Source organism: Henckelia pumila, chromosome 2 (assembly GCF_033568475.1).
Source record: "Henckelia pumila isolate YLH828 chromosome 2, ASM3356847v2, whole genome shotgun sequence".
Taxonomy (NCBI): Eukaryota; Viridiplantae; Streptophyta; class Magnoliopsida; order Lamiales; family Gesneriaceae; genus Henckelia; species Henckelia pumila.
This window is the reverse complement of record NC_133121.1, coordinates 97,822,486-97,894,574: the sequence shown is the minus strand read 5'-3', so window position 1 is coordinate 97,894,574 and position 72,089 is coordinate 97,822,486. Positions and strand designations below refer to the sequence as shown.

Below are 72,089 nucleotides of genomic sequence, written 5' to 3'. Positions count from 1 at the left end.
ATGCAGCATTATCTTCATTCAGCGTCACAGGATTCTTGTTTACTGATAATCCACAAGAAGTTTGGATATGTTGTGTAATTGATTTTAGCCAAATACATTCACGACTTGCTTCATGTAGCACAATAATCTTGGCGTGATTTGATGAAGTTGTTACTAATGTTTGTTTCTGTGAACGCCAAGAAATTGATGTGCCTCCACGAGTAAATACATATCCGGTTTGGGAATGTGCCTTATGTGGATCAGATAAATATCCAGCATCAGCATAACCAATGATACTTTGATTGGTGTCTTTTGAGTACAAAAGTCCCAAATCTGTCATTCCTCGTAGATAACGGAATATATGTTTAATTTCATTCCAGTGCCTCTTTGTTGGATATGAACTGAATCTTGCTAATAAATTTACAGCAAAAGATATATCAGGTCTAGTGCAATTTGCAAGATACATAAGGGCACCAATGACATTTAGATATGGTACTTCTGGACCAAGAATAACTTCATCATCTTCACATGGACGAAATGGATCCTTTTCTATGTTTAATGATCTTACAACCATTGGAGTACTTAATGGATTTGATTTATCCATATTAAAACGTTTAAGGATCTTTTCTATATAATTTGTCTGGTGAACAAAAATTCCACATTCTTTTTGTTCAATTTGCAAACCCAAGCAATACTTGGTTTTTCCAAGATCCTTCATTTCGAATTCTTCTTTCAAGTACATCATAACTTCTTGAATTTTTTTATTCGTTCCAATGATATTTAAATCATCAACATATACAACAATAATTATACATCCGAATGTTGTTTTCTTGATGAAAACACAAGGGCATATTGGATCATTTACATATTCCTTTTTCATCAAGTGCTCACTTAGCCGATTATACCACATTCGATTGGATTTCTTCAACCCATATAATGATCTTTGCAATTTTACAGAATAAAATTCTCTGGGTTTTGAACTTTGTGTTTCAGACATCTTAAATCCTTCAGGGATTTTCATGTATATATCACTATCAAGTGATCCGTATAAGTAAGCTATAACAACATCCATAAGACACATTTTCAAATTTTCAGACACGGCCAAAATAAAATATCGAAACGTAATTGCATCCATAACAGGAGAATACGTTTCTTCATAATCAATTCCAGGCCTTTGAGAAAAACCTTGTGCAACAAGTCTAGCTTTATATCTTGCTATTTCATTTTTCTCATTTCGCTTTCGAATAAAAACTCATCTGTATCCAACAGGTTTTACACCTTTAGGTGTGAGGACTATAGATCCAAAAATATTACGTTTATTTAGCAAATCCAATTCAACCTGGATGACATCTTTCCATTTGGCCCAATCATGACGAGTTTTACATTCTCCAAAAGATTTTGGTTCATGATCCTCATTTTCATTTATGATGTCACATGACATATTATAAGAAAATATCTCATCAATATCTTCTATATCTTTTCGGTTCCATATTTTTCCAGTATTAATATAATTTATAGAGATTTCACGATTCTCGTCAGTTTGTGGTTCTGACAGAATATTTTCATCTTCGGGTGTTTCTTCTGGAACACCATTTTCTATTTTATGATCATCGTATTTCTCTATGCCTTTTATTTTCCGAGGATTTTTATCCTTGGAACCGACCGGCCTTCCACGCTTCAAGCGTTTTATGACATCATGAGTGTCTTCAATTTGTTTCTTTGGAATTTCAATTCGAGCAGGGGCATTTACAACATGTATATATGATTTTGTTACCCCTTTTGTGTCTGCAAATGCATCTGGAATTTGATTTGCAATTCTTTGCAAGTGCACAATTTGTTGTACATATTTCTCACATTGTTTGGTCCTTGGATCCAAATGTAACAATGATGGTACATACCATGTGATTTCCTTTTTGATATGTTTCTTTTCTCCCCCTAACATTGGGAAGATTTCTTCATTAAAATGACAATCAGCAAAGCGTGTTGTAAACACATCGCCTGTCTGAGGCTCAAGATATCGAATGATTGATGGGCTATCATAACCGATATAAATACCGATTTTTTTTTTGAGGACCTATTTTTGATCGTTGAGGTGGTGCAATAGGCACATACACCATACATCCAAAAATTCTCAGATGAGAAATATTTGGTTCTGTACCAAATGCAAGTTGCAATGGAGAGAATTTATGATATGCACTTGGTCTGATGCGAATTAATGCCGCAGCATGTAAAATTGCATGTCCCCATATAGAAATAGGGAGTTTTGTTCTCATAATCATTGGTCTAGCAATCAGTTGTATACGTTTAATCAATGATTCAGCTAATCCATTCTGTGTATGAACATGAGCAACATGATGTTCAACAGTAATTCTCATTGACATACAATAGTCATTGAAAGTTTGGGAAGTAAATTCTACAGCATTATCAAGTCTTATTTTCTTATTGTATAATTGGGAAATTGATTCCGCAATTTTATTATTTGAGCCATTAATCTTGCAAATGCCACATTTCGAGTTGACAATAAGCATACATGTGACCATCTACTGGAGGCATCGATCAATACCATAAAATATCAAAATGGTCCACATGGTGGATGAATTGGCCCACAAATATCACCCTGAATACGTTCAAGAAATATGAGTGATTCTGTTTGGATTTTAGCTGGTGATGGTCTTATAATAAGTTTTCCAAGAGAACATGCTTTACATTGAAACTTATTATTCTGAAAGATCTTTTGGTCTTTCAATGGATGACCATGTGTATTTTCAATAATTCTTCGCATCATTATTGAACCAGGATGTTCCAATCGATCATGCCAATTGGTTAATATTGAAGAATTATTAACCATCATATTTGATTCGATTGACCTTATATGTGTATAATGCAATCCGGTAGAGAGCATTGATAATTTTTCAACCATATATTTCTTTCCTGATTTATATGTGGTAAGACACATATATTTTTTATTTACATCAGTTATCGTCTCAGTATCATATCCATGAGAATATATGTCATTAAAACTCAACAAATTTCTTTTCGATTGTGGTGAATATAAAACATCATTTATCCGAAATTTTGTACCATTTGGTAACAAAAATTGTGATTTACCACAACCTTCAATCAAATCTACAGGACCTGATATGGTATTCACCATTGTTTTTGTTGGTTTTATTTCCATGAAATATTTTTCATCTCGCAGAATAGTGTGCGTTGTACCACTATCCGGTATGCAAATTTCCATGATATTATTTTCATGTTTGCTCATAGCATTTTCCATATCAAACTTCACAAAAATGCAATAAAGAAAAATTAAGTACAATACAAATGCAAAATATAACATGCTTTATAATACAAGAATGCATGAAAAATACAAATTTGTTACAATCTAGTCCCACCAATCTTTTAATCAATGTCTTTGAAATCATTCAAAAAATCTGCAGCATTGAAACTAGTTGAACCAATTAAATGGTCACTATTTTTAATAAAATTGGTCTTTTTTCCTTTCCCCTTTGTCGATTCTTTATAGAGCTTACATAGGTGCTCAGGGGTTCGACAAATATGTGACCAATGTCCTGGAGTGCCACATCTATAACAAACACTCTCAAATCTTTTTGAGTGATTTTCATTTTCACTCGTATTTTCATGCTGCCTTTTTTGTGGGTGGTTCGTGACGTTCTTTTGATATGAGTTATTGAAATAACTATCTCGATTATTTTCATATCCACGGCCACGACCACGACCGCGATAATTTTTACGTCCACGTCCACACCCACTTCCTCGACCTCGTCCACGACCAAAATATTGTCTATGCCTTTGATTTTGGTTTTCATTACGACATTTGCTTCTGGAAATGCCGTTGAACCAGTGGGTCGGGATTGATGATTTCTTGCTAACAATTCGTTGTTTTTTTTCGCCACAAGAAGACATGCGATGAGTTCCGAATATCTCAAAAATCCACCCACTCTATACTGTTATTGTAGAGTTATATTTGATGCGTGAAATGTGAAAAATGTTTTTTCAAGCATTTCCATCTCAGTAACAACATGCCCACAAAATTTCAATTGCGAGACTATTCGATACATCGCCGAATTGTAATCACTGACTTTTTTAAAGTCTTGGAATCTCAACGTATTCCATTCATCACGGGCGGTCGGGAGTATAACTTCCCTTATATGCTCAAATTTTTCTTTCAACCCTTTCCATAAAATCATTGGGTCTTTTTCTGTAAGATACTCACATTTCAATCCTTCATCAAGATGTCTACGTAAGAAAATCATAGACTTTGCCTTTTCTTGTGAGGATGATATATTATTTTCTTTGATGGTATCATTTAGACCCAATTACTCAAGATGCATCTCTACATCGAGAGTTCATGGCATATAATTCTTTTCAGTGATATCGAGCGCAACAAATTTAATCTTTGCCAAATTTGACATTGTGGTACTAGAAAAATAACAATGCATTTTATTAGTTAATTTCTATTAGTACGACAATACAAAATAATGGAATAACGAAGATTACAAGTGCGTGTACAAATAGAGAAAAAATATGTGGTGGAAAATCGCTGGTGAGTACAAGACTCGTGAGCATGATGATCATAGTCGTTACGAAAAATAGACTTATAAATTCCATCATATTCATCTTCGAAAAATCGAGGAGAAATTATTTTGAGAGAAATAGTGAATTTGGTGTGATTGAAAATGAGTTTGAGTGAACATATTTATAGGGCAAAAACTAGTCGTTTGTTACCGTTGGGGGTAAGAAAAAATCGAGTATGTGTTGAATAAAAATTCATGATAATCATGTGATGCATATAATGATAATTATAATTAAATATACGCAATAAAATATATATCATATCACGTTATTATAAGGTCAGTTTCATAGACAGCCTCTTATATAATAAACATGAAATTATACAAATATAATTAGACAATAAAATTATATAAGCAGTAATGTATAATCATATCACGTTATTATAAGGTCTATGTCATAGACAGCCTCTTATATAATAACATGAAATTATACAAATATAATTACACAATAAAATTATATAAGCAGTAATGTATAATCATATCACGTTATTATTTAAAAATCTTAGAGGCTTTTATACTTGTCGTATCCCTTACTGGGAGTGTGGGATGTCGTCTTAACATCCTCCCAGGATTTATAACAAGGTTTTTTAAAAACTTATTTTTTTTTATCATGTATGATAATAACATGATATTATATATTAAATATATACACAAAAAATAAATAAACAATAAAATAAATATTCTTACTTGTTAAATATTTTTGTCTTCTCTTTGTGTTTTGGAGCGTCAGAAATATAGAGAACCTTCGAGCGATCGTGCTGATAACGTGTTGTGAAAAGTAAAAATTTATGGTAAAAACTAAAAACTCTAAAACTCAAAATATATATCAAACCAAACACTTATAAAATCTTCTCTCTAAACTTGTGTTATTTTTTCACAAATGTTGAGGTTTATTTATAGATCCTCAATTGAGAAATGTCCAAAAATAAATATGTCATCCATTACATAATCAAAAATTAAAATATCATCACATCACCATCACAATAATTTTCAGTCTAATTTTAATATATAATTTCCAATATACACATTAATTTTCTAATTGTGTAATGGAAAATAATTGAAAATGGCTGTGTCGTCACCAAATGGTCAAATAATAATATATTCGACCAAATCATGCGACAAATTAATCAAAAAAAAAAATTAATTAAAAACACGAAACATACCTCAATATTAAAGACAGATTATCACTTGGCCTGTCTACAAATCCTGTCCTAAGGATGACTTATAATTTATTCAATTGTTATATTAGTAAAATGGCTAGAAAATTTATGTCTCTCGGTCTAAAATAAATAATTTACACTTCTGTTTTGATGGAATGGATATCTTTCATACGGAGTTGGAGGAATATGTGACAAATTTTTTTTTCTAGAAAATCTTTGACAAAAAATACACACTATCAGTCGTCTATCACTAAATACATAGTTCATTTACGTACTATATTTAATAGTATTTTTTTTTACTAATATAACTGTATTAACTAGTTCTTATAATTAGTATAACTATTTCTTAAATGACTGTAAAATTTGTTTTTCTAATGATATTTATAATATGCGTAAAATAGTGTGTATTTATAAAACTATGATTTCTTATACAATATAAGTCTCCATTTATAATTTTAAAATTTTTTTAAATACTTACTCAATACACAATTGAATATACATGCACTCATTATATTGTGTGAAGAGTGCCAGAATAGTACATTTTATTCATAAAAACGGAGTACTGCTCTTTAAAATATTTCACAAAAAATAAAACTTTGTATTTAGATAGTACTTTTGTTTGTCCTGTAAGTAAAAAAAGTATCAACATTCTCCCAAATATACTCAAATTAAAATACAATTTTATCACTAATAATTTGAACTTTGAACTGGAACTTATTTCATTAAGAAAGAAACAACATAACTTGCATGAAAAAAAAACATACAATACAAAACATAGAAGGTCACTTGTAGTTCCAGACAAACTGGGCAAAACAGTACAATCCAAGGGAGAAAGGATAGAGCAAAAATGCTAATAAGCAAGTCCATAGAGGATAAGTGGTGCATGAGTAAGCCATTATGCCTATAATAGCACACACCACAATAATAGTTAGCACTTCTGCTGAATAATCCCATGTCAAATCTTTTGCAAACACAAGAGCCAACAAAGTTGTCAATCCTGAAATGTTGTTCATTATAACTCCTCCATAAATCTGCATCATCCCAATTCGTAGAACGAGTTAATGATGCTAATTAAATTTAATTCTAAAACTCGAACTTAGACGAGAAACATTTTGGTTTCACAAGTACCTCCGAAAATGTTAAAGAAGCAGATCTTTCGCTCTTATGGCTGGCGGGCAAGATTGCTGCTAGTAGTGCTCTTGCATTCATGGCGAATGGAACAATCACGAATGATATGCAGAAAGATGGTAAACTCATGGACGACGATAGCTCTAGAATACCATTCGTTAGAGGTCCTCCAAGAAAGGTCAATGTCACAATGCCAAACAGGACTTGGAATACTGCCATGATAAAAGCCCATTTGTCCTGCACTTCTTCTTTCCACACAATCTGCAAATTTGAGAGGTGGGCACAAGAATTTTGGGTTATCGGTTTGGTGGAGTGAGCTTTTGACGAAAAGAAAAATAAGATAGAGTACTAATGGTACAACTCGAATATTTTAAACTGCATTTCTATCATCGTGCCTCATTGACAACCCTCAACACAATGAAAACAGTTGATGCTATGCGGTCCTCACCTTGTCGAATTCATCTATACTTTTTGTCTTGTCTGAGGTATTTGCGACACGAATGGCCTTATTAAGCCATTTTGTTACTCCGGCCACAAATTCAGGTTCATCAATCATATCATTGTTGTCTTGATCAAAATCTTTGAAAAGTTCCTTTACTATGTCGTGGTTTTGCTGAATCTCCCCAAATTTGACCGTACTTATTAGTTGCTCTAGTTCAGATTTCGATATCGACTGGCTTTTGTCAGTGTCAAATTTCCTGAAAAGCCTGCAACAACAAAAATGTCTCTAGCAAGTTAAAAGAGCTATAGACCAAAATAATGGATAAAGAACAAGATGTTGAACTGTTTACGTTTGAATACGATCAACGTTTGGCCTTCCATCCTCTGCAATCAAAGATTCAGATCTAAGTAGTTGTGTTTGAGCATGTTTCAAAATCTTGGACATTATCCGATCTATCTCTTTAGGATCGTCTTCTTTCTTCTCTTTAAATACTTGAAAAAGCTGCAGAAAGATGGAAAAAAAACACAAAGAACAGATCATTTATAAACACTGTTACATTAGTACCAAAATGCCAGTAATACATTGATTGAGTAGCTTTCTTGCCTCATGAAAAATGTGCCCTGAACCAGAATGATCACCATGTTCTGATGATGAACTGGTTTCATCAATCCATTTCTTGCATCCATTGATGAATTCTTGCTCATTAATTCTCATGTCGCTATCGAAATCAAATGTTTTCATAATCTCAGAAACTGCATATTTGTTATCCACTTTCATTTTCCCACTATGCATGATGTCAAGAACCAGCTTCTCTATCTCAGTTTTTGTTAGGCATTTATTCTGATCTTTATCCGTTTCCGCGAACAATCTGCCCAAGAAAAAAAAGAAAGCACATAAATGGCAAATTCATGTATAACAGTAAAACTATTTCATGAACAATGTTTCAGCTTCATTTATGTTACTTCTGTATGACAGGAGTGTTGAGTTTCCCCTCTTCATTCACGATGTTCCCTAGCCGTTTCACGTGTTTTAGAAATCCAGCCCGCAGAATCTCATACTTGGAGTAGTCTAAACTTCTTTCTTGAATCCAGGGGTTCAAAATCTAAACAAGAACACAAAATTTAATCATGTCGGAAGCAAAATCATCGCATGACCGAAAATATAAAGCCAAAAACTCAGAATACCTGATAGAGAAAATACGAAAGCAGTGAAAAGACTGCGACTAAGAGCGCTATCAAGGACAGCCAACGGTTTGCTATCACATTCCTGAAAACATTAACCAGCTGCACAGTGATGTAAGGAATCAAAGAAAGGAGCATAATCCCCGCAGTGGTTCGAGTCTCCGGATCAATTGTAACACCGGTATCTGCAGTAATGACAGAATACTCAGCCTGGTAGATAAAATATAACAATTTTCTTGGCAACTTTCAAGCTAATATATAGGCCTAACTACCTCTCAGGCGGAGTAGTTTTTCATTGGCTGGCAAACAATTCGAACACGATGTTTCGATAGTTGATTTTTGAGGTAAGTTTCTTCTGCCAACTATCACACATATACCCCAATGCAAAGTAAGACTAAAGACGGTCATTCCTGCATAGATACCGACTCCCACCGAGACTTGAGATTCAGCACTCTCCTTGCTCAGGAAAACTCCAGTCACTGAAAGATAAAGATTTCATCTCAATCTTCTTGGTGCAATTCATATACTATCTTTTCAAAGAAAACCATACATAAAGTACAAAACTTTTTGTAACAGAGACAGATAGCCGTGCACTAAAATGCATGTTTTTCTAGCATACAGAACAAGTAAAATCCAAGAACCATCACTTACCAATCATCAGCATCATCGAAGGTAAGGCCATGAGAATTCGAAAAATAATGCCGCCGAATTTCCCAGTTCCAAGAATATGGAAAAGCACCTTGCTCCCTTTCCCCAGCTGCCTTTCTCCATATATAAGCAGGCCTTGGTATACTATTATCTCGAAGATGTATCCTCCAGCATTTTCTGCACATGGAAGGAAACCATACGTATGGCTGCACCCGCCATTCGCAGGCGACGAATCGGCACTCAAGACAATATACGAGGATCCATTATTGGCAACATGATCATTAACTCCATCTGAGACCAAATCATTCGAGGAATTGAGTTTTATGATTCTTCCTTGAACTATGCTGCTCAAAAAGATCACAATAATCACGTTCAATGCAAGAGCAGCCATTGCCAGTGGTGAGAAAATGTTGTTACACATTGCATACAGCAACATGGGAATTTATATTACAATATCCAATATTTTACGAGGCTGCCAATTTAATTAAAAAAAAAAAACTTGGACATTGTATTTCAAGTTATCAGATCATATGGATATAAACTTGGGTTTCTTTTGTGTCACGTTTAAAATCTGCATTTCATGATGTTTGAGAATAACGTTAACAACAATGAACATATAATACAAGAATGGATTTGGATTCTTCGGGACAGAAGCACAAAAAATATAATGAAAATTTTTGGATTTTTTAATCGAAAGAAAGATATTCCACCAATTGGGTTTTATCTTTTTATATATAAGTCGTTCTTACCTTCAGAACCGTACCGTATAAAATATTTTAAATTGAAAGTGAAAAGATTCCACAAATTGTGTCGTCTTTCTACAATCATTTTCATTTTCCATTTGCTATTAATTACGGGAAGTTGATGTAGTCTTACCTCTGTACCATCGATTGCATTTTTTTTTTTGAAGTTCTTTATTATCTTAAAACTTTAAAATTAAAAAATGCTCTTATATTTTTTTTTTATAATTTTAATCTTCTGTCCCTGGACGTGCTAATGTGGGTTTTGTTCATGCCACCCGCAGGGTACTACCCTGCGGGCGACGTGTAACCCCATGATTGGTCAAAATCAGTGGATCTCATGTGGGGCCCGTTGATTTTGACCAATCATGATCCGCCACGCTACCCCCAGGACACTACCCTGGAGGTAGCATCGAACTAACCGCTAATGTGACATCTTACATACGTGAGCACAAATTTTGTGTCATTTCTTATCGAGAAATTTTTTTTTGTCCTGTATATTTGTCGATTTGCGATTTCAGTCCTCTATATTCTCATATTTCAGTTTTAGTCCACTGTCTTTTTTTCTGGCAATTTAAGTCATTTTTCCGATGTGGCATCAATGCAGTGCTGATATGGAGCTGACGTGTAAAAAGTGTTACGTAAGTATTTTCAAAGCAAAATGATTAAAATTGCCAAAATTCGGAATAGACAGGACTAAAACTGAAATATAAAAATATAGAGGACTAAAATCGCAAAGTGACAAATATATAGAACCAAAATTGCAGTTTTCTCTTTCATATATATAGTTTTTTCTTAACTATATATACTATTCCAAATAAATATAACTAATTCTTAAATGAATAAGTTGATTACATTTTGATCGAGTGTCTTGATATATATCTATAAGGTCGGTGATACATTTTTTTTAGGAATCCGCAGCTGCTATCTTTCGATGCATACTCTGTAAACACGGGAAAATTTGATAGTCTATAAATTATGTTAGCCACGTAAACCGGGTTGAGTCTTATCATTTTTAAGAGCTTACCTAATCCACCAATTCAACGCCTCCATGCATGGTTCGCAAAAACGGTATCGAAATGGCCGGAACGAAAGGAACCTTGACGAAGTTCCGATGCTTGAAGGTAGATGCTTTGGGTTGGCGTTTTTCGTGATGAGAACGGCGATTTAACAGCGGAACGGGCGACGGAACGGTGGAACGGGAGATGGAACGGACGGAATAGGAGGAAGTACTTTGGAGATAAATTTTTGCCCATTTCAATGTATTAATATTAATTTAGAAAATGGAAATCCAGTCTTTTCTTGATTATTGTGGAGGGTTTGAAGGAAAATTTTTGGTTTGATTATGATAAATTACCAAAACCTAAACTCCTAAAGCAAACCAGAGTACAAGAAATTTAAGAAAAGTAAAAGGCAGAAGGTAGAAGAAGTTAGAAAAAGCAGAAGGTAGAAGAAGAAAGACATCACGTGGTGGGAATATTAATTTAATTTCTTATTTACTTCAAATAATCTTTTTAAATGATATTCATTTCAATTTGGTAGATTTAAATATTTTTTTGAAATTTTCAGTTTTTAAATATTTATAATATTTAACAATTAAAATTCGTTCCGTGACCGTTCCGCGAAATTTCATTGTACTTAAGTAGGTGGATTTGCTATTAAGAAGGTAAGTGGGTAGGTGACACAGGAGATTCTTGGGCACAAACAGAATCTCCACGCCAATATTGTTGAACTAGATTAGCCATGAAATTAAGTTTTTATGGTTTCAGAAGCTATATATGAGTATGACCATTCTCCGACCCTCATCATACATATATATCTCATTTTTCCGAGAAAGACGCTATTATTGTGTTGTCTTGACTTCAATGTAACACTCCTGCGTAGAGTGTCTCATCACGCCATGATCACCAAATCGCCAAAATTTTAAAACTATCGAACTCAAATCCAATTTTGACAACAAATTAAATGGTCCAAAAATTGCTAATTCAGCTCCATCTTGTAAAATTTACTAGTATAACTAAGCAAGTCGAGTCGGCTACATGTGCATAGTAAATAAAACATCTAATGTAAGCCCAGAATGATATTTTTTGTTTCATTGAAGAAGCAAAAATCTTTACATTAAAAAAAAAAAACAGAAACAATGTTACTTCCAACTCCAGAAAAACTGTACAAAACAATACAATCCCAAGGAGAAAGGATAGAGCAAAAATGCTAATAAGCAAGTCCATAGAGGATAAGTGGTGCATGAGTAAGCCATTATGCCTATAATAGCACACACCACAATAACAGTTAGCACTTCTGCTGAATAATCCCATGTCAAATCTTTTGCATACACAATAGCCAACAAAGTTGTCAATCCTGAAATGTTGTTCATGATAACTCCTCCATAAATCTGCATCATCCCAATTCATGGAACAAATTAATGATGATAAATTTTAATTCCAAAACTCGAACTTAGTTTAGAACATTTTGGTTGTATATGTACCTCGGAAAATGTCAAAGAAGCAGATCTTTCGCTCTTACGGCTGGCAGGCAAGATTGCTGCTATTAGAGCTCTTGCATTCATGGCCAATGGGACTATCACAAATGATATGCAGAAAGATGGTAAACTCATCGAATACGACAATCCCAGAATACTCTCCATTAGAGGTCCTCCAAGAAAAGTCAGTACAACAATGCCAAACAGAACTCGGACTACTGATATCATCAATGCCCATTTGTCATGCACTTCTTGTTTCCACACAATCTGCAAGTTTGAGAGGGAGGCACAAAATTTAATGGTGTGAGATTCAAATCTTTTAGAAAAACAGCTTAAGTACCACGTTTCGCTTTTTTATAGTGTCATATATATAGCATGATCATAATCAAGCAAGTGATGGTGGATATGATACCATCATATCTAGAATCCCGAGTTAATCCAAGAGTTGTAGATAATGCTAATGATGAAAATCAAATGTTTGAAACTATGTGTTTCTAACATCGCGCCTATTCGCCTAAGAGACAACCATATCGCAAAACAAATGCTATGCATCCCTCACCTTGTCGAATTCATCTATGGATTTTGTCTGGTCTGAGGCATTTGCGACTCGAATGGCCTTCTTGAGCCATTTTGATACTCCAGCGACAAATTCAGGTTCATCGATTATACTGTTATTGTCTTGATCAAAATCTTTGAACAGCTCCTTTACTATGTCAACATTTTGCTGGATTTCCCCAAATTTGACAGTACTAATTAATTGTTCTAGTTCAGATTTCGAAATCGACTTGTTTTCATCCCTGTCAAATTGCTTGAACAGACTGTCACAACAAAAAAAAAAAAAATGCCGCAAGCAAGTTAATGTAGTACTAGGAGGAACCAAAAGAAAAACCGAAGCAGTGAAGAATGAATTATTAAACCATTTACGTTCGAATACGCTCAATGTTTGGCCTTCCGTCCTCTGTGATCAGAGATTCAGATTTAAGCATTTGTGTTTGAGCATGTTTCAAAATCTTGGACATTATCCGGTCTATCTCTCTAGGATCATCTTCTTTCCTCTCTTTAAATAGTTGGAAAAGCTGCAGAGAAATAACAAAACAAAGAACAGATTTTAAACACTGTTATATTAGTACTAAAATGTCAATAATCCATCGATTGAGTAGCTTTCTTGCCTCATGAAAAATGTTTCCTGAACCAGAATCACCATGTTCTGATGATTTGGTTTCATCAATCCATTTCCTGCATCCAACAACGAATTCTTGCTCGGTGATATTCATGTCACTGTCGAAATCAAATGTGTTCATAATCTCAGAAACTGCATATCTGTTATCGACTTTCATTTTCCCACTTTCAATGATCTCAAGAACCAGCTTTTCTATCTCAGTCTTTGTTATACATTTATTCTCATCTTTATCCGTATCAGCGAATAATCTGCCGAAAAAAAGCACATAAATGCCACTTTCATTTATATCAGTAAAAAAAGGTTCATGAACAATGTTTCACTTAATTAGTTACTTTTTTATGACAGTAGTATTGAGCTTCCCATCTTCATTCACGATATCGCCTAGCCGTCCCACGTGTTTCAGAAATCCAGCCCTCAGAAGCTCATACTTGGAGTAGTCTAAACTTCTTTCTTGAATCCATGGATTCAAAATCTGATCAATAACACGAGATTTGAACTTATCTAATGTAAAATCATCCTACAGCATGTGAAATACAAAGCAATAAATTCAGAATACCTGATAGAGAAAATATGAGAGCAGAGAAAAGATGGCAACTAGGAGTGCTATCAAAGTCAACAAACGATTTTCAAACAAATTCTTGAAAACGTTAACGAGCTGCACAGTAATGTATGGAATCAAAGATAAGAGCATAATCCCAGCAGTGGTTCGAGTCTCTCGATCAATGGTAACTCCGGTTTCTGCAGTGATGTAACAACACTCAGCTGTTATATTCTATGGGAAATGAAGGGAATATGCCGATGTGTAGTAAAAGTGTCCCCATTATATCAAGAACATACCAATTTTCTTGGCAAGTTTTAAGCTATAATAGGCCTACCTCTCAATAGCATTAGCTTTTCTTTGGCTGGCAAACAATTCAAACCAGATGATTCAATATGATCAGTTGTTGATTTTTGGGGTAAATCTCTTCTGCCAACTATCACACATATACCCCATTGCAGAGTAAGACCAAAGACCGTCATCCCCGCATAGATACCGACTCCCACCGAGACTTGAGATGCAGCATTCTCTTTGCTCATGAAAACTCCAGACACTGCAAGAGAAAAATCATTGAAATTTTCTTGCAGCAATTCATACGTTACCTTTCAAATTACAAATTATGTCGAATGCACCAATACAAAGATCTTTACAAAATTTACTGGCTCCGCCATTGGTCTTTAGTTGAATTCATGTTTTTTCTAGCATACATAACGAGAAAATCCCATAAAAGTTATAACTAACCGATCATCAGCATCATCGATGGTAAGGCCATGAGAATTCGAAAAATAATGCCCCCGAATTTCCCAGTTCCAAGAATATTGAAAAGCACCTTGCTCCCTTTCCCCAGTTGCTTTTCTCCATATATGAGGAGACCTTGATAAACTATTATCTGGAAGATGAATCCTCCACCATTCTCTGCACATGGAAGGAAGCCATACTGATGTCTGCAGCCGCCATTCGGAGGCGGCGAATCGGCACTTGAGGTCATGATGTCAGATGAAGACTTGTTATCAGCAACATGATCACTAACTCCATCTGAGATTAGATGATCACTGGAAGATTTTAGCTTTATGATTCTTCCTTGAGCTATGCTACTGCTCAAAAGGATCAAGATCACTGCTTTTAATGCTAGAGCAGCCATTGCTAATGATGGGAAATTGTTTCAGATTGGATAAATTAAGAAAGTTGATTGGATCCAAATAAAAAGATCAGAGGACTTTATAGAATCCACCAGGCTGACAATTTGATTAAAAAACTAGCATATTGTATGTTATTTAAGTTGTTAGATGTGAATACTTGAAACCAATATTTTTTTTGTCACGTTATTAAAGCTTGTATATACCATGATGCTAGAAATTAAAATTAATGGCGTTAAACATATAATAATAATACAAGAGTGGACTTCAATTATTCAGGACAGAAGAATACAAAATATGGTGGAAGCGTAACATTCTGCTGAAGTAATTCTTCCAATATGATGTTGCCAAATTTTAGGCTTTTTAATGACGTGGGTTTTTTTATATATATATTTTCCCGAAAATTCACACCAAACATGATGTTTTAAACTTTTAGAAAGAATCACTCAAAAAAAATTAAATAAATAAACGGTTAGAAAGAAGGAAAGAAGTTCCATGTATTAATTATTAGGTAGGTTTCTTTTAAAGTGGTCATACGAATATTTATTCGTAAGATGGGTTAACTCAATTTATATATAAAGCAAAAAATAATATTTTTGACTCAAAAAATTTATTTTTCATAGGTCGGCTTAAATAAGAGATCCGTCTCACAAAATTAACTCCTGAAATAATTCCACAATAATTCAATTTAGTAAGACGGATTTCTGACACAAAGAGTGTAAGGGATATCATGGTTCATAAAAATTATCAGAATCAGATGTTGTCACTAGTGTTGACAACATCATACACAACATGTAGCGAAAATATTAAAACGTGAATAGTAACAGCAAACCAACAATAAAAATATTCAAGAGTAAATATGCACTAGTACTAAAGTAATAAAAGGTTGCACATAAAATAGATTCAGATGTTGTCACTAGGTGTTGACAACATCTTCAATAACACCTTGATTAACATGCATCAGAATTTTTGAAAGCATGAATAAAATAGATAAGCAACCAAATAAATCATACTCAGATTTTTAAGCAAGAGTATAAAATACTCTTGCAGCGCCTCAGGAAAAAACTTTCACTAGAAAATAATCACTGAGTTTTATAAACCCTAAAACTAGTGAATTATTGTAAAAATCAATTTTCTCAAAGCATGTGAGAAAATAAAGAATAAAACAAATAAACCAACTCCTAAAAATCTACAGAAGGTAGACAGGAAAATCAAGAAAATAGAGTTGGCCCTAGATGCCAAAACACGAGAGCAAAAAGATTTCAATCTTCGATCTTCAATCTTCAATCAACATGCTCTCAAACTCTTCACGGCATATACGGAAAATAACTTCAACAAATAGACAAGGACTCTTCAACGTGAAAGCACTCCAGAAAGTCGAGTTCCTTGTCTTCTACTCTTAAGCTCTCTCGTCTCTCTTTTATTTTGTACGCTCAAATCTCTCTTCTACGGCTTGAGATCTTTATTTTCTGCTCTCTCTCTCTCGTTTCTCTCCAAGCCACAGATCTCTACGTTCTTTTTTCTATTTAAGCGTATCAACTTATCTCCAAAAAGAGTCTTGATCTTGTTTTCTTAATTCAAACTTGAATCTACAATGATAAGGAAACAAAGATAAGTTAAATTAGGAGATAAAGATATATTATGATAAGTGCATAATATCTCCTACAAAATAATCAAGTAAAAATAGAAATATTTAAGCCCTTTAAAATATAGGAATATATCATTCTATAATCCAATTCCTATTTAAAATATCTCAAGCAATAAGATATTTAAAAAGATCTAAACTTCAAGTCCAAGAAACCATATTTTAAATCTAGAAATATTATATTATCTCAATTCAAATCAAAACTATTCCTAGTTTAAAATATATTAAGCATATAGATAAGAAACACAAATATTAACTATCAATCCTAGAAAGACAAAACACATTATTATAATCTTTCAAAACATGGAAAGATATCAATGAATAATTATCCTTTCAATCTCCCCCTTTTTGTCTTTCTGGACAAAACATCTAAAACCAATTCAGCAACTCCCCCTGAATATTAATTCTCAGAATTTCCCCTGAGTTCAAACTTCTCAAATCAGTTCTCCCCCTGAATTTGATCTTTCAATTCTGAGTGTTGTCAAGAATGTTGGCAAGACCTGCACACAACATTTGGTGAGATCATAAAATAATTAATACATGTTCAGAAGTGAATCACAAAACATATTTAATCAATTCAGCATACATCACAACTCTCCTGAATATCAATTCTCTCCCTGAATATGAAAATACATTCTCCCCCTTAGTCTAAGCATGGATGTTGTCGAGGATGTTCCCAACACCTCCTCACAACACTTAAGTCAGAGCAGAAAAAACTTAGAACAAATCAGAGAGTTATAATCAAACAAGCTAAAATTGATTAGAACCAGATCAAAGCAAAAACATAAGACAAATCAGAGCAAAGCAAAATAAACTTAAACCGCAGAAAACTAAAACTTATTGCTCTGTGATAATCCGTCATTTGCTTCGCCAGAACTAGATTTTTTTCCATCAGAGTCAGGTCACTATATTCTCCATCAGAGCTAGAGCCATCAGATTCAACATCTTCTCCCTTTTTTTGTCCAGAAGAGGTACCTACACCAAGAAAAATTCGATATTAAGATAGACGAGCTTTATAGTAAGCAATGTCTGCTTTGGCTTGTAAAATCTTCTGCTCAAGATGAAACATCTGGATTGAATAAAGATAGAATCGAGTTGTTAAAGTAGGAGGAACAAATATGGCAGTGGCAGGGGAAGTGTTGGCAACATCTGCCACAACATCTGCAGCAGCACCTGTTTCTGACCAAGGTAGGTCCAACTTCATGTTACCTTTAAGTAATGCAGGTGCAAGCTTCAAGACCTCAACAACAGCAGATAAAGGCTCATCATCATATTTTTCAAACTATTGAGATACTAGCACATCAAATATCAAAAAAGAAAATAGGAGCATGTAAGATACCAAACCACAGTTTGCATATTGCATAACTGTAGTAAAACATAAGCTTTTCAAAGTTCAAAACTGCTCCAGTTCCTATAACAAATATCACACAAAATTTTGTTAGGTGAAAAACATGGAATTTATGGACGGAGTCCAAATCTTGATTGCAGTCTTATAAAGAACATGAGCTATCTTATCAGAGCAGGCTGCACATCTTCTTCCACCTTGGGTGAGTTAAAAAATCCATTAATCACAGTAGGACTAAACTCTAAAATCTGAACCCTCACATAAATTTTCCCAAATTTAGCGAAAGAGGGTTCGGCACAGCTTTAGTCAAATTTCAGTATAATTCCAAGACCATAGGTGATCTACAGTAAAGAGTAGCATATGTCACAGTAGCGAACATATTTCTGAGTTGGAAAATTCTTTCCAGATTTTGTGCGCCATATGCTTACAAATCAATGATGTGGTCCTCAAAGAAGTCACAATTGGCATAGTGTTGCCAATCGTTTGCAGCATTCTCAGAAAAAAAAAAAAAAAAAAAAAACATAGGAATAGGATTGGCTTACTCGGTAGTCTTCATCCAAGGTGTTGTCCAGGATGTCAGCAACACCTTCAAAAAACATTTTCTGCAGAAACAGCAACACCAACTTCCTAAAAAAACAGTGACAGTAGCCAGCAAATTCCGAATTTTAAAAAATTCTACCATATTCAAATACTCCTCATCTAAGATTTCAGCAAGAATGTCAGCAGCATCTGATGCAACATCTGCTTCTGAGGCAGATTTCTCAAAGTCTTCATCAAAGAATGCAAGGGATGGATCAGCAGCAGTAAAAATGACCATCAAAGATGGATCAGCAGTAGTAACAATGACCATCAAATATCTCAATTTTAAAAAAATCATCCTCTAAGATGTTGTCATAGGCGTTGTCAACATCTGGCTCAACATCTTCTTTGTAGCCCATCTCTGTTTGAATATCAGTGAATCAAAATTCTTCCCTGCCATAAAATTTTGAACAGTTCGAATAAGAAGAGAAGAATTTGACAATAATGCAAGGACCGACAAAATTCTGTAGAAGTGATAATGTGGTGAGGGTGAGCAAAGAATAAAAAGACCATAAAATATTCTGATGATAAGATCAAATCTAAACAACAAACCCTTCACCTCTTAATCACTTGGTCGCAGTTAATGTTCCCTAGTCGTGACAATTGCCAACGGTAAAATGGAGTTTGAAATCATTCGAACAACAAATTTTCAAATTAAGGCAATAAATCAAGCCAATTGATTTTACCAAAATTTCCATAAAGAAACTCCACATCGAAGTAAACTCCACTAAAAACACTTTCAATCACAAAACAATTCGAAATATTAGTGGATTGGGCAAAAGACTAAATTTTGCTTATTTCGAACTTCAAACTTCTCAGCAAGATATATTCACCATAAAATAAATATGCATGTCTTAATTATGTCTAAAAATAGAGTGTAACAATGCAATAAAATGCAATCACATGCAAAAAATATGTTGATAAGTGAGGTGTTGTCCACGATATTGGCAACATCTTCCAGCAACACCCTAAGATTCTAAAAAATTTTATTACCAGACAGCCATTAAATTCATTATTGCAGAAGTGGTAGCCTGCACACTAAAGGAACGGTCTTCATTGGACTCCTTTAGGTAACTTTTTCCATTCTGATCTTCAATTAAATTTGATGATTGAGATGATTGCATTTTTACCATTTTGTTATTTAGAGTTTCTGACTTTGCAAAATCATTTTTCACTTGGGACAAGATCATGGAGTACACGAACATCCATCCACTACTTAGTAATTTTGCAAAATTACTTTTCACTTGGGACAAGATCATGGAATACACGAACATCTCTCCACTACTCAGTAATTTTGTCAGAACTCATTATCCATTAAGCTTCATTCGACTGTAAAAATATTTTTGCAGAGAATCCTGAGTGAAAACTGGTCAATGGTTACAAAATATCCAAAACATCACAAAACAGAATGAATGCATGAATGCAACATGCCTAATGATCCTAAAGATGCACATGCATGAAAAGGTGTTGCCGCAGGGTATTGGCAGCACTCCAGACAACATCTCAGTTCTGTCTATAATGCACACATACTGAGAGACTTCCTTAGATTGAAAAATCTCTCGAAATACAATGCTTTGGTGAAAATATCAGCTAATTGGTTATCAGTTCTAATAAACTCAATACAGATCATGCCTTTCTCGACCAAATCTCTAATGAAGTGATGTCAAATGCCTATGTGTTTGGTTCGAGAGTGTTGTACTTGATTTTTGGATATATCAATTATGATTGAATTATCACAGTACACATTCAACTAAGCATGATATCTAGCCCAGTAGCACAAAAAACAAGATACTTTCAATTATGCTTCTGTAGAGGGTGTTGTCAACACTTTCGGCAACATCTTCCCTTGACATTTTTTCACTTGACCTCATCGGTGTACGCATGCGTTTATAATTTTCATTCAAATACTTTTTCACAAGATTTCTAGCATACTGGATTTGACACACAAAGATTCCACCATGCATTTGTTTCACTTGCAAATCCAAGAAATAATTCAATTCACCAACCATACTCATCTCAAAAGTAGACGACATGCACTTCACAAATTCATCAACAAGTTTTTCACAAGAAGCACAAAAGATTATGTCATCCATATAAACTTGGCAAATAAGAATATTACCTTGAGACTTTTGCACAAACAATGTCTTATCAATCTCACCTCTTTTGAATCCAAGATTGAGCAAGTATTTGGTTAATCTTCCATACCATGCACGTGGTGCTTGCTACAATCCATACAGTGCCAAACTTTTTGGGTTCTCTGTTTGACACAAAGCACGAAAATCTTACCTGTGAAAACGTGGAGCTCATGCAAATTAGTCCAACCATCTTTCGATAATCCACATTTTCTTTCATTCGGGTTTGCATATCTCCATGCACATCTCCAATGACCTCACTGTCTTCATCCTCATTTTCAGCAGTGGATTGTTCAAATTTTTGTTTCTGGAGATTCTGTAGGAGGTGTTGTCACAGGTGTTGTAACACCTTGGACAACATCTAAATTTCCAGAATTTTCAAACAGATCATAAACTTCATCTTCGACAGTTTTCTTCTTCAGATCATAATTAGTGAGAATTCTGGTCACCTTCAAGTTGTGAATATTCACAATCCTTGTGAGCAAATTCTTAAAAACATCAAATTTATCTGATCTTTCTCTAAAAAAAAACTTACCCAAGTATGTAGTGAAAAATCATCTACACAAACAACAGAATATTTCTTACCTCCACAGCTTTCCACATCCATTGGACTCATCGAGTCCATATGTACAAACTTAAGACAGAGTGTTGTCTCAGATGTTGGCAACATCTGGTGCAACACCTTGGTTTGCTTCTTTTTGACATGCCTCACAAACAAATGAAATTCCAGATTTTAAATTATATATACCTCTAGCAGCATCAAACTTACTTAAATTCTTCAAAGTCTTGAAGTTTGCATGTTCCAACTTTCGATGCCAAAGGTTAAATTCATCCACCTTTGTATGCCTACAAGTCATCTCTTCTTCAAGTTGGTAGCGATTATCAGATGACCTCGTACCTGTCATCACACACATGTTAGAATTATCAAAAACTTTGCATAATTTCTTATCAAATTGCACATGCAAATTATCATCATAAAGCTGGTTAATGCTTATTAAATTTGCAGTTAGTCCTCAACATGTAGCACATTGCAAAGTTTAGGCAAACCAGCAACATCCAGTGTGCCTTTTCCTACAATATTTCCCTTTGAACTTTCTTCATAAGTCACTTTCTCACTCTTTTGTTCAACATAATCTATGAGAACCTTTCTAGAACCTGTTATATGATGTAAGCTACCGCTATCAAAGTACCAAGCACCTGAAACATTAGTTTTCGAAGCAGTATAAATCATATAGCAGTGAATATCAGCTTTTGGTACCCAAACCTGTCTTACAGTAGATCTGTTTCTGGAGATGTTGTGGAAAGGTGTTGGCAACACCTTAGGCAACACCTTTGGTGCAGATCTATGTATGTAGTCTTCCTGCAACTTAAAACAATATGGTTTGCTATGACCAGGTCTATGACAGTAATGACAAACATACTTACCTTTTCTTCTGGTCTTTAAAGGTGCAGCAGGTTGTGGCTCTGGTTTTTGAGGATCGGTTGATGTGACCTTTTTGGTTGAGCTTTCTAAACAGTTACTTTTCTTGACAAACACAGGTCCTTTTGAGCATTCACCAACCTCAAATTTACTATTCTCAAAACCTAGTCCAGCCTTACCATCTCTTCCCATCATGAGCAAATAATCAAGCTTGGTTGTGCTTGAATTGAACTTGGCCAACGTAGCCTTAGCTTTCTCAAGCTCTTCCTTCATCTGACATAATTCTAGATCCTTCTTACTCAACATTACTTCAAGTCTTGACAAAACAACCTTCAAGTCAGTATTTTTTTTTAAAAGAAAAGTGTTCTTATTTCGTTCAACCCAGTCAGCATATAACTCTTCATATTGCATTCGCACATCTTCCAGAGACATTCTTTCATCACCTGCATCAGTATTACACACATTATCAGTAGTAAAAGAATTTAAACATACTGACCTTTGGGAGATATTGCGGTCCGGTGTGGCAACACCTGCGGCAACACCTAAAGGATTGACTTGAAATTTCTTCTTGCTTTCTATCAACGCTGTCAGGGATGTGTGGTTTTCTTCTTCATTATGTTCTTTACCTTCTTCAGAATATTCACCACTCAAAGATGTGTTCATCTCATTCCGAAGCCTGTTTGCACATTCATGGGCAAAATGACCATAGCCTTGACATTCATGATATTGCACCATGTCAATCTTTTTTGCAGTAGGATTTTTCTTTCTTTACAGCATCAGTCGAGGCTTTTGAGGATCAAGAAACTTCCTTGATGATTGATCAGGCCTGCCTATTTTCAGAGTATTGTTAGCAGCCGAAAAAAGTGGAGCTTTGAGTTTCTTATCGATCTTCTTTGTCTCCCACATCTTCTTCAGATAATCACCAAACTTCTTTGTGATGAGTGACAACGAGTCATCTTCCAAATCCGATTCAAAGACTTCTTGAGGTTTGAAGAATGAGTTTGTTGTTGTTGAATCCATAATATTCCTGAAAAAATAATCCAGAATCAACTCTTAGTGTATCAAGAGTAGGCTCTGATACCACTTGTAAGAGATATCATGGTTCATAAAAATTATCAGAATCAGATGTTGTCACTTGGTGTTGACAACATCGTACACAACATGCAGCGGAAATATTAAAACGTGAATAGTAACAGCAAACCAACAATAAAAATATTCAAGAGTAAATATGCACTAGTACTAAAGTAATAAAAGGTTGCACATAAAACAGATTCAGATGTTGTCACTAGGTGTTGACAACATCTTCAATAACACCTTGATTAACATGCATCAGAATTTTTGAAAGCATGAATAAAATAGATAAGCAACCAAATAAATCAGACTCTGATTTTTAAGCAAGAGTATAAAATACTCTTGCAGCGCCTCAGGGCAAAACTTTCTATAGCGACCCAACCCGGATCCACTACCTAATCAGAGTAAAGAGCATAATTAAGCATGCATTAAAATAAATCGCTGCGGAAGACTTAAATAAAAGCAGACCGGCAGAATACAACCGGTTAAACAAATTCGATTATACAACCCAATCGAATGAATAAGCCTAAAGGGCAAAACCTACAACTAATCCTGCTGTCTTCACTGGTCACTGGCTACTCCAAGCTCCTGTTGCTCAATCCTGCACCTACACCTGCCCCGTCGAATGGGGTGTCCAGATACACAAAAAATACTGGACGTGAGCTCTAAGCTCAATACGAAAGCATGGGTAAAACATACAAACATGATGCATGCAAATGACAGGGTATCCATATCTGGGATAACTGTATACAACTGCTCAGTAATGGTGTCTAGGACATGAGTGGTACAACCCGGGGAGCAAACCCTGTGTACACTGCTCATTCCCAATGGAAGTAGACTGTGTCTTACAGATGCCAGTGCCGGCTAACCCGTCGTTCGTGGGGCGCTCGACATCAACCGTCCGAACAAGGCTGAGCGGCCCTCCATAGCTCATCTCAAAAGATGTACAGGCACAATATGATATGCACTCTGCATAATAATATGACACACAAATTCAACATATAAGCATGCAAAACCCGCTGGCTATCTCAGTCAGTACTTACGTACCTTATTACAGGTAGTTCTAGCAGTCCCACTCTAGGTTCCAAGCCTATCAACAACTCTACAATGCAAATACCCATGCATCATTAATTAAGCTCTAAAAGCCTTAACTAATCTAATGCATACTCCTAAATAATTTAAGGAGACCATAGCTATACCTGTGTCCGTCGTCAGCCCACTGATGGCGACTATCCCACAACTAGGGGCACACCCCTGCTGCAGCTCCACAGCCTTGAGCACGCCTCCACTACACGAGCACTGCTCCGCTACTATGTCAGACACTGTCTGACTATGCTAGAATATTTTTCCTACTCCAACTCTAAAATAAGAGTACCCAAAGCCCTAAAATAGAGCCACGTGGGCGAAGGAGAGGATTTCGGAATTTTCACGAATGAGGAGCTCGGACCTCATATTTATAGAACACGTTCGGATCGTCCGAACTAGCCTTCGGAGCGTCCGAACTACTTCGGGCCATCCGATCGTCTCATCGGATCGTCCGATCTCCGCCACGTGTCAATCCAATCGCATGCAACCATGCACCTATCCCGAACACTATTCGGATGGTCCGAACTGCCTCTTCGGATCGTCCGAAGTCACCCCTATGATGTCACCAATGACATAATATTTCAGGACAGCTGGCTGGGCTATAGTTCGGGTCTTCCGAACCCACTTCGGATCGTCCGAAGTCTTCAGAGCCTCCGAAGCCTGGCTCCGTCCATGTTTGGATCCTCCGAACTCAGGTTCGGAGCGTCCGAACCCTTCGAACCTTACCCACCATTTTCGAGTGTCCTGAATCCATTTTTGGACTCCATTAATCCATTTGGAATTTCTTTAATCATGTTTTACTTAATCTAAACATGATTACACGATTAATTACACATTAATCGTTAATTTCGGATACGGGTTACTACATTATCCCCCCCTTAAAAGATTTTGTCCTCGAAATCTAGGGTATAATCTCGAGAACGTATTAAAATACTTGCCTGAGTGTCTGGTCAAAATAGCTTCCGACAAACTCAAACTCTTGTCAAATTCCCTGTAAGCATCCATTAATGTTGCACCGCATTAATATTCTTCCAACTGAAGATTACTGCGCTACTGGTCGACAGTCGAACTCCTCTAGCGCTAGCGTGTCACAACACTGATACATCTTCCATTCTGACTATGATCTCATTGCCCACGAAGGATACAAACACCCGCTTGATCGAGATCATCGTCCTAAGGAAAAGTTTTAAACTGACGAAAAACAAGTCATAACTTGACTGGTTTACGACATTGGTCGAATCACTAACCGAAACTCGATCTAACCATCTAATGGTTCCAAAAGTTTTCGGTGCTCAACACCTCTAGTCAGGAAACACCAATCCCAACATGTGCTGATATAACAATGTCCGAATTTCTTCTCAAGAGAATCTTGTTGACCCAAAGCTATACTCCAACATAACTGCTTAACATGATTCCAAACTGGTCATCCATCCCATGCTCCACCGAAGCGAACGAGCTTCCCAAGCAATTACTGGGAACTCAAACCATCCAGTCTAGTACCAATCATAGTTCATGTTTCTTAGTATAACTCAACACTGTGCCCTGATGAAAACTATCATCGCTCACCGATAATGACACTAAGTCATCTTCTAACCATCGGCCTGCGAAGTCACGCATACATTGCAATAGAAGTTATCATACCTCTGATGATCTTACATCATCTCAACCATAGGTTATTCACCCACAAATTCAATCGATAGACATCCTCCTGATTGTTCTACATACTTGCAATCACTGTGCACACATCAAGACTAAGGCAAGCTCCTACCAATCTGCTCGATTGGGACATTCTATAGTGCACAGACACATGGAAACGCTTCCTATTCCGTCTCGACACCCGACAATTACATGCGTCTGATATAACTCAACTCGGAGTCTCTGGTGATACCATCATCGCTCGTCCCAACTTCCCATGGTTGAACATAAAGATCCTGGAAACTAAATCCCAACAGATCCTCCAGAGTCAAATCATTCCTTTTTGCTGAAGGCATCAGCCTTAGCGCTGAAAAGACTAATTCATTTATTCCCTAGTTGCTCCGGGGAAAACACTTATGCTCGAAGTAACTTGTCACACAAAACGCTCCTGATTGTCGTTCATTGCTAAAACGCAATATTCTTGACAAACAGTCTGCATGGATGTGACTCACTGCCTCAAAAGAACAAATTCGATCCGTCACGATCTTGCAAAATATTCGATCCTAAAGGAAAAACTCGTTGGCTACTAAGTCGATCCTTGACTATCTCAGTCATTTCAGAGATATCGCACATCACTCGCTGAAAGATTAGTGATCCTGTTGGATCTCGAGAACTAGATCCCAGCTAATGTCACACCTCACGATCAGTCAACTGATATCCATACGAGTACACAATTCTCATTGGATCTCAAACCCAACGGTATACTAAGACATCATCACAAGAACACTGTCCTGGGAACTACTAATTCACTCGCATGTTTCTCCTGTCAAGTTAACACCTAACTTGACCATACAAGTCAATTGAAATCTTCCGGTATATTCGTCTCTGGCAAACCTATAGACTCCAAAGCATCACCTGCTCCGAGACTGTACCAAGTACTCATCTTCTAAGCACTAAGAGACAAAATACTATCCCAAGTATTTCTCAATTGCTATATCCAAATCTTCACTTATTGGATTTACCCTATCGATCTCGTCGAACTAATGATGCTCGCACTTGTCCGATCAAACAATCGCTGATCATCTAAACCTACGTGGCTCAATTAATAACCATGACTCAGCTGCCACGAAGAACTATTTCCAAACACTTGGAATACTCAGTTCGCTCTGGTTTCAACACACCCATACTTGATAATCCAGACAATAGCTATAAGTAGTCTATCAACACAACCTCGTGCCTTACTACTGACAGCTGCCTCGTACACTGAACTTAATCAACCTAACTCTGGCAGAGTTAGCCAATAACCTTTAGTAGTCATTAGCACAAATCCCGTGCAACCTTAGCACTACCAATCGTTGTCTTGTTCACCCAAGGCAAACATCAAGATAAACTAAGCCCATTTCCATCCCATGTAAAATCCTACGCTCAATCTCTGAAAATATCAGACAGTACTTAGCGCAAACACTGGACTCACTATCCTTGCCTCGTTCATTCAGGATGAACATCACGATTCGTCAAATTCAGAATCATAACTAACGAATCTCCAAGATTCTTACAATCTTCGAACACTCTCCTGATTATATCTCTCGCTAAGATTGTGCAACATTTCAAGACTAAGGTAGCTTACAATGATAACCCACCTGGACAACCACCAAGGCTTCATGGGTATAGGCCATGCTTTCCTCTCATCTTAAATAGTCCTGTACAATCCTCAACATCTGATTTAATCCATCACAGATGAAGCCAATCATCATAGAGTAGTCCTCGTATTCGAGTCGAAGTCTTAAAACAACATCCCATCCAAGTTCTCGGATAATTCCTATCACAGGGAAACTCTAACCACAACTCTGATGACAACCTCTAGTCATCGCTGGTAGAAATCCGTCCACCTACTAGATCCACACGTCTAGCAGTAACCCAAAGGTTAAAACCTATCTGCTCAGAGTACACACTTGTCAAGGAAATCCTCCAAGACCGGTTCCTACAGCAGAATACTCAAACTATATCTTTGGCACACCAGACGATATCGAACCATCGATATCAAACCTGATATCTTAATCCAAGGTCATACCCTGTCGTGACTGCTACCAAATCCCTAGACTGAGTAGCCTTCTCACCGCCAATCCTGAAGCACGAAGGCTCCCAGGTACCCTCTGAAGTACAAGGACTCCCAAAGTAACACTGGCATAGGGTCGCGCTCCATCACGTCTGATTATGGTCCTAGCCCACAACTCTCGGCATATACTGGACCTGGCATCTCGATGATAACCCATCATCAAAAATCTCAACCTAACGAAGGTCAAACAGCTTACTGTTCTAAGAAAACAACCTAGAACAAAGCCCAATGTTCTAAACCGAACAATATTCCTATGCCTCTAGATGAGTCCACTCATTGCTGGCACTATCTTAGTCCACTGACTAACTAGGTCAATCCTAGGAAAACGCCTAGACTAACCACAAGTCAAACAGTCACAGTCGACCCACTCAAATCCCATGAGCTGCAATAGTTGAACACTAATCAACTAAACCTAATCCAAACTTTAGAAAAATCACTTGCAATCATTCACGATTTGCTGGATAAATAAAACATGTATCATTGCTTCAAGTTATGTACAATTCTCTTTATTACAATCCCATGTAATACAATTATCGTATTCCAAAAATACAATGAAATTTACAACCAAACTCGAAATGATACAACCAAAGTATGATGATTCATTACAACTGAAATACTGTTTACAAATTACATCAATATAGTATTTAAATCATCGTACTAGTCTTCGTTTCTTGGGCATGGTAATGCCTCGATTTTATTATAATTGAGTTTAATCGAGATAATCAGAGTTTTTGGTGATTGAGGATCGTTTTGATATTTAGCAGGGGGTTACTTTGAAAGATTGGAGAAATAAAGGATTGAAATGCAAAAAGGGGATTTTTTTTATATATTATCCTTGCAAGTTGTCATTCCCCCCCATCACTTCACTCAATCTCTTCTCCTCCCTCCTCCTCCCATTTCGTACGTACTGAAGCAAGCCATGGCCATCGCCTTTTTGAGCTTTCTTTTCGCTCGATTCGCTCGATCCGACCGTTAGATTTTCATTCCGAGTTGAGATTCACGATCACCGCAACGAGGGTTCCGTTTAGACGTAAGTTTTGCTACGATCTCTTGAACTTCGATTTTGTTGAGTTGTCAGAATTTGATAATATTGGAGTATGTCGTTCTTGAGCTAGTATAGATCGTGTATTCGAAGTCGATTTGGAAAAAGAACGAAGTTTGGATTTTATATGATTTTAGAGGCATATTTTCAAAAATGGTGATTTTGATTGAGGTTGGATTTGAGTTGTTTTGATGGATTGTAGTGGTGATTGAGTTGTTATGATTGTTGTTGATGATTTGAGTTTTTTCGAATAGTCGATTTATAGTCGTTATGCCGTCGAAATCGAGTTTGAGTTATCGATTTGGTTCGGTTTGATTTGTATATCGAATTTGATTGAGTTTGAACTTCGAGTTGATATCGAATCCGTGTCTCGATGTTTTGACAGTTGACTAGAGATTGGGATTGGAGGACTTGGAGATCGGTTACCAATCGAATAGTTGGAAGACGGTATAGTTTGTTTTATTTATCGACTTTGAGTTTCGAATTGTTTAGAGTTGAATCGAGTTGTCTCTTGTTTGACAGGATTGATTGAAGCTTCGAGAAAAAGGTAAAAGTCGACATTGAAATGAATGGGAACGAATACTCGAGATCGACTTATTCTCGAGTTCCCAAAAATCACATACCGCTTGTTTATTTGCTTGCGTGAACTTGATTTAGTTATTGATGCACTTGCATTCATATTGAGCCGATTATTCGATTCGTTTTGAAATTAGACGATTTAGGGAGCTATATTGGAGTGGCCTTGGATTTCGAGATTTTTCAAGTGCCAGAATACTTCTTATAGTTGCTCTGAAGTCTAGGGGTTGAGTTGAATGACATCCACCCCGAATGGGTGTGTCGGTGAGTTGTTGTGAAGACTTGGCCCCGGGATCCCAACCGAATACTGATTGACATTTCGATTATCTGATTTGATAATCCCGAGTTTTGAAGTCATGCATTTATTCATTTTCATTTTGATTTGTTACTGATTATTACATTTCGATCTGAGGTGTTTACTTGATATTGCATGTCTGTCTCTTTTACTTAGAAATTATATTTCTAATCGGTTTATCCGGTTGTTGTCTTTGTTTGTATGTGTACTTGGCAACAAGAGGATCAGGAGCTGGACCAAGTCGTTTGGGTTAGCTTGGGGTATGACGATAGACGTGAGACACCGTGTTGTAGGGTCGAGTCAAATGATCTATTTTGAGTTTTGTTGAGTCGTTTGAACTCCTTCTTAGAACTCGACATGTTGTAATTTGGAAGAACTTAGTCTATTGCATGATCTACTCTCCTTTTGTATTTTGAATATCTTATGATTGTTGAATCATTAGTTGGATCATGTCGGAACCTTTCCGGGTGTTATTTTACACTTTTGAGGTCTTTTTGGAAGCGATTTCAGCAGGCTATGCGCGCCCGCTCGTCCGGGAGGCGCGCCCGCGCGCCCTGCACCTCCCTGGACAGGACGCCATGCGCGCCCGCTCCTACGGAGGCGCGCCCGCGCGCCCGCGCCTGGAGAGGCGCGGCCGCGCGTCCCATTTTAAAAATAAAAAAAAATTGATTCGATTTTATATTGGCTCTCGTGTTCGATTTTGTTTAATTATTCGTTATTAGAGGATTAGAAACGGGGTCTCACATTAAGTGGTATCAGAGAGATAAGATTCTTGGAGTCGAACTAGAGTGAGTGGGATAGATTGAGTCCGCATGAATTTAATTCTCGCATGTGATTGATTTATTTAAACGATTATTTTAAATACGTGCGAGCATGCTTTATTGATTCTTGGATTAATTGAATTACATGAGTTGTGGTTTAATTTATAAAGCATGAATTATGTGATATATATCTGTCATTGTATATCGTTGAGATTCTTGAGTTCTCAGAGCAGAGTTTTGAATACCGAGGTTTTGAGGTTGAGATTGAGATTGAGATTGAGATTGAGTTTGAGATATTGTGTCATAACCCTTGATATCAGATGGCACCTCGACGATCTTTGAGAAGGAATCAACCACCTTTGACTCCTTCTTCTACTGAGAATCCGCCGCCAGTTATTACTCCTCCGAATTATCAGGATAGTATAGGAGTGGATCAGTTTGATGCAACCGCGACCCCGATGGAGACTCTTCTGAAGAGATTCCGATCTTTTCGACCGCCTACTTTAACGGGTACCGAGAACTCCATTGCTTGTGAAAGTTGGCTAGATGAAATGGATGAGCTCTTTGATTCCCTCGACTATAACGATGACCGCGGAATCAGGTTAGTCAGTCATCAGTTACAGGGTATTGCCAAGAATTGGTGGACCACGACCAAGAGGGCCAACGAGAATCGAGGCACCGTTATCACTTGGAGTTTGTTCAAGGTCGAGTTCTACAAGCGTTTCTTTCCTGTCTCGTATCGAAAGGAAAAGGGTGCCGAATTTGCGAATCTGAAACAAGGGAACTTGAGTATTGAGGACTATGTGAGCAGATTTGACAGTCTCTTGAGGTTTGCACCTCACGTCGCAGATAACGAGGAAGCCAAGGCCGATCATTTCATAAATGGCTTGAATCCTGAGATTTTTACCTTGGTCAATACCGGAAGACCCAACAACTTCGCAGATGCTATGGATCAGGCAAAGGGAGCCGAAGCCGGATTCTTGATGCAACGAGGTATTCAGGTAGCTCCACAGCCGCAACAGAGGTCCTTTCAGAATCAGCCTGAGTTTCAGCCTCAGCAGTTTCAATATCAGTACCAACCTTCTTCGCAGTCGAATCAGTCTCAGAGGGTTGATGGAGGCAACAGTAGTAGAAACAGGCGAGATCAGTATCGGCCGAAGGGGAAGAATTTCAAGAAGTCGGGAAGCAACTCATCTAGTTTCAGTGGTTCTAGACAGTTCAGTTCTGGACAGAGTTCAGGGTTTTCTGGAGTTTCTTGCAGCAAATGTGGAGGACGTCATCCGAGTGATCAGTGTCGAGGCATGTTTGGTAGTTGCAACATCTGCTAGCAGCCGGGTCATTTTGCTAGAGTCTGTCCTCAGCGAGGATCCGATAGAGCTCAGAGCGGCAGTTCTTCACAACCGCCAGCTCAGCCCAAGAGATCAACTTCTGCAGTTCATTCTTTTCCGCCTCAGCAACAGAATCGTCAGGGAGGTAATCAGAACCAGAACCAATCTTCACGACAGCAGGCGAGGATGTTTGCCTTGACAGAGGATCAAGCCAATGCAGCTCCGAATGACGTGATAGCAGGTAACTATTCGATCTTTGGTTATCCTGCGTTTGTTTTGATTGATACAGGTGCTTCCCACTGTTTCATCTCTGAAAGATTTGTTGTGATGCATGATTTAATTGTTGAGCCTTTATCTGATGTTGTTTCTATTACTTCACCATTGGGTGGAGAGACAATTTCGGTGAGATTGGTCCGAAATTATGTGATAGAATCTGAAGGGAATTCGATTGAGATTGATTGCATCGTACTTGGATTATCTGATTTTGATTGCATCATTGGGATTGATGCCCTAACCAAGTATAGGGCGATAGTAGATTGCTTTCAGAAAATTGTTCGTTTCAGGCCTGAGATAGCAGATGATTGGAAGTTTTTCGGTAAGGGTTCTCGATCCAAAATTCCTTTGATTTCGGTGTTAACCATGTCTCGTTTACTTCAGAAAGGAGCAGAGGGATTCTTGATTTATGCAATGGATGTTCAGAGGTCTAGTCCTGAGTTGTCTGAGATACCGGTTGTTAGCGAGTTTCCAGATGTTTTTCCAGACGAGATTCCTGGTTTACCGCCTATTCGAGACATCGAATTTAGCATTGAACTTGCGCCAGGTACTCAGCCTATTTCGAAAGCACCTTACCGTATGGCTCCATTAGAATTGAAGGAATTGAAGGAGCAGTTGGAAGATTTGATTGCCAAGGGATACATCCGACCTAGCGTATCGCCTTGGGGTGCTCCAGTACTTTTCGTGAGGAATAAAGACGGTTCTATGCGACTTTGCATCGACTACCGCCAGTTGAATCAAGCGACGGTCAAGAACAAGTATCCTCTTCCGAGAATTGATGACCTTTTTGATCAACTGCAAGGTTCTTCAGTGTATTCGAAGATAGATCTGCGATCAGGGTATCATCAGCTGAGAGTTCGCGACGAGGATGTGCCGAAGACAGCTTTCAGAACCAGATATAGGCATTTCGAATTCATAGTCATGCCTTTTGGTTTGACCAATGCTCCAACAGTTTTTATGGACCTAATGAATCGCATCTTTTAGCGGTATCTAGATGAGTTTGTCATCATCTTCATCGACGACATTCTGATCTATTCTAAGAACCGTTCTGATCATGCCGAGCATTTGAGGATTGTGTTGCAGACTTTGCGAGCCGAATAGTTGTATGCTAAGCTATCGAAGTGCGAGTTTTGGTTGGACCGAGTGATTTTCCTAGGTCACATTGTATCAGGAGATGGAATATCTGTGGACCCCAGTAAGATCGAAGCAGTTATGAATTGACAGAGACCGACATCAGTGCCAGAAATCCAAAGCTTCATGGGTTTAGCGGGGTATTATCGCCGATTTATCGAGGGATTCTCTTCCATTGCAAAGCCAATTACTCAGTTGACCCAGAAGAATGCACGGTTTGTTTGGTCCGAACAGTGTGAGGCTAGTTTCATTGAGCTGAAGAAGAGATTGACCACCGCTCCGATCTTGTCTATTCCATCAGGTACTGGAGGTTTCTCTGTGTACTGCGATGCTTCTCACCGTGGTCTTGGATGCATTCTCATGCAGAGGAAGCACGTCATAGCTTATGCTTTGAGGCAGCTGAAGCCTCACGAGACTCGTTATCCGATCCATGATCTCGAGCTAGCTGCAATCGTGTTTGCTTTGAAGACTTGGCGCCATTACCTGTATGGCGAGTCGTTTGAGATATTTTCTGACCACAAGAGCCTGAAATACTTGTTTTCCCAGTCCGGCTGAATATGAGACAGAGGAGATGGATGGATTTGCTTAAGGACTTTGACTGCGAAATCAAGTATTATCCTGGAAAGTCGAATGCAGCTGCAGACGCTCTTAGTCGAAAGCTTTGTTCTTTGTCTCTTTCTACGATTGGTGTCTTTCGATTGATTGAAGATTGTTGTACTTCTGGTATGGAGTTTGAGACCGATAGGAGATCCATCAGAGTTTTTGCGATTCAGGCCGAGCCAGAGTTGTTTCAGTCGATTAGAGAGGCTCAGAGATCAGATCCGAGTATTCAGAGTTCGATAGAGAGAGTCCGAGCAGGTCACCAGTCAGAGTTTCAGGTCAAGGATGACGTTTTGTTTGTGAATAGCCGTATTGTTGTGCCCGATGTTTCTGAGTTGAGACAGCGTATTCTTCGAGAGGCGCATTGCAGTCGGTTCAGTGTTCATCCTGGAGGCCGGAAGATGTATAATGACATGAAGACTCAGTTCTGGTGGAAGCAGTTAAAAGGAGACGTCACGAGGTTTGTATCCCGTTGCCTGAATTGCCAACAGGTGAAAGCTGAGAGGAAGAAGCCCGGAGGATTATTGCACAGTTTGCCTGTCCCGGAATGGAAATGGGATCATATCTCAATGGATTTTGTCACGAAGCTACCGCGTTCAATCAGAGGTTGTGATGCGATTTGGGTTGTGATTGACCGGTTGACAAAATCTGCTTGCTTCATTCCTTACCGTATGACATACCGTCACGATCAGATGGCCGAGTTGTATGTCAGAGAGGTTGTGAGATTGCACGGCGTGCCAAAGTCGATAGTATCAGACAGAGATCCGAGATTCACTTCTCACTTTTGGCACAGTCTACAGGAGGCTTTGGGTACTCGTTTGCACTTGAGCACAGCATATCACCCTCAGACCGACGGTCAGTCCGAGCGTACGATCCAGACCTTGGAGGATATGCTTCGGGCTGTAGTGCTTGATTTTGGCTCAGGTTGGCAAGATTTCTTAACTCTAGTGGAGTTTTCGTACAATAACAGCTTTCAGGCGAGCATTGGAATGGCACCTTTCGAAGCTTTGTACGGGAAGAAGTGCAAATCCCCGTTGTTTTGGGACAAGATTTCAGAATCACCTGAGTTGGGTCCAGACATGATTCGTGATATGGCAGAGCAGGTGAAGTTGATTAGAGACAGAATGAAGACAGCCCAGGATCGACAGGCCAAGTATGCGAACATCAGACGCAGACCACTGTGTTTTGAGCAAGGAGACCGTGTATTTCTGAAGATTTCTCCGTTCAGAGGCACTGTCAGGTTCGGGAAGAGAGGAAAATTGTCACCGAGGTTCATTGGACCGTATGAAATTCTGGAGAAGATAAGCGATCTCGCCTATAGGATTGCTCTTCCTCCGTCTCTTTCAGGCATCCACGATGTGTTTCACGTTTCAATGCTACGGAAGTACCATCCGGATCCGTCCCACGTTCTTCAACCAGATGAGGCCGAATTGGATGAGACTTTGAGTTACTTCGAGCGACCGATTCAGATTCTTGACAGAAAAGAGAAGCAGCTCAGAAGCAAGTCGATTCCGTTAGTGAAGATTCAGTGGATTCGTCACGGAGTTGAAGAAGCGACTTGGGAGACCGAATCCGATATGAGGCAGCGATTTCCAGAGTTGTTCGATTGAGGTGAGTTAGTCTTCAGTTTGTTTCGTTTTGTTCAGTCTGTGATCTGTCAGATTTCGAGGACGAAATCGAATCTTAGAGGGGGAGAATTGTAATGCCCCGATTTTATTATAATTGAGTTTAATCGAGATAATCAGAGTTTTTGGTGATTGAGTATCGTTTTGATATTTAGCAGGGGGTTACTTTGCAAGATTTGAGAAATAAAGGACTGAAATGAAAAAAAGGGATTTTTTTATATATTATCCTTGCAAGTTGCCATTCCCCACCCCCCCCCCCCATCACTTCACTCAATCTCTTCTCCTCCCTCCTCCTCCCATTTCGTACGTACTGAAGCAAGCCATGGCCATCGCCTTTTTGAGCTTTCTTTCCGCTCGATTCGCTCGATCCGACCGTTAGAATTTCATTCCGAGTTGAGATTCACGATCACCTCAACGAGGGCTCCATTTAGACGTAAGTTTTGCTACGATCTCTTGAACTTCGATTTTGTTGAGTTGTCAGAATTTGATAATATTGGAGTATGTCGTTCTTGAGCTAGTATAGATCGTGTATTCGAAGTCGGTTTGGAAAAAGAACGAAGTTTGGATTTTATATGATTTTAGAGGCATATTTTCGAAAATGGTGATTTTGATTGAGGTTGGATTTGAGTTGTTTTGATGGATTGTAGTGGTGATTGAGTTGTTATGATTGTTGTTGATGATTTGAGTTTTTCCGGATAGTCGATTTATAGTCGTTATGCCGTCGAAATCGAGTTTGAGTTATCGGTTTGGTTCGGTTTGATTTGTATATCGAATTTGATTGAGTTTGAACTCCGAGTTGATATCGAATCCGTGTCTCGATGTTTTGACAGTTGACTAGAGATTGGGATTGGAGGACTTGGAGATCGGTTACCAATCGAAGAGTTGGAAGACGGTATAGTTTGTTTGATTTATCGACTTTGAGTTTCGAATTGTTTAGAGTTGAATCGAGTTGTCTCTTGTTTGACAGGATTGATTGAAGCTTCGAGAAAAAGGTAAAAGTCGACATTGAAATGAATGGGAACGAATACTCGAGATCGACTTATTCTCGAGTTCCCGAAAATCACATACCACTTGTTTATTTGCTTGCGTGAACTTGATTTAGTTATTGATGCACTTGCATTCATATTGAGTCGATTATTCGATTCGTTTTGAAATTAGACGATTTAGGGAGCTATATTGGAGTGGCCTTGGATTTCGAGATTTTCCAAGTGCCAGAATACTTCTTATAGTTGCTCTGAAGTCTAGGGGTTGAGTTGAACGACATCCACCCCGAATGGGTGTGTCGGTGAGTTGTTGTGAAGACTTGGCCCCGGGATCCCAACCGAATACTGATTGACATTTCGATTATCTGATTTGATAATCCCGAGTTTTGAAGTCATGCATTTATTCATTTTTATTTTGATTTGTTACTGATTATTACATTTCGATCTGAGGTGTTTAATTGATATTGCATGTCTGTCTCTTTTACTTAGAAATTATATTTCTAACCGGTTTATCCGGCTGTTGTCTTTGTTTGTATGTATACTTGGCAACAGGAGGATCAGGAGCTGGACCAAGTCGTTTGGGTTAGCTCGGGGTGTGACGATAGACGTGAGACACCGTGTTGTAGGGTCGAGTCGAATGATCTATTTTGAGTTTTGTTGAGTCGTTTGAACTCCTTCTTAGAACTCGACATGTTGTAATTTGGAAGAACTTAGTCTATTGCATGATCTACTCTCCTTTTGTATTTTGAATATCTTATGATTGCTGAATCATTAGTTGGATCATGTCGGAACCTTTCCGGGTGTTATTTTACACTTTTGAGGTCTTTTTGGAAGCGATTTCAGCAGGCTATGCGCGCCTGCTCGTCTGGGAAGCGCGCCCGCGCGCTCTGCACCTCCCCGGGCAGGACGCCATGCGCGCCCGCGCCTACAGAGGCGCGCCCGCGCGCCCAGGGCAGGGGGCTATACGCGCCCGCGCCTGGAGAGGCGCGGCCGCGCGTCCCATTTTAAAAAAAAAAAAAAAATTGATTCGATTTTATATTGGCTCTCGTGTTCGATTTTGTTTAATTATTCGTTATTAGAGGATTAGAAACGGGGTCTCACACTTCTAATCGACACACGCATCAATGCAAGCGTACTCCCGTCCAAGTCTCTCTAACTGTCCTCCTACAAAGAACTCCGAAGAAATGGCACGTGATAGCTAACCAGCTATGCTCTGCATCAGTGCATGTCAGTCGACCTCTTCTGCTCACGATCTACCGTCAGCCTTCTTCTTGTAACCAGTTCATGCTTTTGAACATGAAGTTTCCCGTTTGCCTACCGAACGCATCGATACAAGCATACCGGAAAAACTATGTTCTGCATGAGTTAATGACCTTACGCTCGAAACCTGTCATGCCTTAGGCATTCGAGGCATTCCCTGGTAAAGGTCTATCTGACAATCTCTCCAACTACGACTGGAGAATCTTCAGAGTAGTTTCATCATGGTAATTACTGTACAGATGCAAGCATCAAGTAAGTCCCCACCAATCCTCTGCCACTGCCTCTGGCATCCGGTACTTGATCCAAAGCTAGGATCCACATGAGTAGAAATCTCGAACGCTCGGACACGATCCATTACTCCTGTCCGTACTTGCTAGTATCCCATAAGCCAAATCTTCAGAAATCCTGCAGATGATGATAGTCTTCGGGCAATCTAATCGCCGCATCATCACCTCTTCCAAGGTCTCATCCATCCTACAAGAATAACCCAAAGTCTCATTAATATATCCCAAGTCTCTTGCATGCATGCGCTCTGATACCAATAAATGTAGCGACCCAATCCGGATCCACTACATAATCAGAGTTAAGAGCATAATTAAGCATGCATTAAAATAAATCGCTGCGGAAGACTTAAATAAAAGCAGACCGGCAGAATACAACCGGTTAAACAAATTCGATTATACAACCCAATCGAATGAATAAGCCTAAAGGGCAAAACCTACAACTAATCATGTTGTCTTCACTGGTCACTGGCTACTCCAAGCTCCTGGTGCTCAATCCTGCACCTACACCTGCCCCGTCGAATGGGGTGTCCAGATACACAAAAAAGACTGGACGTGAGCTCTAAGCTCAATACGAAAGCACGGGTAAAACATACAAACATGATGCATGCAAATGACAGGGTGTCCATATCTGGGATAACTGTATACAATTGCTCAGTAATGGCGTCTAGGACATGAGTGGTACAACCCGGGGAGCAAACCCTGTGTACGCTGCTCATTCCCAATGGACGTAGACTGTGTCTTACAGATGCCAGTGCCGGCTAACCCGTCGGTCGCGGGGCGCTCGACATCAATCGTCCGAACAGGGCTGAGCGGCCCTCCATAGCTCATCTCAAAAGATGTACAGGCACAATATGATATGCACATGTTGCATAATAATATGACACACAAATGCAACATATAAGCATGCAAAACCCGCTGGCTATCTCAGTCTGTACTTACGTACCTTATTACAGGTAGTCCTAGCAGTCCTACTCTAGGTTCCAAGTCTATCAACAACTCTACAATGCAAATACCCATGCATCATTAATTAAGCTCTAAAATCCTTAACTAAGCTATTGCATACTCCTAAATAATTTAGGGAGACCATAGCTATACCTGCGTCCGTCGTCAGCCCACTGATGGCGACTATCCCGCAACTAGGGGCACACCCCTGCTGCAGCCACAGCCTTGAGCACAGCTCCACTACACGAGCAATGCTCCGCTACTATGTCAGACACTGTCTGACTATGCTAGAATATTTTCCCTACTCCAACTCTAAAATAAGAGTACCCAAAGCCCTAAAATATAGCCACGTGGGCGAAGGAGAGGATTTCGGAATTTGCACGAATGAGGAGCTCGGACCTCATATTTATAGAACACGTTCGGATCGTTCGAACTAGCCTTCGGAGCGTCCGAACTGCTTCGGGCCATCCGATCGTCTCATCGGATCGTCCGATCTCCGCCACGTGTCAATCCAATTGCATGCAACCATGCACCTGTCCCGAACACTGTTTGGATGGTCCGAACTGCCTCTTCGGATCGTCCGAAGTCACCCCTATGATGTCACCGATGACATAATATTTCAGGATAGCTGGCTGGGCTATAGTTCGGGTCGTTCGAACCCACTTCGGATCATCCGAAGTCTTCAGAGCCTCCGAAGCCTGACTCCGTCCATGTTCGGATCCTCCGAACTCAGGTTCGGAGCGTCCGAACCCTTCGAACCTTACCCACCATTTCCGAGTGTCCTGAATCCATTTCTGGACTCCATTAATCCATTTGAAATTTTTTTAATCATGTTTTACTTAACCTAAACATGATTACACGATTAATTATGCATTAATCGTTAATTTCGGATACAGGTTACTATACTTTCACTAGAAAATAATCACAGAGTTTTACAAACCCTAAAATTAGTGAATTATTGTAAAAATCAATTTTCTCAAAGCATGTGAGAAAATAAAGAATAAAACAAATAAACCAACTCCTAAAAATCTACAGAAGATAGACAGGAAAATCAAGAGAATAGAGTTGGCCCTAGATGCCAAAACACGAGAGCAAAAAGATTTCAATCTTCGATCTTCAATCTTCAATAAACATGCTCTCAAACTCTTCACGGCATCTACGGAAAATAACTTCAACAAATAGACAAGGACTCTTCAACGTGAAAGCACTCCAGAAAGTCGAGTTCCTTGTCTTCTAAACTTAAGCTCTCTCGTCTCTCTTTTATTTTGTACGCTCAAATCTCTCTTCTACGGCTTGAGATCTTTATTTTCTGCTCTCTCTCTCTCGTTTCTCTCCAAGCCACAGATCTCTACGTTCTTTCTTCTATTTAAGCGTATCAACTTATCTCCAAAAAGAGTCTTGATCTTGTTTCCTTAATTCAAACTTGAATCTACAATGATAAGGAAACAAAGATAAGTTAAATTAGGAGATAAAGATATATTATGATAAGTGCATAATATCTCCTACAAAATAATCAAGTAAATATAAAAATATTTAAGCTCTTTAAAATATAGGAATATATCATTCTATAATCCAATATAAAACAATTCCTATTTAAAATATCTCAAGCAATAAGATATTTAAAAAGATCTAAACTTCAAGTCCAAAAAACCATATTTTAAATCTAGAAATATTATATTATCTAAATTCAAATCAAAACTATTTCTAGTTTAAAATATATCAAGAATATAGATAAGGAACACAACTATCAATCCTAGAAAGGCAAAACGCATTATTATAATCTTTCAAAACATGAAAAATATCAATAAATAATTATCCTTTCAAAGAGATTCATAAAAAAAAATGTTATTTTTACATTTACTGTAAATATAGATTACATCAATTTGTCTTACCACTATTTCACAAAACACCTTCTCATCGATAATTTACATATGATTATCCCTCATATGCATGCACCTACCCTAGTGCACTGAGCAGAATGCTTTTTTTTCCCCATACTTTCGGATATTTTATTGTTAATTAATTAACTAATTAATTAATTAATTAATTAATAATAATAATAATAATAATAATACAAGTTGACCTTGTTTGTTTCCCATTCAACAATAATAATAATAATAATACAAGTTGACCTTTTTTGTTCCCATTCAACAATCATTTTCCGTTCCATTATTTCCAAACAAAAGTTTTAAGGTTTAATTCGTCTATTTTTGCCCCTCAACTTATCAGTTTCGGAACTTTAATTTTGTCTGACCCTCTCCATAAGATGATTGCATATTTTTTTAGAGAAATATCTTCAAATTTGAGAAATATCTTGCAAAAGAACTCTAAATTATATAAGTACAAAAAAAATAATAAATAAGCATGGCGGCTGAAATTGAATGAAAAGTTGAATTTTTTTTTATGGAACACACATAAGCTGTCATCATGTGCCCGATTAAGATTTTAATTTTAAATGTTGATTTATATAGGATAGAAATAAAATATTTGTTAAGCTCAAGTGGGAATAACTCATAATTGTGGAGAGTATACATATTCCTTGAATTATATTTTATTAAATTTTATAGTTATAGAATGGATTATATTTAAATAATCTTTCAAATTTTAGGCTTCAACGACATAATCAGCACATGCTTTTATAGTGTGTAGGGATAGGGATAGGGATAGGGATTTTATTATCGCAATTTATTTAAAAACTTCAACTGTTATTATTTGACTGTTCAACTTTTCTCGACTTCATAAAAACACGTTTAGGAAATGTTTTGGAGAGCTTTTACTTATTTAAAAGTGATTTTAGCATAAATTATTTTGAAATTTGTGAGAAACTAAAGTAGGGAGTGTTTGAAAATAGAAGTTGAAAGCTAATACAAGCTAAAGTTTTGTGTTTAGAGAATAATTGCTTCCAAGCTTAATTTTTTAATTAAATGACAACCATACTCTTATTTGATTATTTAATTTTTGATACTCACACTATAAAAAATGAGTTTATATATTATTTACATTATGAATTTTGTATCAAAAATATTTTATTTTTTATAATATGAATACTTGGAAAAAATATATAAGATTAATAAAATATAAATATTAAAAATAAATTTTTTTTATAAATATACAAGATATGTACAAAAAATGTATGAAAATGTAATATATATATATATATATATATAAATAAATTCTTGTAATAATAATGTAAAGTTTTAAAAAAAATTCTTGTAATAATAATGTAAAATTAAAAAAATATTTTTTTTTAAAAAAAAACTTGTGATAATAATGTAAAATTTAAAAAAAAATTAAATTAATAATAAAAGCATATGTAATATAATAAGTTTATTAAGGGTATATATGTCAGCTTGTAATTTTATACCTTAAACAAAAAAGTAGAAGCTAAAAAAAACATCAAATTTTAGCTTTTTGCTTTTGGGTAAAATTTATAGAAGCTAAAGCGGAATTTAACATTCACAAACACTCAAAAGCACTTCTGTGCAGCTAAAAGTTAAGAAACTCTTTGTAGAAGCTCTACCAAACACTCCCTTAGTATATCACACCTACTGCATTTTATCCAAATAAAATTATAGCGCACGTATATATACAATGTATTTCAATTAGTTCAAGCTGAAAGTAAAATAATTTCCAAAGAATAGTACTAGATAATCCAATAATATATTTTAAACAAAAAACTCCTATGATATTATCACACGTGTCAATTCTATGAGATAATCTCTGAACCAACCTGACTCATAGAACATATTATTTTTTATATCAAAATTATTATTTTTTATCACAAAAATGAATCAGATCTACTCGCCCCACAAATACAAATATGTGAAACCTTGTCACAAAATACTTATATATTTCAACAACGTTTTGACAACATTATTAATCATGAATAATGATTATCTTGTTAATGATTCATTAAATATACTGTCATGTTGTAAAAGCATATATATATATAATGTGCGGGTATATTTGTAATTTCTTTACTCGAGATAAGTAAATCTCGAGTCCATGTTCAAGTCTCGTCGCTTGTGCGGGTAATTTCCTTATTTCATTGTACTCTGATTCCAGATTGTAATTGTATTCTAATATATATATATATATATATATATATATATATATATATAATGGTGCACTTGTATAAATGTCAAGGGTCGCCAACATAATTTGAAAACGAGATGTTCGTGCAAATATCTTTGAAAAATTTAATGTTACTTACCAGATAATAGTGCAAAAATATCGAGCACATGCATGCCCCACGACAAGTACGAGATTAATTCTATATATATAAGTGTACTAGCAAATAACACATATATCAGACGTGAATAACGTAATAGATATAATATATCTATATATATATATAATAATTTTAAATTTATTCACATTTATAAATTATAGTAAAAATGAGTATGATTGAAATTTTAATTTTTAATATTCACTTTTAGCGTATAACAATTTCTTTTATACACAAGTACAAATCTTGCTTCATTTTTTTAATTATAATTTAGGAAAAATTGTTTTTTTGGTCCTGTAAGTTTGTCACTTTGCGATTTTGCTCCTCTATGTTTTCATTTTCAGTTTTAGTCCGCTATCTTTATATTTTTGGTAATTTTAGTCCTTTTTCTGATGTGGCGCTGATGTGACACCATTGCAGTGCTGATGTGGAGCTGACGTGTATAGTGTCACGTAAGCATTTTCGAAAAAAAAGATTGAAATTGCCAAAAATCGAAACATGCAGGACTATAACTGAAATATGAAACATAGAGGACCGAAATCGCAAAGTGACAAACATACAAAATCAAAATTGCAGTTTACCATATAATTTATAGGGACTAAAACGCTTACTTTAAAAAGATAAGTAAAAAATATAAATAAATTTAACAACTAAAAATATAAATAAATATTTTAAAAAATTAGGTATTATTTAATGTTTAATAGTTTTAATTATTATTCTAATCTCTATTCTAAAATTTATCGTATTAAATAAACGTTTTTTAGTGCTTCCTTTTTTTTACCAATTAAAAATAAATATATCAAGTGTAACACCGACAACTTATCACTTTTAAGTTATAAATATTTCATTAATATACGTATATCTCTATTTTTTATTTTAAATCACTTTTAAGTTATAAACTTAAACTTATATCATGAAGTATACACCCAAATTATTAATTAATAATAGTAGTAGTAATTAAAAGTTAAGCAAAACACTGATAGTAAAAAATATAATGAAATATACGCTAAATTTCAGCAAAAAATAGCATAATATTAGTGCTGTTTTTCTTTTTCTGGCAGAATTATTGAGTTGGTTTTATGATGAGGTATTTTATTTTTATTTATTTCGAATATAACGTGATTTTTTTAGTATATTAAATAATGAAATTTATTCTCAATATCATATATTATGATGTTTTCAATCCATATATGATATATTATCATAACCACAAATTTTATAGAAATGTAAATATTGTTAAAATTTGTAAATAATGAGTTATTTTATTTTGATACTGCAAAAAATGTATACTGTTTTTCTTAATAATTTAATATATTTATGTTGGGATGCAATAATTGTCTCTGCTTGGTAAAGCGATCGAACCATGACGCTTGGGCTGCTGTGAGGTTTAAAAGATTTGAGTTGCATCATTATCACAATCTATAGTTTTTGGTCAAGCGGCAAGCGTTCGGTCCTACAATTGGTATCAAAGTCAAGGTCATGTGTTCGATTCCATTTGATTGCAAGGATGCAATTATTGGGAGGAAGATTGTTGGTGTGCAATAATTTAAAAGATTTGAATTGCACCATTACCACCAGCTATAACTTTTGGTAAGCGGCAAGCGCTCGATCCTACAATTTATACAAATATTTTTCCTTTTATTTTTTTATTTAGAATAAAAAAATCCCACCCAATATACGTTGAATTATGTAAAATATTTGTAACGTTTGTTCTTTAATTTTATTATTATAACCAACCCACTAATGAATATATTTAGTTAATGTACAATAATTAGTAAGATATGTTATGTATTTATACTGATATATATATATATATATATATATATATATATATATATATAATATATTCTTTGATGTCCTACCCAATAATTTACTTTTATATTTATTTATCATTCACATACAACTCATTATGTTTTTAATATGATCGATTCATGTTGAAATAATTATATTTTTTTAATTGAACTATTTATTGGCATCATCTTATTAGATTATCATAATCGCGAGTTTTTTTCTCTTAATTTACCTCATATTTCAAAATTTATAAGACCAAAAATCATCACTACTAACATTCATAATAACTAAAAATAAAAATAAAACTGATTGACTTAGAAGACTCAACAATAATTTATAAGAAAAAAATAGACGATGGTAATGTTATATATATAATATATAATTATCTTTCTTTAGAATGATTAACATGGCTGTCCCCCTTTGTTAGTGGAGGCTCGACCTTTGACCCCGTTTGCTTCTACTTTTAATGTCAAGTGTACAAGTGTAGTCTAGTGCTTCCTCCCCAATCTGACATTATGGTGCCAGTATAGACCGAATGAAATGAGTGGACTTTAATAGACAGTATTCTATAAATTTTAAAAGCACTTAATAGCACAATTAAATCCAAAGAATTTTACTTCCTTCGTTGCCCTTGTCTTTTTCCTCTAAATTTTCATGATACCCATCGTAAGTTTCACTCTAATGAACAAAATTTGGGCAATAAAAACTTTACCCTCTATTCATGCTTTTTTATAGTAAAAAAAATAGAAAATAGATTTGTACTAAAACTTTACCATCTCAACATCCACCATTTGACCGAAGTGTTTTACTTTTAAGAGAGGAATTTTGCCCGACTCTACTTTCTAACATAAATAATCTACAACCCAGAAAGTTGTCCCAAAATATCAATTTTAACTTGCGCCAAATAGCACCAACACCGTAACACCTGAAAAAAACCAGCAAGTATCAATCCAAAGACGGACAGCAGATTCGTGAAATTTGCAATTCTCTACTATTTAATGTATACTGAAAGAAAGAATGTATATGTATGCGTAAATGCACGTGTGGGGGTGCGTGTGCTGGGTCAACACAACAATTCACCGTGTACAAATAACAAAACTTTTCACATGGCATAGTAAGCTACAAACAGTTAGTTGCATCCAGTGAACTTCAGTGACCCACATGAACTGATCGACACAAGATAGTTGATTGTGTTTGCACGTAATAATAAGAATTCCAAAGGGAACAAACAATAAACAAGTCAGTGAGGTATCGGATTGAGCTGTTTGTGCTGGTAAAAATGTGGAGCAGCCTCTGTTAGCCAGGAGGGATCGATAGAGATGGCATTGCGCATGTATTGACGATCAGTTGAGACAATAGAATGGAATACTACCCACTTCGGATTTACTCTGTAAAATAATTTTCAAACAGGAGACTCTAAGAAATCGGTGTACAAGAAGAATAATGAAAAATGACATTTGATCTGACTATAACCTGAATAACACTGATGAAGGATGAATGTAAACGTCTTGTGAACTTCTAATAGTTTTGTACAGACCATTGTGACTGAATGCCTAATAACAAGAAAAGTCAATATATACGATCAGGTCAAATTCACAGGAAAATTTTTTCAGTGATATTTCAGTTTGAGAAATTCATGATTATTTAACACTTACTTCCAATCGACAAGCATTAGCGAAAAATCCAGCAGTGACTGCCTTTCTTACCGCCTGCATCATAAAAGGGCAAACATCTTCGGTCCAGCAGAAATGATACTATAGTCACCAAAGACTAGCTATGATTCATAAACAGATTGGGATAGAAAGATAGTGTCCATTCATTCAAGAAACCTGTGATACCATGAATGGGCACAGCCACATGAAATGGAGGAAATTTGGAATCATGATGGTTCTCTAGGAATTGGGGGTAACAAATTGATCTTCAAAACAGGAAACAAGCTGAAAACTGCCCACAAACTTGTACAAATAAAAACGCTAACTGATAGCTATTCAATACTCGTTGAGTTGAATCTTGGGTTATTTAGCTATCATTATAATGGCACTACTAACAACTTACATTCAAATCACCTTCACAAGACTTTAAGGCTATGCCTAGGCGCTGCACAATTCGCCTCAGTTGTTGCCGAATTTCATGAACTTTTCTCTGAGAAATCAAAAATGAAATTTGATGAGCAACAAATAACAAGTTCATTGAACGCTTCAAATCACAGCAACCGAATTGAGCATACCATGGCTTGGTAGTTTACAAAATTCTTGTGACACCAGTTTGAAGATTTACCAGACTCAATAAATCCTTTATAAACATTCAGAAATGTAACATGGTCACCCTGAGAACAATAAATATATTAATTAATGAATTCAAGGAAACACTGGGCTTTAATAATACAATTTCACAGTCTCGGTAATTCATTATAATGAGCTATCAGTCGAATAAACAAATATCAAGGATAATTAAAAAAAAAAGAAATTAATAAAAATTATGATTTGAAGTCCAGGTACAAAGAATTAGTTCAAAAACCAAATAAGTTTCGCAAGTAGAGACTGCTAATTAATTTCTTTTTCAAGTCTTTGGAACACATTTTCTCACTACTTTTTATTGGCAAGGACACCAGTATCAAGAAAAAGCACCAAAGTTCGGGTTCCGGCAGTCAGCACAAAAGATATGTTACTTCACTTAAAACTATCCCAAGAACAACACCTAAACCCATGAATACAGTCTTGAAATAATCTTTCACTTATACATTTACTAGTCCAATTACTAAATATCAGTTCCGTAAGTTTTCAAGTCACTCGAATTCTAATTAGCCGACATGGGCAAAGCATATGCACAGGGAAGGAGTAAGCAAAAGAAAAAATATGGACCTCAGAAACAGCAAATCTCAACTTGGCTTCGTCCATTTCTTTTTGTACTCCCTTACTGGAAAACCAGATCGACTGCATAGGGTAAAGAGAGCAGTAAACAAAACCCAAACAAAACAAAAATTCATACGATAATATATGAGAAAATCTTAATAAAGTAAAGTATCAGATAGGGAGATGATTTTACCTGTATGGAGAGCACAGCAGCAATAGTAATGGCTTCCTCGGAACAGCCAAAGTCGTTTGAGGCTAATATCATTTTTGAGACCATTGGATCCTAAAATAAGAGATTTAACAATGATTAGGAAAAGTCAAAAACTTCTTGATCAATAATTTTTACCAAAAATACGGGGCTATCTAGACACTTTATTTGGACAGACATAGCTCATGGTAAATCAGGACTATCTCAAAGGAAAAAGAGGCCATCTGTATTGCTAGTAATCCAGTAGATTAAGAGAGGACCCAACATAAACAAGTGGATTCTCACTTTCTTCATGGCATTGTAGTGAACATATAATCTGCACTGCTTTTACACCTTTTGAAAAACATATGCTAATATGTTTCTCGGTGTGTATTTTGTTAAGTCATATGGTCTACACAAATTAAAACACACAAATCTTGAATAATACACGAACTCAGGTAACAGAGACATACTAGTGGAATCTCAGCAACCTGGAAGCCAGCAGGAGATGTAAGTTTGGCATCATCATCAAGGACTCCAAGTGAATATAATACTTCAAGTGCCCTAATCAGTGCTTCAGGGGAGGGTGATGATGGCCAATCAAACCCCAATATATTGTCTACCCCCAGGGCTTTTAACTATCAACAGAAAGATGAAACAGTAGTCATTAAAATCTCAAGAAATTAAAGTGGCCAAGTTAAGAAATGAATATACAAACAAAAAAAACCAGATATAATACAAGGAAATATATACAGACAGCAACTTAGTAAATAGTCAAACTCAAAACACAGAGAAACAAGAAAAGAATAAGCCAAAACAATCAAAAAATAGTCATCACAAATTTCATTTAGTCAACCAAGAATTTCGTCATGCACAATCAACAATTAATGACTATAAATCATAGGAAAAAAGACATCAAGTGTGTAACTTCTTTTAAATGAAATGAACATTCATGGAAAGAAATTATGAACACGATTTCGAAATACAGTGACGCAGAATTGCCTGCTTTGTAATGGAGGCTTATAAAATGTTTCTCCCTTTGCTTTTTTTTCCTTGGTTTTTTTCTTAGGATAGTAGCACTAGCGACAACGGGTCGGATAATTTGAAAAACAGAACAGTTCTAGGTAGAATTTATTCAAGAAAATGGATAGGCTGAATTAGAAAACTTTTTTTTTGATAGGAAACTAGAACTTTATATATATAGTGAAATAAGTAGATACAAAAAGTGAACCAGCGGTCCACAAAAGCTAACTATGGTCCTTTGCAAACAAAGGCAATTATCATCTAATTATCATCTAAATCAAAGCCAATTTCCAATCACTATACAAGTCTAATAAAGCCAAAGAATGGAAGCTAGAACCCTTGTGAGCCCACATGGAAACTCTCAGTTTTACTTTGTCCCAAACTTCCTTTACTGTTTCTTCACTATCATAAAAAATTCTTCTATTCCTCTCCAGCCAAAGCGACCAACACACGCAATGAACCACTATCAACCAAAACACTCTCCCTTTTTGTCCAAGCCGACCTCCTAGATCCATAGCAAAAAAGATCTTTTGTTGAGTTCGGGATTACCCAAGACAGTCCCAATTCCTTGAGAGCAAGATTCCACAAGAAACCAAAAACGGACAGTGAATAACCAAATGGTCCTGAGTCTCTCCCCCCCCCCCCCCCTGTTTGCATAGTACGCACCAGTTCGGGCTAAGGGAGATGTTCGGGAGCCTCTTTTGAATCAAATCACAGGTAGGCAGCCTCCCCAACGCAGTTGTCCATGAGAAAAACTGAACCTTTGTCGGAATCGGGGCTTTCCAGATTGGGTAGAAGAGAGGGAAAGTAGGGAATCGCTCGACCGGGAAGAAAGACTCAAAGAAGGACTTAACTGAAAATACACCTGAGCTGTCCCACAACCATTTCCTCACATCCTCAGCGCCCTCTATTAGGTTGACCCCCCTCAAAAGTTCCAGCAGATTACCTAGCTGGCCCAATTCATCATCCCTCAGATCGCATCTGAAGTGCAGGTTCCAAGATAAAGAGTTGGAGGAAGGATATGGATCTTGACAAAGGAAAAAAGAGATCTGTCTATTATGCTCCCTGGAAATCAGAAAAAGATTGGGAAATAAATCCTTAAAACTAGAATTCCCCACCCAACAATCTTCCCAAAATCTAAATCTATCCCCCCCTAGAACCACCGCCCTCACAGAGTGACTGAAAGTCAGATACGTCCTCGATATAAATTTCCACTGACACATCATTATATTGTAGAAAATAATTCCTTTCTCATAGTACATCTAAACAACACAACCAATTAACCAATAGCTAATCTTGCTATACTTAAAACAAAAAGAAAAAACAAGAGTTATTCACCACCCATTCTCTCCCCACCAAAATACAGTGAAAGTATTCTGAGGTACATAATAAGAGATGTTGGAGTCAGATGGGTCATTAAGCAAAAGAAATAGAACTACTAAAAGGGAACTTGTTTTCTTGACTTGGAAACTTGAAGACGTGGAAGGGTAATAAATTATATATTTTTCTACAATAGGCATACCTGAATGACACAGGGAACGAGATTTGATCTCTGCATCTCTGGAATACCATGAGCAGACATCTCATTCATAAAATATTCTTCAGTGTAGAGCCTGTAATTTTGGCCACAGCACAAAATGTGTCATTATCAGTTCCCTATATGTATCATTTTAATATTTTCCTATCTGAGCGTTTCAAATACAAGGGAAATTATGGGGAGCAATGGGCGACCTAAATAATTTTTTTGCTGCAAACATCCAACAAGTAACATTGCTACAAGATTACTTTAAGCTGAATATTGAAATGTGGAAAGAAACTGGCAATTCACAAAGAATCGTTATGTTGCTTTAGCTCGGATTGTTCTGCAGGCTCGTTGAGGTGAGGATCTCACTGACGTTCTCTTCCTTCTTTGGGATTTCACTTTAAATTTCAAGATTGAGTTTTCAAACATCATACCGAGGTTGTTCCAGCTCTCCCAATTATCCAAAGCTCTTAAGGACTTGATTTTTGTTGCTGAAGATTTGCAAGTAAAATGTCATGAAGAACACTATGGACATGGCATTCAAATCCTGATGGACACTTTGAGCCCAAATAATTATGGCTCTCTTACGATCCCCTCACAATAATTTCACCAATTTGCAACTTTTACAAATTGAATACGCAAACTTGGTTCTGATACTTATTATAGGATCTAAAATTTTCCATGTTAGCAAAATAGAAATAGAGAAAATAAAGAAATTATATTATTGGATTAATCTGTCAAAATGATGCTAGTTTAGAGATATTAAGTTTAGAAGAAATCGTAGTTAACATCACATATTATTCAATTGAAGATGAACCCGTGAACACTAAAATTTTAGTGCATGTGACACATAAACACAAATATAAATTTGAGATTCAATTAATTTTTAAAATATAAAAATAAAGTATCCATATGTAATATGCAAAGCATAATATGTATTCTTACATTTATCAGGTGAAGCTTCCAATAGTCTTTGAGATTCCCTCTATTCTAAACAATTCTTTATATTCTTATGGCTTTGTATCCCGCCTTATAATTGGGATGCTTACTTTGTCAACTTTTTAAAGAAAAGCTAACCTGGGCTAACCTGGGCTTCCCATAGAGAGAACCATAGTGCAGATCGAAACGAAAATCGATGGGATAATGAACATGAATCAACTCATATGTGCAGATGATTTGTAAGCAAATTTGACAACATTCAAATCAACAGACTCCCTCATTCACCTCCAAGAAATGTGTTTTTTATGTGAAAAATGAAATTTAATGCCCAGTAGTGCTTTCAAAAGATACCCATAGTTCTAGGCACATCTGCTTTACATTATCATTGAGTTTCCTCAATTTAATTATTTAATCTGCACGTATTTGAGGTATCAAACCCACCAGAATAACAACCAAGTCAGGTAGGTCAAATTATTACCATGATAAATTAGGATTAGAATTTAGCGAGTGTTTTTATGGTTTGTCACCTGTAGCACTTTCCCGGCCGAATTCTTCCAGCCCTGCCAGCCCTTTGCCGAGCAGATGCCTTCGATATTGGTGTCACAACCAAATTTTCAATATCAGTCATCTGTTACGAAGTAGACATATACGTGATGTGAGGAGTCATCAACTTTCAATAGTTAAAGGTGCTTAATTACATCAGTAAATTAAAATACAATTAATTAAGCATAGCATCTGAACAACATAGAGTCATAGATGTATTCATGCTTGCCAAAGCTTGTTTGACCAAACAATATAAAGAATAAAAAAGAATTGATAGATCTCTCTCAAGCAAGCGGAAAAAAAATAAAAAGGTATTGGTAAAAGGAAATTGACTGACACTTTAGGATTCGTGTAACATGTAAAGCATTTATAGGTAAAGCGACTATAACTGCAACCCTGACAACCAATTCCCCAATAAAGAAGGTTGTCAACTTTCATGAGAAGTTGTGAAAGAAACTGGATTTCCAAAAATTGTCATTACTCTCGCACATACAAGAAACTCGTACATACAAGTTTCATCTCTCTTTAGCGTTTGTACAGTAGCCATTAGCCAACGTACCAACTTTACAAGTTTCCAATGGAAAAACAACAATCATTTATCAAATTCCAACGAACATCAAAAAAGAGAAATGAGAAGAAATGAAAAGCAATAATGCATGAAAGCAAGCAGAATGGTAAAATATACCGGATTATAGAAACGTTGCTTTGTGAACCCACAATCCACGACATAGACAACACCCTAGAAAACATGGTGAGGAAAGAATTCAGCTGTTAATTCAAGTGGTGGATGCGATATTACAAATGTTCCCCTGAGATGTGAAGATTTTTACCTCCAATGTCAAGGATGTCTCTGCAATATTTGTCGATATTACCACCTTTCTCCTCCCACGAGGGGTTGGTGAAAACACAAGATCCTACAGAAACCAAAAAGAGAATGATTCATTTCAAGATTATGTACAAAAAACAAGGTTTTCTTTTTTTTTTTTCTTATTGACCAGGTACAAAAATTACAAACCTGATCTGCCCGTGGAAGTCCAGAATACAGAGGCAAGACTATCAATCCTGTAAGAAAACAGGTAAGAATAGCATAAACAAAGGGCGTCAAAAACTGAATATTAAGAACATAGAGACTCTTGACTTAAAGCAATTAATTTTGTCAAGACCATCACATTACCAGTGTCTAACTAATTACAAGTTCCGACAAGAAGAGAACCATTGGTGATTATTCTAATCAATCTTTTTCAAAGAAATAGATTATCTAATCTATGCAAAATCATCATCTATACAAGTATTACAGAAGAAAAAAATTTGACTGAGTTTCAAAAGCAGAGACATAAAAGACTCAACCCAAAAACATATTAACTTGCTTTCAAAAAAATTAAAATGTGACACCAGAATATCTCCCATTTTTGAGCTTGTCTATAACACCTTTTTTTCTACTACTCTGGGAATCTTCTGTAAGCATCTGAATTGCAGCTTCAATATCATCTTGACCAGTAAGAAAAACCAGAATATCTCCCATTGGCTCCTATATAGAGATACAAGACCATTACGGCTCATATAGTATTATTCAGTACCTTGTGAAAGTTAAACAAGTGATAATCAACAAGAAAAGATGATGACCCAAAAGTAAACAAATCAAATTAGCCTCACAAAGTCGATATTTCACATATTATTTAAATAATTAACGACAACAGTTAGGCCTTAAAAATGTCACATGATTTTTTATTTTTATTTTTTTGATAGGAAACGAAAATATTATTAATTATTAATTTAATAAATATGCCACATGATCATATGACTATAGTTATTATTTGCAATATTTGGTCGACAGTAGATGAAGGAAGCCAAACTATGTCTGATATCTGACCACAGCACACTCAATGAAGGACACACAAAGCACCAAACACAAATAACCCCCCGTCTCGCCATTTAATTGATAATAATCATAGTTGCAAATGTTTTACACCTGCAAAATGAGGTGCAGCAAGTAAAAACAAATGAACCCACAAGCAAACCAAAGCATTACATAGCACAAGATATGTAATCGAAGAATCCACCATACAGATGGGGTTAAGATAAATATTGAGTCATTGACACTTCAACTCAAATTATAAGGGGATTTTTAATAAATCCAGGACAGTGTGTATTAGTAGTTTTATAAATCAAATTATTTCCCAACTAATTGTAAGTTTCTGTTCCTCGACAGCCTTTTACAAGAGTCAAAAGCAACAAAAATTGTGTGCACGCTCCAAAATCATGCAGGACCAACACATGAACCATACCTGATCATCAATAGAAAGTACTGTTGAAACCACAGCACGGAGGTAATCTGGAACAGGTTCCTCAACATAACAAATTTGTACATCGAATCCTCTACCCTAAAAATTCAAAACAAAATATTTTATACAGACACCACAAAAAAATGCCATTCACCATGAAGTCAAAATGTAAATTAACTATAGCACATACCTCAACTGAAACAATAGCAGGCTCTTTATTTGGTTCAAGCTGCTCATCATCTTGACCCTGACGCTTTCTGTTAAGTAGTGTACCGAATTTCTTAAGCATGATCTCACAGGGAAATTTTCAATGACAGTAATCACCTCATAAATATAGAACAGAAAAAAAGGTAAAACACGAGCAAATGCATGGACAAATTTGAAAAGGACGGCAAAAGGGCCAAAATGAAAGCATTGTAATATATTAATAATTTTTTTTATAAGAAACATATATAATATTAAAACTTAGTAATAGTAACATAGGAAGGTGGACCAGTGGTCCACTATATTCACTATACAAGATCTAGGAAAGTACTATTTGAAAACCAAACTCCAATCCCTATACAACTCTGAAACTGAAAACGATTCAAAGAGAGGTGAATTATGTAACCAAACTCCAATCCCTATATTAATAATTCGATAGTTAGATCACTTTTTTCCTTCGTATGACTAATTTCCCAAAGCCTGTAGCCTCACATCTGGCACTAATGTTCCTAGATATCATGTTTTTTCATCAACTCAATAGACGAGTAAGAACATGTATCTCAGACGTGTAGACAACAGAAGCTAGAAGAGATTACTGCTTCGATTGAGTTTTTCATGTGTGAATGCAGGCAAAAACAGTAGTATCATTTGCTCCACAATAAGATAATGTTACAACAACAATTTTTATGCTAGAAGTAGATGAAAAAGAGTGAAAATAAGGTAGAATTACACTGAAAATGAACCCAGAGAAAATCGTTCTACCCTAGTCCCTAGCCAAATCTAGTCCCTAGAACAAGCTAGTCAACACTCAAGAAAAAATCAGAATGATTCGAACAATCCTCTCTCTATGTCTTATAACCTCCACCACATCTAGATTCTTCCAAGGCTTGTAATTCTTGGGCTTGATTTGGCAAGGCCCGATGTCTTAGAGCCTCTAGCAAGTCCATGACAGATTATACTTGGTATGGAGACGTTTTTCACAGAAAATCATCTTTTCCTGGGAACAAAGAAAAAGAAGTGTTCTTTTTAAAAATATCTCGTTATGGAGGATGCTTAAAAATCAAGATGGTGATTGGTTACAAATTCTCTTTAAAGGATTTTTTTTTTTTAAAAAAAATTAAGTATAATATCCAACATAAAATGTCGATTTATGAAAAAAGCATTTTAAAAGACCGTGGTTTCTAAAGTACTTTTCTTTGCTAATTGCTTGTGTATTCAAACTTACCCTAAAGCTAACAAATCATTCTTTGAAGCAACTTTAAAGATGAAGTAGACATTTATGGTCTAATAAAACATTGCTCTAAAGCAAGATGATCTTAAACTCAATAGCTTCAGCAATATTAGTCATACTGAGATTGAATCCATTGCAAGCAGTCTCCTTATGTTTTTAGGATGTACCCAATAATAGATCCCATTTCCGGACAGAGATTGTGGCAAATAGTGTATCTTCTGGATAAAGAAGGTAGTGGAGACATACAATGCCAAAACTATTAAGACCATTTGATATAAGTAGACATAAATCTGCTGCAGCAAATAACATTATTCCAATGCCATGAATCATACCTAGCATTAAAAAAGGATGCCATAGACTTTGCTTCAATTGTAGCCGAGGCAATGATGAGACGAAGTTCTGGCCGTCGCCTTTGAATCTAAATTAATTGTTATTGGTTTTAATAAGTAGATGAGTAGGTTATAACCTAAGAGAATGTAACTTCAAATTAAAGTACCTTTTTTAAGAGACCTAGCAAGATGTCTGTTGAAAGAGACCGTTCATGAGCTTCATCTACCATTATGACACTGGCAAAAACTATGAGTTAAGACATGAACATAGGAGACCTAAACCAGGTATTAAATAACAAAACAAAATCAAAAGTCAAGGAGGAGGTCCAATAAAAATAATAAAAGAACAAATGGTATGTGTTAAATCAAAGTCTTCATCAGGTAGACCATGTAAGCAAAAGGTGAGTATGGATCACGGAAGGCTGGGTCAGTATCTATCTATTTGTTAACTTTTGTTCAAAACAGTGAAATCCTATGACAGAATGTGCAGCACAAAGCCCATTAGACACTAGCATCTCAGAACTACACTATTTAACGTAAAAAAGAATCTTGATGTAGAGCAAAGGAGATCGCATTTGTAATACCATGACCCAACAATGTGTTGATTTTATCAGTAGTGCTTTTACATCCACCAAGCAATAGTTATCAGTAGATCCCAAGGCATGGGCACTTTTATTTTGAAATGTATATTAGCATAATGCACCAGATATATGATCACCTGCAATTGATACCCTCTTTCTGAATGCTGTATGTTACGCCAACATCAACCATGACCCCTTTCTTAATGGATTAATAGTGAACTGAGCGATAGATTTCACCTTAAGAACATCTTCAGCAAGCCAAATAAGAATGAACTTCTATCCCTGACATTTACCTTTATGTTCCCACTTCATTATTCCCAGAAGTTTTAGATCCATGGTGTAGAGGAATCAAGTAAAACACAAACTAATCCTATCATACAGTATCTCCATGGAAGACTCTCTTAGTAAATGGATGACAAAGACAAAAATCAGGGTTCTATAATAAAGAGGAGAAAAGTAAACAAAAAATGAACAAGCCAGGAACTAGTAACCGAAAAGGATGTTCAAACACATTTAACTATGTTATAAACACTATCATTTGCCACCCATTTTTTTTCACATAATTCTCTTTCCCAGAGAGAAAGGGAAGGAAAAGTGAGATGCATCAAAATCTTAATGATATTTTGGGTAACCCAATAGTGACAGATTGAAGAGACGATCAATTGACCGAGAAAAACTCATGAATGGCTCCATTACACAGGCTCAAGGGACTTAGAGATCTCTGAAAGTGTGAACATACCTATACTTGCTTAAGAGAGGATCATCCATCATTTCCCTCAGCAACACTCCATCTGTAAGAAATTTTATCCTTGTTAGATCCTGTTCAACCAGCAAAAGATGAAAAGTACAATTAGTTTGCATGCTTATGTTGAATTGTGTTTGGAATATGATAACACGTTATGAAATACAGCAATTGCAAAGATGGCACTATCTCCAACAAGTAAAGTTCAAAGATAGAATCATATGCAGAGAACACGATATACAATAGAATTGCGCCTATATAAAAAAGCAGTAAGACTCACACTATTGGTCATATCTTCAAACCGTATTGTGTAGCCAACTTCTTCGCCTAATTTCACACTCAACTCTTCAGCAACTCTGGATGCAACAGTCTGGATGTCAATACAAGCTGAACATCATGGTTTTATTAAAATGCAGAATGTCTTTGGCATCAATCAAACTTAATTCTTCCTGAGGCACCAAAGTACAAGATATAGGTAGCCATTGAGTAATAATTGCAGGTTTTTCAGGAGCATTAATGCATTACAAATCAGTGAAAGCACTAACATGAATGGGAATCAGTTGCAAATACTCCCACGACACTGACTGATAATACTAAAACCCATTCATGAGAAAATGTTACCTCCAAAGCAAGTAAATGAAATCCACAAAAATCTCATAATATAACAAAGATGTCACTGACATTGACTAAAAAAGAACAAATTGCAGAGTGGCACCAATTGGGCCCTGAAAATTGGAAGTACACAACAAGGCTCCAAAGTCATACCTGAACGGCCAACCTCCTCGGTTGTGTGCATGCTATCACTCGACCACCCTCAGCCCATCCAGCTTCTTTAAGATACTGCCCGCCGAGTCGCACATGAATTTCTTTAGATTAATTGTTCTAAAACGAATTTCCTCTTGCAGTCAAGAATTTACCATAACTAGCCAATCATAATACAACAGACCTGTGGAATCTGAGTCGTTTTTCCACTTCCCGTTTCGCCTACTATGATGGTAGTGGCGTGTTTCTCTACTAAATATAATATGGCCGTTCTATATTTGTATACAGGGAGCCGCTGCCTCTGTTTATCCATGCTTACATTGCCAGAACTGTAGTCCAACGTATTAAAAAAAAAAAAATTACCGCCCGTAATCGAACCAAATAAATAAAGATTAACTGAACTCACCCAGAAAATGAAGAACTGGAGGCGTTGTAGAATAGAACGCCGCCTTCTTCATCGTCCACAAGTCGGGGATTTTCGGTCCCTGGCTTCCAGAATCTTGCCATTACCAGAGGAGAAACACTCAAATTTACTCGCAAAAGGAAATCTTTCTTCACCCGTTGGGATTGGAAGATGAACGCAGCGAGAATGTGCACAGAGTGCTTCTGTTCTGTCGAACCTAATTGGGTTCAAATCTTCTCGACTCTGACCCGGACTTTTTGTTTTTTATGCCCACCCGGTAAATATTCAATTTAATTGGAAAATTTTTTTATTGAATTCGAGGGCTTTGTTACAATTGATTATTAAACTCAAAATCTCGTCATAAAACTTGTGACATGGAGCACAGCTATGCATTTTTTATACAAGATTATCAATTGACGATTTCAGTTCATCTCAAAACTTTTCAAATTCATCTAGCAATATAGGAGGGATATTACTAACTCTCTTTTCGGCTCATCGATTTAAAACTTGATGTCAGATGTCGTAAATACAAATTGAATTGTACATTTAATATGCAATATCTAAAATTCATGAGAAAACTTTAGAAATACATCTCACAATACGAGATCTACAAAATCATCAAATAATTATCTCGTATAAAAACATGTACTCCAAATTGGTACTTCTCCACAATTAATTCACTAGACTCAAAGTCAAAAGCCTTTCTTTTTCAAAAAACAAAAACACAACTCTTTTTCGAATATTTAAATGTGTTCAAAAATCTCATTCATGATAAAATTATTACCCTCGACGTTGTATTTATTAGTGGAATGAGACACACACGTTGTATTTAACATAATATATGAAAAAAGATGTTAGAGTTATTTATTCTTCTCATTAAAATTAATATATATATATATATATATCAAAAGTTTTTGCCGGTTTTGTTGGATAATTAACTGAAATAACAGTCATTTTTAGGAGCAATTTTCATTTATTTTTGAATGAATTTTGAATGACATAGATAATTGTAAATAAACGAAAAATAAGGATTATAATTACAAATTTGAGATGATCATAATAAAATAGTTACTCTATGGTGCTCATTCTTCATACGATAGAATATATTATTTAAATAAAAACCAAACATACATCACATTCTCTAGTTTAACTACACAAAATAAATTATTTAAAAAACATATTCTTAAACAACAAAAATTAAAAATCAAACACTACCAGTATTTTCTGTTTTTTTTTGTCTTTTTTTATTTGATAGGCAGCTACGAAAGTGACCCTTCTACTGATATATGGCGTAGATTATGAAACACGTAAACGAACATAAATTATATAATCGACTTCTGAAACTTTACAATTTGGTTAAAAAATATTTAATTCACATTCAAAATTATTAAATTCAAAACCGAAGTGGAACCTTTTCAAATATTTTTTGTTGTCTCAAACCTTGACTCAAATAAATTATTTTGGTTGGTCATTCACAAACTTTAGTATTTTATTTATTAAAACAATATTATTATATTTTAAATCTTTCAAACTTATATTTTTAGTAACCTGTCAACATGTTTGAATATTTCGAGAACTCGAACCTACAATATTAGAATTCAAGCTTAAATTTTTGCTCATATTCGGCTCGATTTGATTACACTAAGAAATCATGCGATCTATTCGAAATACATTCGCAATTCCTGATAAGTCAATCGGTTAGTTAATAATAAATCAAAGAAAACTCACACATTACATTCAATTAAAATCCTTTTCCTTTCTCTCAAAAAAAAAAAACAAAAAACCTTTTCCTAAACTACGTTCAAGAGTGTGTTTTTCCTGGACAATCTCAATACATGTTACTCTGCAAAACATGAACCATAAATTAATTAAACAGAAAGTTCTACCATAACCTCTCGTATCAAAATTGCTCAAGAACATAAAACGCACAGCTGAATCAAGCTATCGGAATCCTCTACCCCTGCCACGGCCACCATACCCCCTTCCTCTACCCCGAGCACCACTTCTCCCTCCACGGTGCTGAAGACCTGCAGATCTTGAGAAGTAGTTCTGTGAACTCCCAGCTCCACGCCCTATTTTCGCGGGATTACTTCCAGCACCATTCTGAGCACCAAGAGGACGTTTTCCTCTGCAGATAAAGAAGTGGTGCAAATGATATATATATATATATATATATATATAGATATATATATAAGGTTTACGTTTCCAGTATTAGCAGATGGGATCTCATTTTCAGTAAGATTTTTAGCAGCAATTAAGATTAAAATATACTAGCTACCACCTTATATGAGCGGGAAGGAGTCATACCCGACAGTAGCAGCAGAAGGAGTTGGTGGTGAAGGTTTCACTGCTTCTTTCCAAGATAAGTTAATTCTCTTGTCTCCAATAAATGAGGGAGTTTTGGAATGAAGAGGCTAATCATGGCGGAAAAAAAACGAAATAATTACTCCAGATAACCATTGTTCAAAATGGCAGTATTTAATGTGATTTCACTTACCTGTGTCATAGCCAAAATATTGTTGCAAGTTCGTAACCCGGTCGTGGTGTTCTGCTTCTGGGTTCTCTGCATATTTAATATAGATGTAAATTAACCAAATATCACGGTTAACGAGCAACTATACAACCGTGGTCGGAAATATGGACTCACAATGGTAGCCTTAGCCTCATCGGATACAGCAGCCCCCAATCCTTTATTATGATCCGCCATTCCCTGAGTTAACTTCTTCATGGTTGCACGAACTAGGTCTTCAACACAATTCAACCTAATGGATTAACCAAGATTTTCTTCAAATACTGAAACATGAAGACCCAGATAAAGCACGAAAAATGAAACATAGGAAAGCCTCCATCCGCAGTAGCCTAAACAGCATATGACACCAGACAAATTGGCCAACCTTCATTCCAATGCTTTTAGTCCACGCATATAGTTACTGTCAGGGTAAATAACCAAGCTAACTACTTTTTTTTGTAATACATAATTTAATTAATACATTATAATTATTATTTTACAAACTTTGTCTCTATATGTATGCATGGAAATTGATAAAGACAAACTCTGTCAAATAATAAATATAATCTATGAAAATAGAGTTATACACTAAATTGATAAAGATAAAGGCTACCATAATCTATGAAAGAGAGTTATACACTAAATCGCAATCATTAAATACATTTTATGTAACTACTCTAAACTATGTTCTTACTTAATTAGCGATCAGAATAAAAATCTCCACCTAACTCAAACAAGACTAATATACATAATATGTTCTTCCTGCATTCATCAGTGCCAACACAAAGACATTGATTGGCACACACAAATAGGTGTCCATATCAAATGAATTCATTGAATCATTATTACCCTAAATTTCTATAAATGGTTCCCACCATTTGAGTAAAGAATTACATTAGAACTATGTACTCCAGAACATCATTAAAACCCCAGCCAATAGCATTGTAATGTGACTTGTTCGCCATTCATATATGTGGAATGTCCTTCTATGTTCTTGCAAATGTATCACCCTAATAATCTCTTCACCGAGTAAAGGTATGTTTTGGAAAAGAGATTTTTTTCCGATAATACATTGATTGGTTGTGATGCATTGGAATGCGCACATGGTTATTGATTTCATAATGGGGTCTGAACAAAACAAATATCAGATTGTGATATGGCCGTTTTTCATGAGTCTTAGTGTATATAATTTCCTTATGATTTGAACTATATATTCGAATATAATCCAAACGGGGCTCAATAGCAGAACATGAAGATCTTGTTACATTTAGTAAAACTAAAGTTTTTTTAAAAAAAAAAACACACACATCCTGGTATTCAAGCCATCCATTGTGGCTCCTCTGGATTCCAACGAGTCTCAATTTGTGTTAGTTGAAAACAAATCATTTCAATACTTGTTTCAAAAGGATCATTTCCAGTCTATTCACGTAAAACATAAAATAGTCCAGTGCTAATTCTTTTCAGGCGATCTTGTTCAGTGTGGCGAAACGAAAGATTAAACATGGCAGGAAAAGTTTCTATAGCTGCCTCTAATACAGCCTACAGGACAAGACAGAAAGTCGATCAATTCACAACATTTGTGAGAAGTTAACTTATGCATGTGATACGATTTGCCACCAAACATAGAAAATCAGCATGGGTAGCGTTATAAAAGTTGGGGAACCACATCTGATACGTAGACAAGGATAGAATAATATGAATATATTGAAGTTAGCATTTAGCAGCAAGGTGGTTCTGGAAAACCTTAGCAATCTGTTGGGAACCACATCTGATACGAAGACAAGGATAGAATAATATGAATATATTGAAGTTAGCACTTAGCAGCAAGGTGGTTCTGCAAAACCTTAGCAATCCGTCGTGTCTGATCATGGTGACCATTACATGCCCGCTCAACAGAAAAATGGTTATCTTAAATTTTTTAAGATTTTTCTCGAGGTGGTTCTGCAAAACCCTAGCAATCCATGGTGTCTAAATCTATGGTGACCATTACATGCCCACTCAACAGAAAAATGGTTAGCTTAATTTTTTAAAGACTTTTCTCAAGGCCTAGAGTGATGTGAAACTTTGTGTTAATGCTTATTGAATCTTTCAACTCTTACTGTTCGAAAAATGATGCTTTTGACAACTTAGCGAGCTCTCCGACTTTTTTTTTAAAATTATTGTTGGTGCTCAGTGGATCAGTGGAGCTGCATAATCTGGATGTTGTGGTGCCACGTAAGAAAATAAAGGCATGTGGTCATGTGGAAAAGCCTTAAGCAATGTTCACCACTTCAAGCAAGAAGTTTGATGGGAAACCCCGATTTCAAATGCTATGAATTTCTACACTTCAATAGAGTTTGTTTTGTTAAACACCAATCGAAAAAGGTAACCAAGACAAATTAAAACATAATTTATAAATTTAGACGCATATTAGTGAATTTGACAAACACCACATTTTCAATTAGGAGAAGATAATGCCCAGAAAAAAGTGATGAATCAAATAAACTCACCTCTCTGAGAAATCTTTGTACTGCTCAGAGAAGTCTTCGCCAAGCCTATCTGATGGTTGCCCAGTCACGATTTTGTAACCACATAAACTATTACTGGCATTAGGAGCCTGCCCCAACCACAAAAAGAGGATGAGCGATTAATCTGCAATGTGAAACACGAAAAGAGAGTAAAAAATGTAAGGTCAATGACCTTATGAGCTAAATGGTGAAATGTGTACAACAAGCACTCGACGGAAGTAAAGTTCATTTCTTCTCCCGCTTTTCTTCGAGGCATGGCCTTCTGAAACATCATTAAAAAAAAGAGTTGCATGAGGCATAATCTTCATATCATAAAAAATACCCAAATTAAGTACCTACTGTCAAATGATTGATAGGCAAACAAACTAAAGATTCAAGATTGAATTCCTGGGAATGAAAGAGAACATAAGTTCTATTCACACGCAGATTGAGGGAAAGAGAAAACAGTTCCCCAGCACAGTGAAAAACAGGGTAAGAAAGTATATCGGTTTTAAGGTGGAAGTGGATGCAACACATAAGTTTCTGTTTTAACTGTTTCATGTACATGTTGAACACTCATAGAAACACCATAAAGAATTGAGGTGTAGATTCTTGAGCTTGCCTTTAAGAGTTGAACAACAGATGGGAGAATTTGTCTTGTGTCTTGTGGAGATGTGTAAGGTGAACCCTCAGCAAGGTTTTTAAGCAGGTCTACTTTTCGTTCTTCAGGAAGCTGGAAACAAGAAAAAAACAGTCATGTTCGTGACTCAAATATCTAAAATGAATGCACGACTTCTTGGCATTTTCAAGCAAGTCTGGCCACAAATAAAGAGCAGAGAGCCAATATTTAATTCCACTGACATCTAGTGTTTTAAATCTATGGCCCATGCAAGTGCTTTTAACACAAATAAATCTCCCACAAAATAAAAGGAAAAAGGCAGAGAAATTGTGGATTGTGCTTGGACATGCAATCCAACAGACCAAAAGGCTTCCGTGAAGCTCATCTGGAAGACAAAATCTATTCACTTTTTCTTATCCCAGAACATATAAACGCAATTATAAAGAATCTGAACAATATGCACACCTACTCACGGTTCCCAAGAACAAAAGACATCTTATGAACTTGAGCATGAGGCAAACCTCAAGAACCACATTATCAAACGAGGAAACATGTGCTTGTTCAAGTAGTTAAAAAATGGCACGCAAAAGCAAATATCGCAGTTGAAAAATGGCACGTAAAAGCAAATATCACAGTTGAAAATGTCAACCTTATCAAAAACGGGAAACATGTGCTTGTTCAAGTAGTTGAAAAACTTGCTATTTGATGCGCCCCTCTGCAAATCAAGTATGAGTTACAAAACAAACATCATGAAATAACATAGAAGGAAGATGGCCCATGAGAAAAGCTATAAACCTCGAAAAATGGAAGAGCCATAAACAGACAGGAAATTAGTCTATCATTATGATCTCCATCTGCAGCCTGCACATCAGAAAATTCCAATAATTGAGCATATCATAAACTGGGATTTGGAGGTGGATTTTTATTTCACAAACTGAGAGTTCACAACCATTGGGAATCAGCACCAAACTCCAACAAGATGTGCATGCATTGACAAAAGTGTGGGCAATTTAATCATAGCTACTAGCAAAATACTCACATTGAATTGTGCATCAAGATCAGCTTGGCCTTCAATTATTTCAATAAGTTCTTGTACCCGCTCTGGGGGAGCTTTCTCGCCAAATATGGTCAAAGTTTTCAAAAAATCCATAAACATCTTAAATTCCGCTCCTGTCACATCTTGTAAACTCTGCAATTTAAATGCAACAAAAATGCATATCCTTGAACAATCACATCCGTTAAGAACTGCTTTTTACTTCGGGTTTTTTGGCAATTATATGGGATTCATAGATGGCAAGCTACAATTTTGAAAACAGGGTAAAATTGTTATGGCATGTATGTTACAAAGATGTTAATTGGGACATGTACTTTTCATAATATCAAATTGGCACGCGAGTATTGCATCTATTGTCAGATAAATGCATGATTAAAGGAAATGCCCACTCCATCCATTTTAAGGTACTTTTGACCTTTCGCGGACTTAATAGATAATAGGACAGAAAGGTGTATAGACTCTTATGTGACTATCTTGCTTCAAGTCATCATCAGTGTATTTTCTCCACTTTCTTCCCTGCGTGCTCTCCAATGTTGCCCCGAAAGTTTCTCCCCACTCCTTGTAATATTGTAGTATTACCATCCAACCATGAACTACAGTGACATTATTTTCCACCCTTTCCATAAACCATCATAATCACATCTTGTTATGTTTACATGTAATTTATATTTTGTAATTCTCGAACTAAGTTTCATGTTCATAGACAGAACGTGATGGCATTAGAATTTGCCAAATCAACTTTCAAAAATTTAAATATATTAAAAAAAAAAACTTGTGATTTCACCAATCCATAAAACTGGTGGAATTTGGGGTGAATTGCACTAGTCATGCACCAAGCTGCAATAAACCCAACATTTGTGCACCGATTAAGATATTATGAAAAGCATGTGTACCAAAAATTACCCTTTTTTTTTTTTGAAAACATGGGTTAAAAATAGATTTTACCCCCAAAAAATAGAAAACCTTATCAGATATCAATACCAAGGAAGAGATAGAAAAGGAGAAACATAAAGGAACCTTTTTAATCAAATCAGTAATGTGCCTCTCCATTTGCTCAGGTGGCCTCAAGAGCTCGGCTTTGATTGGGAACACCTGAATAACAGGTTACGATGGAAGGAAATACCAAAGGTTACATATCATTTACTTCTAAAGACTGAAAAAGGAAAAGTACTTTCAACACAACATTAGCCATGTAATCCATATAATCTTCTCACCTTGTCTTTAATAAAAAGTAGGGTCCTCTCACGAAGATTTTCATCAGTTATCTGCTCATCAACACTCTCAATGTGCTTAAATAGGGCTGTCAAAGAAGCTGCGAGACGAACAAAAGAGTATTATGCTCTCTCAATGATTTCAGACCAAAACAAAGCAGTAATACCACCAAAGAGAACCCGCATAACTCCTCCCCTTACATATATCCAAAAAAGAATAAAAAAACACCAGGCAAAAAGGTTAAACAGCAAAAATCTTAATTCCGGCTCATTACGTAGTAAAATTGAGTTTGTATAGTTGCCAGCACTAAAAAGAAAATCACGGTCAACGAATAGCCCATTTCAATTAATAATCAGGATATCTCGATGGTCATAAAATATCAATATATGGTGATGGCCATCGCTAAAATTTTCATTATGCTAAGCAGAACGAATGAACAGAACTTTGTGCATGTCAGTAACTCCTGCCCTATGATAGATCACAACCTCAATAATCACACAGTTGTTCTAGAAGCATTTAGGCCCTTGTCTTCCAATGGGAATCCTGGACCCCTGGTAGCTTATGCTTGCTAATTGTCACGATTGTTAGTTATGCAAATCAAAAATATAGTGATAACCACAAAGTACACAACGAAATCAAGAAGTAGTCTAGCACTAAACCAACCTCATGGGTTGGGTGAAATACCAGCAAGATACCATTGTATGGTTCATCGTTCCTATGTGCCTATATAAGGTGCAAAATGCTGATCAGACACTCCTACATTTCAAATACCAGTAAAATTACCTTTAACATCCTGCCTCAGTAAGGATAAAAGAGCTTTATTTACTGCATCACGCTCCACATTTTCCTCTAAAACCATCAAGAAGACAAAAAGATTAGAATAACGCACTACTTCACTTCTAGTGGCAAGGTAATTGTAACATAAAGTGCACAACAGATTTCACATCAGTGTTCGATACTCAGAGCACTTCATACCAGCAGTGAGGAGTTGGGCAAGAATGTCTACAATTTTAGAAAGATGCTCGGGTGTATCTTTGCAGAAAAGTGGAAGCCCTCGAATAGCTTGCACTCGAACCTGAAAATGTGGTAATTAGAAACCACAACATTTGGGGGCTAACAATTTCAGGTTTATACACAAAGTTTAAACTTTTTTGGCACAATTAACATAATATGAAAGATGAGAGCCAACCCCAAGTTCTTCCGCTTCGCACAAATCAAGATGCGCATCGACAGCACTAACAGAGAGGCCAGGGAAATACTTGAAAAACCTCGGAATCAGCTGCGCAGCTAATTGCCTCCCCTTAACGCTACTGCTTTTCGCTGCCTTTATTATGTTCTCATAATCATCGGCGTGCTACTCAGAAACCATAAATCGTACAATTAAAACCTAATCTTCCAAATACATAAACTTCGAAGTTGAATTAAGCACCAAGAAACACGGAATCCCTGAAAAAGTAAACAAATTTTGAACCTGAGACTTGTCTTTGACCTCATTGAGACGTTCTCCATACTCATAAAGCTTCTCAATGTCTTTCGCATCGTCGGAGACTTCTGCCATAGCACTCAGTGCAACGTTTGACAACAGAGTGACGGGCTTGGCTTTAGATTCACGATACTTGAACGTAGCGTCGCGTGGCGGTACGCGCAATATTGGCGAGTGGGTGTGATGAACCAATGCCGTCTGGTTGAGGGGAACCGTTTGACCTGTGATAAAAGAGAAGAGACCCGATTCAAATTAATTTCGGGATTGTTGTGTGATCCGATTTGTTTTTTAATTTTTAACGGCAATGTTTTAAAAAGTTTCTCGCTGTCAATTTGATAATGACATAGGACCACGATTTTCACATGTATTTTGTCATGCAATTAAAAGTTTATTAGATTGATAAATAGATTTTATTCTTTTAAAAAAATATCTTTTGAAAACCAAACATGTTTTGTAGTAAATTAGACAACAAAACTAAAAGAAAAAAGGTGAAATTTGAAAACTTAACAATATCACTTGAAGTTATGACTTCACTAAAAACGGTTTTTTAAAAAGATTTTCTATTTATATTTTCGTAAAGATATTTCTACTTATTACAGTGAATAAAAATTTAAAAAATATTGTAAAATTCATATAAAGATTAAGACCATGGAATGCATACCAAAAGCATGTTCACAAGGGACTCCCTCAAAAAGGTCCAGTTCAATTCTTCTGCTAATCGCAAACAATAAATATGGAATTTATAGGAACTTTTATGAAATAAAACAGGAAAACAGAGAATGAACTTACCTTTAAATGCACAATTTCGAGGCCGGAAAATCTCCTTCAAGGAATATGAAGAGATACTGAATCAGTAGCATATTCTTCAGGAACTAGAATAAGAAAGAGTCAATTCATGATCACACTATTTTCACCACAAGTTTTGTACAACATTCATTAATTTAAATGAGGTAAAGTTGAAATTCATCTTAATTAATATAATATAAAATAAAACATGTAAAACGAGAATTTGGAGCGTACTTATGTGAACATCAAAAATACTTTTCAAATCCATATAAACAAACTCAACCTCAACGTTTTGAACTTCAAGTTATAGATTTCTGAGTTATAAAATTTTCTTATTTGCTCGCCTGACTTGTTCCCAGCTGCTCGTGCTCATCAAGCCTTTGCGTAGTTTAGGAATTTTGGATGGTGAGTGAGAGACCTCAACACACGAATGGTTTTTGTCCGATTCAAACCAAGAAAGTAGGCTGCCACCTTTGTCCTTATAATATTCCTCGGCATTCTTCAAGATCTCAAAACAAGCAAGGTGGCACTGGTAGGTTTTGTCTCCTTCAATTCATGTTGATTGCAGCCCAAATCGATTTCTGATAGAATCAATGTAGAGGAAGTTGACACCAGAGACAATGGTCTGGCCATGGGAATATATGCAAGAATGCGGGCTAATTGCATCCACACTTGTGAAAAGTCTAAAAAGCATAAAATCCCTTAAGAAATATTAATAGGCTAATGCATCCCTCAGTTTTTTAAAATGTAGCACATTTCACCTCTATGTTATACAAACTTGGGCACATTTATACTCTTTTATAGAAGTTTTTATGCTAATTTCTTTAAAACATAGGAGTGGGTGTGATGAACCAATGCCGTCTGGTTGAGGGGAACCGTTTGATCGGTGAGAAAAGAGAAGAGACCCGATTCGAATTAATTTCGGGCTTGTTGTGTGATCCGAATTGTTTCTTAATTTTTAACGGGAATGTTTTAAAAAGTTTCTCGCTGTCAATTTGATAATGACATAGGACCACGATTTTCACATGTATTTTATCATGCGATTTAAAGTTTATTAGATTGATAAATAGATTTTATTCTTTTAAAAAAATATCTTTTGAAAACCAAACATGTTTTGTAGTAAATTAGACAACAAAACTAAAAGAAAAAAGGTTAAATTTGAAAACTTAACAATATCACTTGAAGTTATGACTTCACTAAAAATGGTTTTTTAAAAAGATTTTCTATTTATATTTTCATAAAGATATTTCTACTTATTAGAGTGAATAAAAATTTAAAAAATATTGTAAAATTCATATAAAAAATTAAGACCATGGAATGCATACCAAAAGCATGTTCACAAGGGACTCCCTCAAAAAGGTCATGTTCAATTCTTCTGCTAATTGCAAACAATAAATATGGAATTTATAGGAACTTCTATGAAATAAAAAAGGAAAACAGAGAATGATCTTACCTTTAAATGCACAATTTCGAGGCCGGAAAATCTCCTTCAAGGAATATGACGAGATACTGAATCAGTAACATATTCTTCAGGAACTAGAATAAGAAAGAGTCAATTCATGATCACACTATTTTCACCACAAGTTTTGTACAACATTCATTAATTTAAATGAGGTAAAGTTAAAATTCATCTTAATTAATATAATATAAAATAAAACATGTAAAACGAGAATTTGGAGCGTACTTATGTGAACATCAAAAATACTTTTCAAATCCATATAAACAAACTCAACCTCAACGTTTTGAGCTTCAAATTATAGATTTCTGAGTTATAAAATTTTCTTATTTGCTCGCCTGACTCGTTCCCAGCTGCTCGTGCTCATCAAGCCTTTGCGTAGTTTAGGAATTTTGGATGGTGAGTGAGAGACCTCAACACACGAATGGTTTTTGTCCGATTCAAACCAAGAAAGTAGGCTGCCACCTTTGTCCTTATAATATTCCTCGGCATTCTTCAAGATCTCAAAACAAGCAAGGTGGCGCTGGTAGGTTTTGTCTCCTTCAATTCATGTTGATTGCAGCCCAAATCGATTTCTGATAGAATCAATGTAGAGGAAGTTGACACCAGAGACAATGGTCTGGCCATGGGAATATATGCAAGAATGCGGGCTAATTGCATCCACACTTGTGAAAAGTCTAAAAAGCATAAAATCCCTTAAAAAATATTAATAGGCTAATGCATCCCTCAGTTTTTTAAAATATAGCACATTTCACCTCTATGTTACAAGCTCGGGCACATTTATACTCTTTCATAGAAGTTTTTATGCTAATTTCTTTAAAACATATGAGTGGGTGTGATGAACCAATGCCGTCTGGTTGAGGGGAACCGTTTGACCGATGAGAAAAGAGAAGAGACCCGATTCGAATTAATTTCGGGCTTGTTGTGTGATCCGAATTGTTTCTTAATTTTTAACGGGAATGTTTTAAAAAGTTTCTCGCTGTCAATTTGATAATGACTTAGGACCACGATTTTCACATGTATTTTGTCATGCGATTTAAAGTTTATTAGATTGATAAATAGATTTTATTCTTTTAAAAAAATATCTTTTGAAAACCAAACATGTTTTGTAGTAAATTAGATAACAAAACTAAAAGAAAAAAGGTGAAATTTGAAAACTTAACAATATCACTTAAAGTTATGACTTGACTAAAAACGGTTTTTTAAAAAGATTTTCTATTTATATTTTCGTAAAGATATTTCTACTTATTACAGTGAATAAAAATTTAAAAAATATTGTAAAATTCATATAAAGATTAAGACCATGGAATGCATACCAAAAGCATGTTCACAAGGGACTCCCTCAAAAAGGTCCAGTTCAATTCTTCTGCTAATCGCAAACAATAAATATGGAATTTATAGGAATTTCTATGAAATAAAACAGGAAAACAGAGAATGAACTTACCTTTAAATGCACAATTTCAAAGCCGAAAAATCTCCTTCAAGGAATATGACGAGATACTGAATCAGTAGCATATTCTTCAGGAACTA

At 36.0% G+C, this 72,089-nt stretch overlaps 4 protein-coding genes across 8 annotated transcripts; all 4 read right to left on the bottom strand.

The window, feature by feature from the left end:
* Positions 1-6,405: 6,405 nt before the first annotated feature.
* Positions 6,406-9,589, bottom strand: LOC140883751 (sodium/calcium exchanger NCL-like). Its single transcript, XM_073290336.1, has 9 exons — positions 9,137-9,589; positions 8,758-8,964; positions 8,489-8,670; positions 8,267-8,406; positions 7,908-8,172; positions 7,654-7,805; positions 7,311-7,569; positions 6,863-7,123; positions 6,406-6,765 (listed from the first exon to the last, which is right to left on the bottom strand). Exons 1-9 carry the CDS (start codon positions 9,567-9,569, stop codon positions 6,517-6,519), a joined length of 2,148 nt encoding a protein of 715 aa, XP_073146437.1. The 5' UTR covers positions 9,570-9,589; the 3' UTR covers positions 6,406-6,516.
* A 2,361-nt stretch (positions 9,590-11,950) lies between these two features.
* Positions 11,951-15,286, bottom strand: LOC140883866 (sodium/calcium exchanger NCL-like). Its single transcript, XM_073290471.1, has 9 exons — positions 14,812-15,286; positions 14,408-14,623; positions 14,089-14,270; positions 13,865-14,004; positions 13,522-13,780; positions 13,277-13,428; positions 12,912-13,170; positions 12,359-12,619; positions 11,951-12,265 (listed from the first exon to the last, which is right to left on the bottom strand). Exons 1-9 carry the CDS (start codon positions 15,209-15,211, stop codon positions 12,017-12,019), a joined length of 2,118 nt encoding a protein of 705 aa, XP_073146572.1. The 5' UTR covers positions 15,212-15,286; the 3' UTR covers positions 11,951-12,016.
* A 30,748-nt stretch (positions 15,287-46,034) lies between these two features.
* Positions 46,035-59,186, bottom strand: LOC140879780 (probable pre-mRNA-splicing factor ATP-dependent RNA helicase DEAH9). Of its 3 annotated transcripts, none has more exons than XM_073283679.1 (23): positions 58,958-59,186; positions 58,736-58,880; positions 58,555-58,629; positions 58,070-58,159; positions 57,787-57,866; positions 56,634-56,703; positions 56,470-56,555; positions 54,893-54,959; positions 54,706-54,801; positions 53,849-53,948; positions 53,436-53,482; positions 53,251-53,334; positions 53,106-53,159; positions 52,405-52,505; positions 50,939-51,029; positions 48,867-49,031; positions 48,400-48,489; positions 48,216-48,287; positions 47,582-47,680; positions 47,410-47,496; positions 47,010-47,063; positions 46,828-46,907; positions 46,036-46,742 (listed from the first exon to the last, which is right to left on the bottom strand). In XM_073283679.1, exons 1-23 carry the CDS (start codon positions 59,056-59,058, stop codon positions 46,595-46,597), a joined length of 2,082 nt encoding a protein of 693 aa, XP_073139780.1. In that variant the 5' UTR covers positions 59,059-59,186; the 3' UTR covers positions 46,036-46,594. The 3 variants fall into 3 exon arrangements, 2 of the variants coding, with proteins under 2 accessions (XP_073139781.1, XP_073139780.1); XR_012149502.1 differs by having other exon boundaries at positions 46,682-46,742; positions 47,421-47,496; XM_073283680.1 differs by lacking the exons at positions 58,736-58,880; positions 58,958-59,186 and having other exon boundaries at positions 46,035-46,742; positions 58,070-58,145; positions 58,555-58,624.
* Positions 59,187-60,597: 1,411 nt separating this feature from the next.
* Positions 60,598-68,576, bottom strand: LOC140880247 (apoptosis inhibitor 5-like protein API5). 3 transcript variants are annotated; one of them, XM_073284536.1, is made up of 17 exons: positions 68,306-68,576; positions 68,024-68,188; positions 67,810-67,909; positions 67,618-67,683; positions 66,837-66,934; positions 66,640-66,714; positions 65,608-65,757; positions 65,364-65,429; positions 65,218-65,283; positions 64,572-64,682; positions 64,143-64,232; positions 63,953-64,059; positions 61,602-61,716; positions 61,452-61,517; positions 61,262-61,368; positions 60,884-61,082; positions 60,598-60,797 (listed from the first exon to the last, which is right to left on the bottom strand). In XM_073284536.1, the coding sequence occupies exons 1-16, from the start codon at positions 68,390-68,392 to the stop codon at positions 60,896-60,898; spliced, it is 1,656 nt and encodes a 551-aa protein (XP_073140637.1). In that variant the 5' UTR covers positions 68,393-68,576; the 3' UTR covers positions 60,598-60,797; positions 60,884-60,895. The 3 variants fall into 3 exon arrangements, 2 of the variants coding, with proteins under 2 accessions (XP_073140637.1, XP_073140636.1); XR_012149618.1 differs by having other exon boundaries at positions 60,606-60,703; positions 60,739-61,082; positions 68,306-68,575; XM_073284535.1 differs by having other exon boundaries at positions 60,598-61,082; positions 68,306-68,575.
* Between the last annotated feature and the right edge of the window lie 3,513 nt (positions 68,577-72,089).

Coding starts and splice junctions, on each gene's coding strand:
- LOC140883751 (XM_073290336.1), bottom strand. CDS start 9,569: ATGTTGCTGTATGCAATGTGTAACAACATTTTCTCACCACTGGCAATG. Junction 8,965..9,136: donor TTCGATGATGCTGATGATTG/GTAAGTGATGGT, acceptor TTTATCTTTCAG/TGACTGGAGTTTTCCTGAGC. Junction 8,407..8,488: donor TTTCGTATTTTCTCTATCAG/GTATTCTGAGTT, acceptor GTTCTTGTTTAG/ATTTTGAACCCCTGGATTCA.
- LOC140883866 (XM_073290471.1), bottom strand. CDS start 15,211: ATGGCTGCTCTAGCATTAAAAGCAGTGATCTTGATCCTTTTGAGCAGT. Junction 14,005..14,088: donor TCTCATATTTTCTCTATCAG/GTATTCTGAATT, acceptor GTTATTGATCAG/ATTTTGAATCCATGGATTCA. Junction 13,429..13,521: donor CAGGAAACATTTTTCATGAG/GCAAGAAAGCTA, acceptor ATTTCTCTGCAG/CTTTTCCAACTATTTAAAGA.
- LOC140879780 (XM_073283679.1), bottom strand. CDS start 59,058: ATGGCAAGATTCTGGAAGCCAGGGACCGAAAATCCCCGACTTGTGGAC. Junction 54,960..56,469: donor GCATCCTTTTTTAATGCTAG/GTATGATTCATG, acceptor ACTACTTAACAG/AAAGCGTCAGGGTCAAGATG. Junction 54,802..54,892: donor CTGCTATTGTTTCAGTTGAG/GTATGTGCTATA, acceptor TTGAATTTTTAG/GGTAGAGGATTCGATGTACA.
- LOC140880247 (XM_073284536.1), bottom strand. CDS start 68,392: ATGGCAGAAGTCTCCGACGATGCGAAAGACATTGAGAAGCTTTATGAG. Junction 64,683..65,217: donor TGTTTCCCGTTTTTGATAAG/GTTGACATTTTC, acceptor TCTTGTTTCCAG/CTTCCTGAAGAACGAAAAGT. Junction 64,060..64,142: donor TTCACCATTTAGCTCATAAG/GTCATTGACCTT, acceptor TGGTTGGGGCAG/GCTCCTAATGCCAGTAATAG.